Source organism: Physcomitrium patens, chromosome 19, assembly GCF_059467195.1.
Source record: "Physcomitrium patens ecotype Gransden chromosome 19, ASM5946719v1, whole genome shotgun sequence".
NCBI classification, from domain to species: Eukaryota; Viridiplantae; Streptophyta; class Bryopsida; order Funariales; family Funariaceae; genus Physcomitrium; species Physcomitrium patens.
In genome coordinates, this window is record NC_143428.1 from 2,037,704 (window position 1) to 2,092,734 (window position 55,031).

Below are 55,031 nucleotides of genomic sequence, written 5' to 3' on the forward strand. Positions count from 1 at the left end.
TGAAATGTTGCAGTATATGCAATGCATGGAAACTGAACATTGTGAGTTCATCTCTCCTAATAAGAACGAATACTACAAATCTCAGGATATGGACGTAAAGTAATATGCACAAGAACCATGTCCCCTTCCTCACTGCATTTTCTCAAAGTGTAAAACAACAGAATTACTTCACTGAGAATAGGACCACAAATTGTTTAAAATGATAATAATTAATTACACACAGAACCAATGAGAGAGCAGCATTCAGAAAATAATCATCTCCTGCAAGTGTGCAGAAAGTGCTGTTGAGAAGTTCATTAATATGTTGGTGAAGTAGCGGATTGGAAGTCAACAGAGAATTCCGCATTGATTTGGTATAAACCATGACACATCTTCTCGAATCTAAATTCCAAGAATAGCCACCTCTTACAAATACTCAGAATACTAGTTACTTCATATTACCGACCAACATATCTGCCTGGTTAGCAGCAAGAAACGACGCCTAATGAAAAAATCACATGAAGAATTCAAATCTGGAGGAAATAGAATGCATACGATTCGACGGCAGCTGGTAAATCCAGCACAATGAATCTGACATGAACATAATACCCACTTCTGTCTCCGGCATAACGGTAATACTCGAGTTTCAGCCGGTGTTGAAACTCTTTCCACATAATAGAACCTACTCGATGCTATCTCCCCGTATAAAATTACTGCTCCTTCATGGCTACATTCTGTTTACTATGTACATTGCAGACAGACTATCTGTATGGTAGAAACAAATTACACTTGATTAATTTTCAGTTACAATGGCCAACATTGGTAAAGAACTTGTACATATTCACCAAAAACATGAGAGAATTTGCACCAGTTGCTTGTACACAGTGGAACATTCCTGTCTTCAGATTTGGTGACCCGTGAATGACAATAGACTTATAAGCACCCTGTATAGAACGCAGCAACATGTACACTCTTTAAAGTTCGGATCATCGGATAGCTCCTTGAAGGTTGGCACCATTTAATAAAGCACCTTCCAATATGGTGTCCCTTAGATTCACATCCCTGAGATAGGCACGCTGCAGATTTGCACCTCGAAGGTTTGCGCCACTGAGCTTCGTTCCTTTCAAATTGGCGTTTTCAAGGTTGGCTTCCGACAAGTTTGCATTTGTAAGATCGGCGTTCTGTAAGTGAGCACTACGTAAGTTTGCATTGCAAAAACTCGCATTCATAAGACGTGCATCAGCCAGATTTGCACTCTGCAAGTTTGCACCAGCAAGAACCGCTCCAACCATCCCCGCACCTGAGACACATTGCCGTAAGCATTTCAGCTCTAAATTTGAACGTGCACAGTTAAAATAGTTCATAATTGAAAACAGAGAGGCTATAAACAAAGCCTAAAGCGCAAGTACACAATTATATTGAAAACTTATTTGAGGCTGGCATCAACCGATTGAATCCTCGCTGCTGGCGAATGAAAAACATTCTACTGATTCTTCGACCACTACTAATCCGACATTATTCACTAAAGTGCTTAACTGATATGAATTCCAGACACTGAACGATATGACTAAACATTCCTTCGCCCGCACCAGAGACAGGACCACATAAGCACAGGCAAAACACGCCAGAGTAAAGAACTGACTTCCTACTCTCAGGCATTTGTTCATACACACAGTACATGCCTTTTTATAAACCAACAATTGGTACCTGAAAATTGAGAAGAGAATAGATCTGCATAGTGAAAATTAGCTCCGTTTGCCTCGCTCCCTGTGAAGTCGGAATTATGCAGCTTTGCCCTAGAGAAGAAAGTATTGATCAAATGCGTATAGCTGAGATCTACATTGCTCAAATCTAGTTTCGATAGATTCTGCCCTGAAAGATTCACTCCTCGCAGCCTCATTTTCCCAAATTGGAGACACTTGATTACATCTCGCCGGCTCATCTCCGGCTTCGTGTTGTCATCTTCATCTTTCTTGCACAGAAAAGGTGTAATGTTCTCCACCAACCCCATAAGCTGGTAGTACTCAGCCTCTCTATGAAGCTCCTGGTATGCGGAGATTTCCAACATTGGAATCACTCCGTCACGTAACCAATTCAAGATGTGCCTGAAGTGGGTTCCATCTCGATCGATAAAGACTGCACCTTCCTTGGAATCCATATGCAGCCGGTGCCGGCCGCTGAACATGACCGCAAGCATCGAGTCTGTGTCTCTTTGGGTGAGAGTGTCCACCGTGGTCGCAAACATCATTCCCCCAACATTCAGATGCACCACGGATGGCATCTCAAACTTCTTCACTTCAAAACCAGAGTCAGGCCTTGCGTCCTCGTGCTCAGCTGAACCGAGCGAGCTGATGCCTCCTCGCTCAGCAGATGCGCCAGCAATTGCACCCAGCCTAGTATCGTCCATCAGGCGCACTATGCTCTATTTCTAGTTGTGAGTAAAAATGTGACAAGAAGACGCTCTACCACTGGAATTGTCAGACACGGATCATCAATTAAACAACTCTAGAGTGCACCCAATTCCAATAACCGTCACAGAGATGCATCTCAGATTATGTCAGGAAAAACTGCAATCTGAATTCTAGTGGACCCCAGGACTTGATAGCTGAGATTAAATAGAAATTCAATCGGACCTACAAAACCATCGAAATTCAATCAAAGAATATATAACTTAATTTCGTCGAGATCAGAATCAATGCGAACCCTCACCAGCACGCTGCAAGCCTCACGATCAAAAGAAGGACAAGGAGAACTACATATCAAGATTGCAACCTGTTCACAGTTTCAGCAATACAGGCTCCGATCTACAGCGTCCCTGAAGAAAGAAGAAACAGACCAGCGATCCACAAGGATGTCCCTAACTTCCCCTAGCGCGTACGGAAACCCTAAAGATCCTTTTTCACTGGAACTTCAATGAAATACTGTGGAATTGGCCTGCATGCCCACTTCACGGCACATCTCACACGAGCATCATCGACAAGACGATCCAGTAATTTTTAGGGAACATAATTATCCTTCTGCAGAACAGAAAAACAGTGCCCTTGCAAGAATTGTGATCCTATGCCACGCTGTCTTGAATGAACTTCAAAGACCAAGAGCTGTAAGACTGAAAGGGTGCGCTTTGGACTGAAGTTATCGACACGAAGTAGAAACGAACAAATGACCCAAGTCCACATCCGGCGCTCGCCAAACCTCTAGGTCTTAATGAGAAAGACGAAGATGGTCTGAATCTCTCAACTGAGGAACCTAAAATTGAAAAAATGAATGAATCTCGATGAAGTACAAAAGAAACCTGCAATGGTGAGCAAAACATACGTAAGTATCAATGCTAGAGCTTCACTGGGTTCATATCGGGGAGCACTGTACATTTCATTGCCGCCGAACTCGATTCGGCAATGGCCATGGCCACCTTATTGCTCCTCTGGAGCAATTGTCGACACCTTTCAAGCTCTGACCAGCCTTACAGACATCATTCGTTCTACAGGCATTTGTACTCATCATTCATCTAAGCAAGTTCGTTCATGGTGCAGCTGATTGGCGAGTCCAGTTGCTACCGTGTTCGTCATTTACCGTAGAGCTGCATTGAAATACCTCTAGCAGGTATATGTGTTGTCACTGATAAAGGACGGTCACCTTCGCTCGGCACTTGTGTTACTCAAATGCCTCGACTTCTGGGACAAACCTGATCATTAGCACCCCTTACATGATAATTCAAGATATTGCAAAAGAGGAACATCAGGAAGATTAGCGAAGGCGTCAGTTAGCGAATATACACATCGAGGGTATTTTGCTTGAGGAGTTGTGCCAACACAGGACGCGTACTTTTCCACGAAACACAGAAAGGGAATCGACTACAACCCATATAAATTCAGTTTTTAAAAATGACAAATTATAGACATGATGACAAGCAATCGTAACAACAGAGGAACCAAGAAAACGGATTGCTAAACATTCACCAACTTTTTGACTCGGTCCACATTTTACAAATATTATCATTCTGTACATCATCTCCAATCTAGATCTGAGACACTTGCAACAAACCTAGAAAGGTCCAAGTAAAGTAAAACCACCTTCTCACTACTACCTAGAATACTTTACAGATGATCCAATCAGGATACACTGCTTCATCAACTCTGCATAAGAAACTTCGAGTTTGTCACAAGAACTTCGATATCAAGCAAGGTACAGAATAAGAGCAAAATGGCAGAACGTTTACATTTCAATAGCTGCCAGGATTCTGGAAGAAATTTGTTATATGTATGTGCGTGTGTGTGTGTGTATATATATATATATATATATATATTCTCTCAAACCATCTAATATATAAACTAGAATCAGGATTTCGAGTATATACACTGCTTTACTTTGATTCTCGCAAATCACTGATATGTGGGGGCAAGAATAAATTCGGGAGAGTCTCTCGGAAAGGCTCGAACATTTAAGTCGCCACCTTTCGAAATGGAGCTCCGGCGCAAACCATTTTCTCCCAAATTTTTGTCAGAAAAACTTCGCAACTCGATCTCTCCTGCACTTCTGCGCCGATCATATGAATGGTCACCTAACACATTTACAGTAAATATCTCTTCGCCGCTCATGTTCAGATGATCTGGTTCGAAGCTGTACGATCTGCTGTAAACAGGAGTAAGTACAGGAGGTGAAGAGGTCACCGGGCTTAAAGACTTCACAGAAGCGGGCGTCGTCTCTAGGTTGGAAAGTGTTGGTATGGTTGCGACGAGCTTCTCGACTTCTCCAGAAATGAGATAGTTGCAGGCAGCCACAAAGTTCGTCACATGGTATGCCAGCTCCCCACCTTGTTCATCCTCTAGTTGGAGAGATAGAAAATTATACATGTAGCATGCGTTTGCTTGCAAATTCTTTACCCGGGACCGAGCCATCAGAAGCAACATAAACGACAGCAAATCATCTGTACAGGGAAGCAGACCATCTTTTTCAGCTGCCGTTCCGCTGCATGACGAAATTACACTAAGAATTCCCTCAATTATGCAGTTGATGGTCTTCCGCAGGCAGATAGCCTTCTCCAATGGCGTGCGGCCCCGGCTGATCATCCTGAACTGCAAGAGTGCCTCCCCAAGTACGAACTCCTTAAACTCAGACCGGACTCCGAGCACAATTGGATCCACCTTATCAAGTCGGACAAGATTGTCATCCAGAATCTTATCACTCTGACCAAACATCTGCTTGCATGCGCAAATGATTTTTTCATGCACTGAGCCTAGAACCCATGTTTCACACGCACTCCTGAGCTGACTCATGTTTTCCTGGTTTACCGCACAAGACGATTCGAGCCTAGGGTTGCTGGCTAGCAGCTGATCGACCAGCGTCTTCGCAATTCGGCGCAACGTCCCTTTCCAAGCCTGGATTCGGAACTCGTCAGGCAGGGAAGAATCTCCCATTTGATAAGAACTCTTGAAGTGGTCGACCATTCGGGCCGCATGCTCAAGCGCACGGGTGTTCAACCCACTCGACTTCAAAAAGTCTGTACATCCTTGAAGAGTATCCAAATCTGGCCACAGAGCCTTCGCGACCGCAGGTTGTGAAAGTTGCACCACCCCTTTCTCAGACTTATCCCCCTTCACCTTCTTCGGCGCGTTCGCCTCCCACTTCAACTGGGATAGCAATCGCAGCTGAATCCGCGCCTTCACTCCCGATACCCCCATAGGACCAGCGCCGCCTTCAGACTTCGTTTTGGGCGAGGACTTCCTCCTTCTAAAAGGAAACTTCATTTTCAACCTTTCTACCACATTCAATGCGACAGTACTCTACCAAAAGAATCTGATAGAAGAGAGCCCGATCACGAAGACACTAAAAACAGCTCTGTCTCCAAGCTGCAGAATCGGCACGCCATTCTTAGCGACATAACGTGCCCTCATCTAATCAACACATCCACATCACAAGCAATGCTCCATTTGCAAAATTCGCCACTACCTACTATCTCCTCCTCTTCAACCATTGAAACTCATCCTAAACCCAACACTCGACCTACTAAAACGGCAGCCAACCCCAACGTACTAGAGTCTACCACCCTTACAGAGCACCCCGACCATTAATCAACCGAGTACGCACAGCCTCAGTATACCCTAAAAGCAAGGATAATAGAAGCATCAAACAGACCCAACCGTCACACACGCTGACCATGACCACTCTATCGAACATCAATCCATCACCTAGCATGAACTCAAAACTTAATCCTTTCACTCTCTCTCTTTCGCTCGCTCGCTATCTCCCTCTCTCTGCTACTCACACTTCACAGCACAGGCATAGCCATCAAGCACAAACAACAATGACGGCAAAAGAACCTCCGGAAATAAAAACATACTATACGACACTAACGGAGGCCAATGCTGGGGCGTAGACAAGTGACCTAACCCGAAGATCGCAAGAATAGAGCGAGCTATTCTAAGGCATCACCAATCGGTATCGTGCACTGACTGGGGAGGGAACGATGACAAGCGTGACGCAGGTGCCCTACCGCGACGAGGCAATCACCAGAGGACAGGCGCTGCCGGTCACCGCGACGTGAACAGCGTCCCATCCGGGCAGACACACACATCACCCTGTCCACCCGAGACAGGGCCGGAGATGCTTTCCGGATCCTTCGGAAGATGCCGTCCGCGTGCATTGTTCCGGAGCACCTTTCGGCGCCCTTTGAGGCCCCGTGTCCAAAGCCTGCTTGCTTCCCACTGCGACCTAATTTCTCCCTCCGGCCATGCCCACCTTGTGCCAACACACTGTATCGGTTTCACAGCATGCGCCACTATTTTTTCCATCCCCACCGTTGACTGTTAGATTAATCATTTGCTAAGGAAAGCGTCTTGAAGCGAACATGAGTCTCCGCTCCTCAGTGCATATTATAAACTTGTTAACCCTCTTTTCAGTAAAGTTCGTTGTTGTCGCCTTTTCTTTGCATGATGGGTTAACCGAGGTTATAATTTGTGGTAGGTGAGTCGTGCCCATGAAGACACGTGCTAAATTCAATACTTCTATCCAAATCGTCACTTTACTGTTGCGGGCATGCATTATGTGCAGATTGGGTCATCTACTCTTGTGCAGTACGCAGCCAGTTGTTCTGAGAATTTAGTTTCAGCAACGTATGAACTATCACTGATTGTTAATAATCGATTATGTGTTCATTGTTGAGTTAAAAGTATCATGCACATGTTTGACACCCACGTTTTACGCATTAGTCACAGTAGTTCACATTTTCACAGCGTGGCCACTGACGTTCACGCTGTTACTATTTACAACATATTAAAAAAAATAAAATAAAAATAAAAATAACCGTCAATAAGACTTAGTGCGATATCAAAAGTAATCAACGTCGTCTCATCGTCTCTTCAAACATGGCGACGGTTACTTCAACTCATTGATTTCTTAATTTGTAGTATTCACCTTACAAGTTGGCCTCCGACAAAATGCAAGGCCAGTGTGCAGCAAGCAAGCAAGCAAGCACCATTCACGTTGACGACCACCGAGATGGCTTCCGCCAAGTCTACATTTGTAAGGTCAGAGTACTGCAAGTGAGCAGGACAACAGCTCGCATTGCAAAGACGTACGTTCATAACAAGCCACTCCTCACAAAAATGCTAATCTGACTCGAGTACTTACCATTAGACACCTAGATGCAACTACATGATTCTACGACCATTATGAATACAGCATTACTCACTGGAGTGCTCACCCTATACGAATTCCAACACAGAAGGATATGAGTGAACACTCCTTCGCGCGCACGAGGCAGAACTGCATCACAGGTTAAATAAGCCAGGGTGCAGGACTTCCTACTTGCAAGCATTTGTTCGTTCAAATAGTACATGCCTTCTTGTAGACCAATGGTTAAGTGCCCACACAAATTCTTGAGTCTGTAAGCTTCTGGATCCAAATTACAATTCAAAATGGCTCTACTTCTTAAGAAATCAGAATTTGAAGTAGTTACCCTAGATTACGTTGTTTTCTTAGTAATAATAGATAGAAAAAGACTGTGCTCTGTAGAATGTAAAGCAAGCATTGGCTTCTTAAGAAATGTGGCAAATCTGACTTCGAGACGAGCTCTGTTGTAGAGGAAACGAGCCGATAGACTTTAAAATGCATTTAAAAATTGATATGCATCTAGAGAACACTCAATTTCTAGATTTTGATGAAATCTACACCAAGAAGAGTAGTTGTGATCCGATTGCATGCACTTCAGGTGGAAGGCATTTGTGTATGGTAAGACTCGAAAAGATCTGATAATAACAGGCCAGCACAAGAACTCGTAAGGATCCAGTTCACCAGACTTGGTAAAAAGTCACAAGCTGCAGGGAAGCACTTGGTAAACGTCCAAAAGTCCAGACTTCGTTACAGAGAAAACCATCATTCCAGATAAGGAGCGCATACCACAAAAAGCAGCTGACGTACACCTATAAGTTAGAAAAAATAAATAAAAAAAGAGGACCTGATGCCAGGAGAGTAGCAATTTGGTATTTCCACAAACAATGAGAGTAAGATCAGAAAGTAAACATTTTCTACGTCGTAAAAACCGACCTTCGGTTGAGGCAATCCAGAAACTCCACAAATCAGTGAATACAATGGCGAGTTTAATGAATAAATACATGTTCGTGCAGATCGCACATATACTTCCAGCTACTACGTGGGAAACTAAATCAGCAACCCATAAATAGCTACTGAGACATCGAGCACCATGTCTCCTGTTCGTCAATACACACATCCTCTAGTTACCTACAATTTGGACGCCCACAACAACGATAAAATAAACTCCTAACTGATCAAATTATTGATGCAGAGCACCAAAAAACGCAACCGTAGTCATCATCATCATCATCATCATCATCATGAGATAACGCCTCATGTGCTTACTAACACTACAGATACAGGATTAGCTCAGGACAATCTGAAAGGTGGATAGCACGGACACGAAAATTCTCTAAAAACTGAGTGAAGGTCAAAAACATTGGTGGAACTGTTCGCAAATCTGCTATTTTATAGAACGAAGGAGACTGGCTTGTCCTCTTACGCCCGAAAAGTCGAACACCAATTACCCAATCCTTCCAAACTGTGCAATTAATCAATTCTTTTGCTTAGTGTGAGAAAAGTACACACTATATCCTGGACCTAAAGACTGAAACTCAGTGTTAATCACAGATGTGACTCGGCACACTAATACATAATTTATAGCATATGATGTCTGCGTCTGAGATACAAGTGTAGAATGAGTTTCTACGAGGCACAGAACGCACCAAAATCTCTACTATCCAGAACCGACAATGATGTTGTTAATAGGAATAAATATGAGCTTGACGAAAAACCCGATGAAGCCCATGACGATAAAGCCTAGAGCTGTCCTGATCGCAACTTTAGAGAACTCTGCACATTCAAACGAACACCTTTCAACACTCCCGATGATCCAAGAGACTACAGATCGAGAAGTTACATTTCACAAGGACAAGCAATCCCAAAAATCCAAAAACAGACAATCCGGCTTAGAAGAATCACTCCAACCCTGTGCTACAAACGCTCCTTCTCTATCCACACAAGTAGGAAAGCCACAACGCTACAGGCTTAGGGAAGCCTCTGTCAATGCGAAGCCCGCCCGGAAGCCATAGCTGAATCAACCCCAAAACAACAGCCACAAGTGACATACCTCGACGATCGGGCTTGTGACACCTCTTCACCAACCGGATACTGTCCTTGGCGAAGTCCTTCACAGGCCTCACCACAGTGTCGACGGCCTCCATGGCTCTTTGCTGATTCCTCCACTACCACCCAAACAAAAGCTACACACCAGCGAACCCCTGCGTACAACCGAATGCAGCGATACTGGCAAACTCGGAGTGAGGTAGAAAAATGCAAAATGCTGCAATGAAAATTCTCACGAAAACCTCACACAGCGTCCTGGTTAGGGTTAGAAGATCGGGGAGATGAAGTCGCCCCTATTGCCACGGCTTGAATTCGAAGCCGAGGCTGACAAGAGACCCGGTTGATATCTGCGTTCGCACCGGCATGAACAATCGACACCAGCTCTATAAATAGTTCGGGGAAAACACCCGTATCGGATATCAACTTTCTCGTACCAAATTCTATCCATACAGTATATTATACAACGACTTACAATTTCAGCACCAGTCTCTAGGTGTAGTAACTTTATTTGTAATCATCCAATACTGATTGACAACTTGATCACTTTTATTTAATTAAATAAATTTTAAAAAATAATATTAATTAAAAAAGCCCCCAAATTACTTCACTAATTGCAAGCATCTTCAACTTCCTGTTATGATTTTTTCTTTTTCCTTTTTTCTTTTCTTCTTTTTTTCCTTTTGCTCTATTTTGTTCTTTATGTAAAGACTGACGTTGGCTTAAAATTATAGTTAAATTCAAACCTAAACACATTGCTTTAAGGCAAAAAATAAGTGTATGAAGCTTTGTTTTAAATCTTTACAGACAAACTTTAATGTACTTATCACCACAATTATTTGTCTACATTCCAAAACTTCATATTTTAAGTACACTATGGAATTTAATTTTCTAAAACTTAAAAAAATCTGCTCATCAACAATAGTAATAATACATAATTCAAGTTAAAATATATTTTTTTGCTTGGATACATATATAGTCTCCAAATCAAAGCTTTACAACTAACTTATATGTGATTTTCCACTTGTCATACATTACTTCCTCAAAAATTAAAACTCAATTTAAAATCATAAAGAAGAAATTTGAAATTCATTGTTATAAAAATGTCTGACAGGTTGTCAATATTCATGTTCACAAATTCTGTGATTTTTCTTGCCTTCACAATCAACTCCAATAACAGCTACCATTCTATAATAAACAATAAAATAACATAAAAAAATACTAAAACTTAAGGTCTACAAAATCAGCTCCACTTTGCCAACTTCTCAAAGCCACACAATTGATGAAACACATGCAATAAGGTCAACAATACATGCAATATTGGCAACCATGTATTTGTATTGACCACATGGAGTGTTAACACACAAGTTGTAATGGGCGTACAGACATATGAGTTCAGTGTGTGAATCGAGCGTAGGAGGGAGGAAATTGTCAATTGAATTGTCTTTTTTTCTGATAGTTTGTTGAAGAAAGTAGGAGGGGGGAAAAAATTTGAAAAAAATTTAAAAGTCTGGACCGTTTCTCGTTTTGTGCATGTCATCCTTACGCAGGGGCCATGCTAATCATCTCTGTATCGTTCCAATTTTATCAGATGTCTCCGAGGAGACGTGAGTGGCAGCACTACTGCCACCCAATATAACCGCTCTCACCACTACCTTCAATCCGTGTGGGTCAAACAGCTCTTCTTCTACCCTTCCTCTCCGCAACACCAGACCGCATCATCAGCCATGCTCCCCTTCTCCACAGAACATCAATCACACCTCATACGAAACCAAAATCCATCCTGACACACTTGCCTCCATGGGATCAACATCCTCCCAACGACGAACCCATTCGGAGTAATTGCTCATCGCTGCCACTCCAACGGCGTTCACTTCGACACACACACACACACGATGCTCACTTCAAATATCGACCGAGGAGTCTCGCAACTACACATTGGGGGCGTCGTTGGCTCGGTGCCTCACAAATTGGCTCACGCATGCTTGCTTGCCTTCCGCACAGCTACCGTCTCCCGCTCCATTAAAACTGTACATGCGGGCGTAAGCTTTCACAACATGCACATTTTCACTCCAAACAGAGAGCGTATGTCAAGGAGTAAGAATGAAATCCTTAAAATCGGTGAATGTACTGCCTGAGTTGGACAGACCCCATTGTTTCAGTTCTTGCAAGGAGTGCTCTGCTCAGACCCAATTGGATGGTTTGTTGAGGTTGGGCTCGAGGACCCAATACATGGTTGTTGCCAATATTGCATGTTTTCACCAATTGTGTTGCTTTGAGAAGTTGACAAAGTGGAAGTAATAAATGGTGTGCATGAAAAATGAAATGAGGCAAGTCTTCATACTGGTATGTTTGGCAAAGTATAATTGTTTTTAGCCATTAAGATTGGGATTTTGTGGACCCTAATTCGTTTAGTATTTTTTTTGTTGTTTTTGTAGAATGGTGGTTGTTCGAGTTGACTGTGAAGGCAAGAAAAATCACAGAGTTAGTGAACAAGAATATTGACAACCTTTTCAGTTCTTTTTAAAATCAAAATTTGTTTTTACTTTGCTGACTCTCAGAATTATTTGTAGCATCGTCTGTTGGACATTTGACTATAAATGTAAGTATATTGCATCAAAAGACAGATTTGGTGCAAGAAAAGATGTTTCTGAGAGAATTTGATTCTATGTGAGAAAATCAATGCACATCCTGTAGTCATCACTTAAATTGTGCATTAACATTAGTTTTTCTACTTTTTATGAAGTTCTTCAAGTTCTTATGTGAAGAAGATGTAGAAACCAGAATATTATTGTCCTTTTTGAGGAGAGTTTTGTGATTTTCAACAAGCACTCGAGTGGATGAACCAAAAATTAATTTCTGATCTTCGGGGGTTTTGTTGTGTCTTTCATTTGGCTAATTTGAATTAGTCTTGCAATTTATGTTTTGTTTTATTTGATTTTTGTATTTATCTTACTTCTACTTTTTTAAAATTACTCGATGATATGTATTTGCACATTTGGTTTAAATTCTACTTTCTGCTTTAATCAGCTTCTGGAATTGATGATAGTTTTACAAGAACAAGCATTTGCTAAAGTGTCTTCTATATTCATATTCCAAACAAGATCATCTTTGTCTTTTTGTTTTCTGCATGTTGTAAGTTTCTAATGGGAGATCTGTACAAAATGTGAATATGAGGTTTCATTCTTCTTCTTCATTCATACACACACACACATACACACACACACACACATATATATATATATATATATATATAGAAATGTTTTAATGAGTTTTTCATTTTTTTGGATTCAGATATTCTATATATCTTATTAGAAAGACAGTATCATTTTTTCATTGCTTATCGAGACACATATAAAGTAATATTTTTAATTCAACTTCAAAATATCAGAAATGTTATTTGATGATTTTTTTCATAATAATTTAATTGTATTTTTATAAAACTTGGAGCCAAATAAAATTCTACTATTTTCTTTGACTTTTGTACTTAGAATAATTCAGTTATTTTAAGAGAACCAAATGGAGAAAAGATTATCCCTAGTCGCAACTAAATTTATTTCATTGTGACAAATGTGTAGTTTTATTAGAAAATGTACCAGTTTTTAAAATGATTTTCCAATATACCCTACCGTAATATCTCTCTCTCTCTCTCTCTCTCTCCCCCATTTATTTATTAATTCCTTCTGTATGCTTCTTTGCTCATTACTACTTGAAGTGTGGATTTCTTTATTTGTTATGTATTTATTACCATGTTTTTGGTTTCCATCATGCAAAATTTGCATACATGAACACACTTCACAAAAGCTTCAAGTCGAAATTGTGACTTGTTTAAGTTGCTATTACATTTATTGTGGGAACATATTTAACGTTGACATATGTGATTATAATATGATTTATTGATCCGTGAGGAGGATTATTTTTCAAAGGCGACATTATAAATCCATCCATGGATGAGTACGCCTATCATCCTTCTATTCCGCACTGTTTCATCCATCCACATGCGGACAACCATTTCTACAGGGAATCTGTCAACCTCAGAAGCAGAGACAAGTTTCGTAGATGGTTCCGGGTTCCTCCTTCTGGCACCGTGCTATCCAAGCTGGGGTGAAACGAACGTTGTTCATCCATGATGGTATTTGACAAGCAGTCTTGGCAGTCCGTTGGATGACGAATTGCCTCGTTGTTCATCCACCTTTATTGTGCTTTTTTTTCACTGTTTCTTCTTCAAGCTGCTTCGAGAGGGTCTCAGAATTCTGGCTCTCCGCTTGCTGTGTTGCCATCGCACCGTTTTGTGGCTCTTGCGATCACTTTGCTCGCTTTATTTTCGACCCAGGCACTCGCGAATTTTCGACGCAGGTGTTGATAATACTAGAGGGAGTTTTTTCTCGTTGTATTTGGCCCTGGAAAACGTACGGTGGGAGTATTCTCCTTGATATGACGGGGGTAGTGTCTCGATTGTTGCGTTTTTTTTCGTGTTGTTGATGATGGCGTGGTGTGGAAATTGCGAGGGCAATTAGGAACGTTTGAGTTACTGAGGATATTAAAGCGAATCGCGGCGTGATCGTTTAGGCCGACTTGATTTTGTTCCTGTGGAGGTCGTTTCTTTGAAAGCGATAGTTCGAGGGGGTGAGGAGTGCAGTTTGAAAGCTGGTGCAATTGGTTACGTTAGCTACCATGCACTTATCGGTTGGTATGTCTTTGGTCCTGTTTGTTTAGAGGTACCGTGTCTCGGTGCACGTCAGGGTCGGAGAGCGCTGTAGTGTGCGTTTGTGTGCTATACAATTGTGGGAGAATCTGTGTCCCTCCTGCCGTAAGTAATTTTGAGTGACTCAATTTGGCTTGTGTGTGGGAAGTCGTTGCGTTGAATTTTTATTCAGACGATCAGGTCATTGGGGTACTTCTCGGGCTGCATGTGTTGAGAGAACTTAGCTATTCGGTTTTGTTTCTTGAGGACCTATTTTAGACTTTCTATTTTAGGGTTTATGACCCTCTCTGAGTACAGTCATCAGGCGTTCTATTCTACGGAACAAAAGACATTCAGTGGAATCCATGCAGTATTTAATACTTCATTAAATTGCTTCCTGCCTGATATTCAGTTATTGTCTCTGTTTCTAGTCAAAATAGAAAAGAACAATGATGCATCGGTTGTTATCCTGAAACTTCAAAACCTGTGCGATAATTTATGAATTTTATCTCAAGTGTCTATATTTAGACAGCTATTTTCCCGTTTACTCTTTGGTTCTGTTGCCGACGCAATCTGCATGTTGTCGTTCTTGTTTCTTGTGCTTATCAGCGTTGCATTTCTTGCTTCCTTCGATTGACCAGTTTTTCTGAACCGCATGTTGTAGGTGGTGTTGAACAATGTGCTCTTGCTGTGGTTTGGATGTACAGGGGGCTGAGCATTTGGCTTCAAACGAAAAGTTTCCACTGATACATCTGAGATTATTCTCAAACGTGATTTACGGAGGCTCACGCCTACCACATTCCCTGGTTGAAGTTTTATTTTGAAGCTTGCGTAATCTGTTTAAGATGGACAACAATTTGATAGGCTTGGTGAACCGGATTCAACGAGCTTGCACTGCTTTCGCCGACTACGGTGGCGAAGGTGCAGTCGCAAGTCTTTGGGAATCCCTGCCATCAGTCGCCGTGGTGGGAGGCCAGGTGTGCACAGCTCTACTTTCCTTCGACATTCCAATTGCACGTGCTCATATTAATGTTCTGATGCTCAATATTTGATGAGTCGTTAGCAGACAAGGTTTTTGTAGAGCGGGCAACCTTACTAGATCATCTGCCACATTGCTCTGTGCGTAGACTTCTCTTGTGAATTTCCTTAAGGACCTTGACCAACGACGTAAGAACATGAGCTTACGAACACACTGAAACTCGTAACAGCCTACAGGTTGCAGTGCTGTTGCCATCTTAATCATTCGAAAATATAAAGAGACAACATTTTTACTTTGTTTCTGAGGAGTGTGGGAATCTTTTCTATGTTAGGGGGCTCTAACTTAGGTCAAGCGACTCGGGTAGGTTTTACTTTGTCCCCGTGCAACTGATCTGAGCATTGTGTGTGGACGAGGAATTTTGTAGTTCGGACTGGAGGATTAGTACGAGGTTTATGTTAATCTCATACCTTTCTCACTTGGCTGTATTTTTAAGTTATTGTTAAGTGTGATGCCAGTGTGTGCTCTTTGATTTCTGATTTAATCCCGGATTAATCAACAAGTAATAGGGAACGCATGATCTCTTCTAGTTTTATCTAAAAATTATGTCTCCTTACGTTTCTTCATGAACGTCCCTTGTTGCTTTCTTAAACAAGAAGGTTACTATCCGAGTTTTTCTCTCTCGATATTTTTGGCTTGACATTTTAGACTTGAAGGGTGACATTCACGTCATGAGAAGCTCAGAGTGAACCTTGACTATGAGCAGGTGACATTTGCTAATCCTTAACCACAAAAAACTAGTAAAGTGAGCCGGTTAAAGATTTTCAATTATATGCATCGTATATTAATTCGGCTTGTGTAATCTGCAGAGTTCTGGAAAGTCTTCAGTTCTTGAGAGTATTGTTGGCCGTGACTTCCTTCCCCGTGGTTCAGGTGACTCATCCTTCCAACTTTTTGAAATGTCACCATTGTTTCGTCCGCGCTCTTTTTACGCAGCATTGAATTAATATTGTAAATACTTGTCTAAGTTGTGCTTACTTAAATGTGTTGCTTTGGAGCTTTACGCTTGCGAGAATGCGCCTCTATAAATTGCATTCATTCCATCTGCAAAGAGATGAAAATGTTGCTCCCTGTATTGTACTCAGAAGCTCGTATATATATATTTATATATGTATTTTTAAAATGACTGTTTTGTAGGTATTGTGACTCGGCGTCCGCTTGTACTGCAGCTGCATAAGACTGAAGATAAATATGAGTATGCAGAGTTTCTTCACTTGCCCAAGAGGCGGTTTACTGATTTTGGTAGGAACGGTTCTTTATGTTTCCTTTTTATGATCAACTCTTCTCCTGCAATGATAAAGATCTGGTTTCCTTGTACTAACCTGAAGGATATTTTTGCGGAACTTATCATTGCCTGCGTTCCTGAGATGTCTTGAAGTTTTTCTCATTATTTTATTGAGAGTCCAAGTGTTGACAGCTCTCTGTGCTCTGCAGCTGCTGTCAGGAAAGAGATTTCAGACGAAACTGATCGGATCACTGGCCGCTCGAAGCAGATCTCTCCTGTGCCGATTCATTTGAGTGTTCATTCCCCCAATGGTGAGTATGCATGTCTTCTTTGAATAAATTTAAAATATAATAACATTCTGTTGTTTCGTCTTCTGCATCCAGCAGCCATAGATTTCTGTGACACGATCTTTTGTCAATATTAGAGGTGTAAATGTTAGCAATTCCAAATCAGTGTATTATTAATTTTCGTGTTTTCCAATTTTGTCTTATTTAATTGAACACCTGCTTGCTTCACAATGTCCTTGCAGTGGTGAATCTTACTCTTATCGATCTACCGGGTCTGACCAAAATCGCTGTTGGTAAGCTATGCTTGGACTCTTGTTTTTTTAACAACATGATCATCTTATTTATCTCATGTCTTTTAGTGATTATGTGAAGCACTTAGAAGCACGGGCTTTTGTTTTTATTGTTGTAGCTTAGCATTGTTCTTGTTGACCGGTTCTTTAGTCTCAAGTTAATTGTTGCTTTTTGTTAACTGGAATATGCTGACTGCAGATATTGATTATTTTATTTAACTGTTTGGTTTTTCCTTCCTTCTTTAGCGTTTCTGTAACTATTTGCTGATATTTCGTGCATGTCCAGAGGGTCAATCCGACAGCATAGTTGCTGATATCGAGAATATGGTTCGATCTTACATTGAAAAGGTATCGTGATGGCTATTCTGACGCGCTTTATAATGATAATATTGAGTAGGAGAATGTGTCAGTTCCTGTTTTTCCTTGTTTTATAAAATGAAATTTTAGCGATTTAATTTATAGATTTTCTCTTCATCATTAGTCGAGTGCTAATAAGATTTTCACATTGTTTTATTTGCGCAGCCAAACTGTATCATTCTCGCTGTGTCTCCAGCCAACCAGGATATTGCTACTTCAGATGCTATTAAAATTGCGAGAGAGGTTGATCCACAAGGTGTTTTCTTGCTCAATGTTCGCATGATTGCTTTCTGGGACTAAACACCTGTTTTATTTGTAATTTTCTACTGTACGACTACGGCGTTGCATTGTAGTTGTAGGTAACACTAGGAGGTCAAATTGTTTCTTGGTACCTCATGCAGTATTGAGTCTCTCTGTATTATACTCATCATTGTTCCTTATACGGTGTCGAATTCAATGTTTTTTCTTTGAGATTCTTCACCATGCCACCTCATCTTTTGACTGCAGACTGTTTTGTCCCGCAGGTGAAAGAACTTTTGGTGTTCTCACCAAGCTGGACCTTATGGACAAGGGTACCAATGCTCTTGACGTAAGTAAACTTTCTCTGGGAACTGTTAGACGTCTTAGGTTTGAAGAGTTATTCTATGATTATGGAGGGTAGATGTGCACTGGGAAGCTTTTGCGCGGAGTGATTATTGTTTCATAACCTTAAGTACTTCAGTAACTCTTGGAACGAGATTGAAGCATTGTTTAGGTGATAGTATTGTAAAAATATTTGTATAGACTGGGCTCAAACCTACTCTTTTGCATGGCCTGCAGGTTTTAGAAGGACGCTCCTACAAATTGATGCATCCGTGGATTGGAGTTGTAAACCGTTCTCAGCAAGACATCAACAAGAGTGTGGACATGATTGCTGCAAGGCGTCGAGAACGGGAGTATTTTCAAACAAGTCCAGATTATGGCCATCTTCAGAGCAAGATGGGGTCAGAATATTTGGGCAAGATACTATCCAAGGTACGCCTCTACTCCTTTCCCATTTGGTAACAACCATGTTCGGAAGTTTGATGGTGGATATGAGTGCATTTATGCTGTCGAATGCAGATACTTTTGGCGGTCGTTAGTTGATGCACACACACACACGTTTTTGTTTTTTAAAATATTGGCATGTATTTAAACTTTGAGTCTGTGTTGAGCATGTTCTATGCATTTACCGTTGATCATCTGTTCCGCTGCAGCATTTAGAAGCTGTAATCAAGTCACGGATTCCTGGTATACTTGCCATGATCAACAAGATGATTGATGACATCGAGACTGAGTTGAACCAGATTGGTAGGCCTTTGGCGAACGATGCGGGGGTAAGTGCTAGTTCTTTTTCAGCACGTCAGTGATTGCAGTAAGTTTGGGGATGCTGAAAAAATGACTTCATTGCTTCTGATACGGCATAAAAGAGAAGGAATGGACTCATTTATGATATTCCACATGGCGGGGTCTTAAATCATTGTTTGTGCTATTCAGGCCCAACTCTATACTATCCTGGAGCTTTGCAGGACCTTTGATCGTATTTTTAAGGAGCATTTGGATGGATCGTAAGTACTATGATTCTTAAGTAATCTTTCTGATACCTTAGCAACAAATTCTAGATATTTCTCTCTTTGTATTTATTTACGTGGTGATATGTTTCATACACTAATGCGTGGGAAATGGACAAACCTCTCGTTTCAGACGACCCGGCGGAGAGAAAATCTACGCAGTCTTTGATAATCAATTACCGGCCGCAATGAAGAAACTTCCTTTCGATAAGCATCTGTCTATGCAGAATGTCCGAAGGATCGTGTCTGAAGCTGATGGATACCAGCCACATCTTATTGCACCAGAGCAAGGGTATCGGCGCTTAATTGAGAGTTCTCTTGTTTACTTTCGAGGACCTGCTGAAGCAGTTGTTGATGCGGTGCGTGCCCGCATTTGCTTCCAACGTATCACTGAGTGTACATATTTTTAAACAATTACGATTTTCGTACTCAGTCCTAGATTTGGTTAAGAGTTTTCTGCATGGTCCGATTCTAATTTTCTGTTTCGTATGAACAGACACATTTTATTTTAAGGGACCTTGTCCGAAGGTCAATCAGCGAGTGCACAGTAAGATACAACCTAATTTCCCTAGTGTTCATTGTTATCACGATTGGATATGCTGGAGTCGTATACTCTCTGAACTTATCACACGTACTTTGGTTTGCAAAGATACTGCTTCAGTAATGTAGTTGTGTTAATTTAAGAAACAATACTGGTAGAATGCTTTACAACATTTTATTCTTGGCCAGGATCACCTGTGACGTCTTTGGAATTAATTAGATGTCTTTATCGAACAAGCGACTTGTTTGTTTATTTGGTCCTTCTTTGGCAGGAATTGAAACGTTTTCCAAGCCTTCAAGCAGAACTTACCCAAGCAGCTATTGAGGCCCTCGAGAGAATGAGAGATGACAGCAAGAAGACTGCTTTGAGATTAGTCGATATGGAGGCTAGTTATTTTACGGTCGATTTTTTTAGGAAACTTCCTCAAGAAATAGAGAAAGGTGGTAACCCAGCTGCGTCAACCTCGGACCGTTATACCGATGGTCATTTACGACGAATTGGTGAGTTCTTTAGCCGAGGGTGCATGTTGAAATATGTAGGGTACGAATTAAGTACTGCTTCTATGTTTCAGTTCCGTCTGTCATCCATCAGTTCTATGGATTACCTGCAGAAGAAAGCTACATGCTTGAACTCATCTTTCAATTTTTTTTGTGGTCATTTTTCACTGTTACTGGTATTAAGTCGATGGCCTACACAAATTTCGCAGGTTCAAACGTGTCAGCATATATTGTTATGGTCAGTGATTTGTTGAAAAACTCTCTACCCAAAGCAGCCGTGCATTGTCAAGTCCGAGAGGCAAAACGCTCTTTGCTGGATCATTTTTACACTCAAATCGGCAAGCGAGAGGTACATGTAAACCATTGAGATTGTGGTTAGCATGTAAGTCAAGGAATCAGCTTGTATTGCATGCTCTATATTAATACTAGAGCACAATGTAATGATGACTTCACCTTCAAAACATGTCGGACTTTTAATTCTGCAAATTCGTAAATTCTCAAATGCATACATTTGGAGCTCAAATAAATTCCATATTGATTAGCTTGGAACATTTGGAATGTTTTCTTTTCTGATCTTGATAGTGTTCTTTTCATGTATGTAGGGCAAACAACTTTCACAAATGTTGGATGAGGATCCTGCTTTGATGGAACGCAGAGTTCAACTGTCGAAGAGGCTTGAGCTTTACAAGCAAGCCCGGGATGAGATTGATTCTGTGGCATGGGCTAAGTAAAGCATACATCTGGACAGCCTGATTTTTAATACCGCTAATTATGCACTAACTGTATTGCTGGATTTGAAAGGAACGCTACTGCATATATGCTTGCATCTTTCATGCTGGATGTATGACTTCGTGAGTGGGAGTTTAGTAAAGATTTTATCCTGGCTATTGAGCCAGGCTTTTTGTATACTGGTAGGTGGGTAGTGTTTTCCCTTCTGAGGATCCAATACTGTGGACTCTTTTGGCTCATGGTATTCTTCCGGAATCAGTCTTTGTCTCATTGGGAGCCTTTAACTCAAGGTTGCAGTAGTCAGTGACATAGCATAAAAGATTTGTAATTACTGGAGCAAATTACTGTATCCCTTTATATTCTGGCATGATTTCATGAATTTGGTCGCCTTTGTTTTCATTGCGTAGCATCCAACATAATTTCATTCCATCGAGAGGTAATTGAGGGAATGCGAGCGTTTGTTTTGTTGCTTCTGCATTTTGATCTCAACATGTACAGGTTGGTACGATGTTTGTAAAATTTATCACCCTCCTCTTTCCAGTTAATATTTTCAGTGTTAACAAGTGTTAACAAACTCTCGCACAGTTTGTACAACTATCTGGGTTATTTCAATTTTTCTATCTCAATTTCATTGGTGTCTGTTTAATTTTAAAAAGCCTCCCTAATGATGTGGGTTTCATCTCAGCTCAAAGGGCGCCCGACGCTCGTATTCCTCCGTGGTCGTTGCAAATAGTTCTGTGGAGTTTGAAGCACCATCCGGCTTGTTCAGCATGGTTTCACCTGTTCCTGATGAAATGCATTGAGGATGTGCGAGGTGAAAGGGTTTTGAACCTGTTCAAACGGAGGATGTCTGAACGCTCGAATTGGAACGAAAAACAATTGTTTAATCGTAAGGTTGCTTGCACATGTGAAAGCATTCATATATATAAATATATATATATGTATATATATTCACTTATATTTATAAACAAAGCGGGCTTGGAACGTCCTCGTAGGAATGTCATGTGTAGAACAAAGAACAATCTTTATTAAGATCAGATCGTATCAAAGAAAATTTTGTGTTTTTAAAATAAATTTTTCTATCACTTATTTGTTGATGGTTATTGGTTAACATTTCGTTTTTTCCTGTTGTAGATTTTCAAAAATAGAACTATCGTTAAAAATGATAGAGTTTTTGAGCTAATAAATATAAATTGTAAATGTTTTGTTTCTTTTTGTTTACATTCATTTAGATTGCTAGTGGAATAAAAAACGATGCTACATGAATGTAAATATACTTAATCTTTAACCTGATTTTTTTTTTAAATTATTATAATTTTTTTACAGATGTAAAATTTTATTAGAAAGTCGTTGTTACTTTTGAATGCCTTGAACAAGGCAATTATAGCTTAAGTGTTAACAAATGAATAAGAATACAAACTTTGATAGTTTGTTTTGTTAGAAGTTTGAAAAAAAAAAGTAATGATTTACTCGATATCAAATATTTATGATAAAATGTGAAAAACTGATAAAAACGAATTGATATTTTTTTTGGAACACATATTTTTTTTCATTCAAAAACTAAGAACGACTTGTATCAATATTAAAAAAGTGTGTATTAAAATGCTTGCAAACACTAAATATGCTAATATACATAACATGTTATTTGTAGATGTTTGTACATGTTATCAATAAGTAATTAATCAATATCTATTTATTAATATATGTCAAAGTCATAATAGGAATAAATTGGTTTCACATAGTGTGTTTTTGCTTAGAATATTTAGAATCAACATCAATTGAAGAACAATTATTGTATTTCTTCCATGGTCATAGTCTGTTATAATATCAAAATATAAAACATTATAATAAAATAGCTCCATAATCAATATATAAATTAAGTTAACAATAAATACTTCTTGCAATAATATTTTTAGGAAATCATTAATACTACATCCCCAATTAATTTTGCTACACTCCACACAACCTCCACACAACTTAAATTGACTAAAAAGTATGCTTCTATGTTTAGGGTGCCTTTGGTAGAGCAAGTTTTAATCTCAATATTGATAAAAAAAAAAAATAGCATAAAATAATTTATTAGGCAAATAAATAAATATTTAAATAAAATATTTTTTTAGATCAATCTTTTGTTTTTTTGAAAAAAATTCATCATCTCCCTCTTAACCACCACCCTTTCTTTATTGAAAAAAAGAAAAAAAAATGCATAAAAAAGAACATATTATTAGCTAATTGTCTATGAGGAGGTCATGTAGGACCTAACAATATTTATTGAAAATTGAGTGTTTACAATTTAAAAAATTAAAGTCACCTATTTGTATAAAAATTTGAACAAGTATAATTCAAATTAACGAAATTAATTTTGTATTGAAAAAACTATTATATCCATACTTCATATATACAAATACATGTGTACATGATTGCCATTATAATCAATAATTTGAAGAGGAGAAGAAAAAACAACAAAAGCACACTCATAAAATTGCAGTTTGTGCTTTCAAAGGCCAGAAACTAGAAGAAAGTTTCCTAATTTCTCCAATGACGGCAAAAACTGGAATTTGAACGAAAAAAAATTAATCTTTTCCACTCATTTTCTCGCTTACCTTTTAGCGACTCAAAAAGTAAAAGTATTATCTTTCAAAACTCAAAAAGCAAAAGTTACGAAGGTGTGAAGCGCTGAGCCAGCAAGCGCAACAAAACGCGCGACCCTAACAGTGTGCGGAAACTTTTGAGCCATTCAAAAGTTTGTCTCATCCTGGCTGTTCACACTCACCTCTGTTCCCAACGCAGGTGCACACGGTTCCCAACGCTCCCCATCCTCTTGCCGAGGTTCCCAATGCGGGGAGCGTGACAGGGACAGTAACGGGCCAGGAATTTGAATTCGAATTTTGGGCGCCCTAGCGACGTAGTGGCGCCTTCTCTCTCTCCTGTTCCTTGTCCTCCTTCGTGGTCAAGCTATTATGGCCGGAGCTTCCCCAATCGCATTGTAGTGAGCTCCGAAGCCGTGTCGAAGGTAAGTCACGGTGCGGATTTGGTAGCGCTAGCGGATGCACACGTTGTAGAGTCGAAATGCCCAGCAGGTGCGAGAGGTGCTCGAAGAAGACGCGGATGTGAGGTGCGTGCGTAGGTCTGCATCAGGTGGCAAGGGTAGCAGTCTTGTGGAGGCAGGCGGTCGGATTCGTTGCTTAGGTTGTTTTTTTTTTTATTTTTCGGTGGAAGCGCTTCGGAAGTATTCCCAATGGATGACTACGACTATGGCGAAGTGGAGAATGTGGGAGTTGTGAAGAAGAAGGTGAGAGCTCTGTACTAGCGCTTGCGTGTCTGATGGAAGAAGAGTTTGTTCGTGGTTATGTTGCTTCCTTGGGTGTGCCTGTCCCGGTTTGTTTCGTTCCCTGGCTGTGCGGCCTTCGACATCTCTCTCCCCTGTCGTGTGTGTATCTTGTTTTCAAGTGCTGCTCCCTTCTCTTTCTGGCTGAACTTTCCTCGCTTTGGGTCTTTAGACTGCAATTCTATCCGATCCGGCACTCGGTCTTAATTCCCTCATGCACATGCTTATGAATGTTTTGTATCGTTGTCCTTCGTGTTTTTATATAATGCTGTTTGAATGGTCCCACATGAACCGCTGGCATGCGTTAGTCTCATGTGTCCGCCCTTTACAGCTTCCAGAGCGTAACTCTGAATGCATAATTGCAATCCCCGTGTGTAAGAAAATCGCCACTTGGCTTCTCCCAAACCCTAATGCCATTTGTACGTGACTGCAGGTTTCCAAGTCGAAGCCAGCAGGAGAGAAAGTTGCTAAAGCTCCTAAGGTCGCCAAATTACCGCTTCAGTCTAGTTCTGGTTTCAACATTGACGTCAATGATGTTGACGTTAAGGCGGTCAAGACTACTAAGCGTGAGCCTCAGAATGACAAATCTATCGAGGAAACGTATCAAAAGAAAACCCAGCTTGAGCACATACTGTTAAGGCCCGATACTTATGTTGGAAGCATTGAGAAGCATACCCAATCGCTTTGGGTATATGAGGACGAGAAGATGGTTAACCGGAGCGTGACATTTGTCCCTGGGTTGTACAAGATATTCGATGAAATCCTGGTGAATGCTGCTGATAACAAGCAGCGTGATCCTTCCATGGACACCGTTAAGGTCGGTCAATTTGTTCTCATTCTTTTTCAATCGAAGTAGCTCTTCTGTATTAAATTGACGTCTGTGATAGACGTTAAGACTGTCGACTCACTATCTGTGCCTTTACCTACATGATTGATGGGTTACAGTCCCCCGCTGTCACCTCTGAAATAGTGATTTGAATCGCATTCAACGGAGCCATGTGTTCTTCAGTAATTGTAGAGACCTGTAGTTTGTGTTTTTGAAGGTATTGTAGTTCTGGCGAACGCCTCTAGCAATTTGGAGGGTAGTGCCCAATCGGCTCGCCAATAATTAGAGTCACTTACCTCTCTCTCTGATTATTGGTGTCAGTATATGTATGTATATATATATCTATATATATATATACACATATATTTGTGTGTGTGTGTGTGTGAGCGAGTGACTTATTTATTTATTTATTTATTTATTCATTTATTTTCGCACATACATTGCTCACTTTACTGAACCAAAATGAATAATCGAACCGCCCCTTCTGAAGTCTCTTTTTGCTTCTGCTTCAGGTTGAGATCGACGTAGAAAATAATTTCATCAGCGTGTTCAACAATGGTGATGGTGTGCCTGTTGAGATTCACAAAGAAGAAGGCGTATACGTTCCCGAGATGATTTTTGGACATCTTCTGACCAGCAGTAATTACAATGACTCTGAGAAGAAAACTACTGGTGGTCGTAATGGATACGGAGCCAAGCTTGCTAATATCTTTTCTACAGAATTCACGATTGAAACTGCGGACGGAAAACGTCTCAGGCGGTACAAACAGGTACAGTTACGAGCTAGGATTACTTCAGTCCTATAATTGAGATAAGAGCACAGAATAATGCAAGTTTGTATTCGTACACCTAACTCCTCCTGATATCTGTAGGTATTTACCAATAACATGAGTCTCAAATCTGAACCCAAGATCACCACATGCAAGGCTAACGAGAACTGGACGAAAGTTTCATTCAAACCAGATCTTTCCAAATTTAACATGACGCATCTCGAGAGTGATGTCGTTGCTCTCATGAGCAAGCGTGTAATGGATGTAGCTGGTTGCTTGGGAAAGGGTTGTAAAGTTGAACTCAATGGCAAGCGTCTTCCCATCAAGTCGTTTCAAGACTATGTTGGTCTATATCTCTCTGTTGCAAATGCCGGTCGAGAAGAGCCACTGCCGAGGTATGTTCTCATCGGTCGTCTGTGTCAAGTCTCATTATTTCACTGGCAACCCTGGGCATAGATAGCCATTGTATCTACTTTGTGGTGGGTGGACTGGGTCATGTAATTCCTAGTCGAATTGATTGTTCCCGGAAATCGCATTCATATTGTTACTTCTTCTCTCTTTCTGAGCTTGAGCTATTAACAACCTTGGGGCTTGACTTCACTTGCTTCCTACTCTAATATGCACGACCTTACATCTTCTCACTCAGGATTTATGAAAGAGTAAGCGACCGGTGGGAGGTGTGTGTTAGTCTGAGCGATGGACAATTCAATCAGGTGGGTATTTTTCGTTGTTGAATATCATTGCAGATTTCCCTCTTTCCTTGATTGCTTCTTTCTCACTTATGAACAGATAGATGCACCCTTACCTAACTTGAGAATTCTTACTTCTAACCTACAGGTGAGCTTCTGTAATAGTATTGCCACGATCAGAGGAGGAACCCATGTCGCTTATGTGACGGACCAGATTGTTACTCACGTCCTGGCTCTGGTGAACAAGAAAAACAAGACAGCTGGCGTGAAGCCCTTCCAAATTAAAAATCACATGTGGGTTTTTGTCAATGCACTTATTGACAATCCCACATTTGACTCACAAACGAAAGAGACGCTTACCACTCGTGCTAGTAGCTTTGGGTCCAAGTGTGAACTCTCACCTGAATTCTTGAAGAAAGGTTTGTATTAGTCTCCTGAATCTTCACTTTTGAATTCGAAACTTGAGTTCAATCGATATCTTGGTCCTGACCATCACGGTTCTCGTCATTCTTACTTGGTTGTTATCTGCGTTGGAAACACCTAGTGATTTGTAGTTCTGACCTTCTCACATGCCTGCTGCAGTTGCGAAATGCGGAGTTGTAGAGAATGTGTTAACTTGGGCTGACTTCAAGCAGAGCAAAGAGCTTAAGAAGAATGATGGAGCTAAACGACAACGCATTACTGGCATCCCTAAACTTGATGATGCGAATGACGCCGGTGGTAAATCTTCGGAGAAGTGTACGCTCATTCTCACAGAAGGTGACTCCGCGAAAGCTCTCGCTGTAAGCTCCTGTCCATTCCACCCAAGATACCATCATTCCCGGAAAATACCAAAGCTTATAGTCTTATCACCATTACTTTACCTTCATTTGTAGAATGGAATTGTCAGTGGCAGGGCTTTGGCACACTTTCTCTTACTTAGAACGTATTTTTCTACCAGATGAGTGGTATTAGCGTCGTGGGTCGTGATAAATACGGAGTATTCCCATTACGAGGAAAGCTTCTCAACGTGAGGGAAGCCAGCCATAAGCAAATTATGGAGAATGCTGAAATTACGAACATCAAGCGCATCCTAGGGCTTCAGCATGGCAAAGATTATGACAGTACTAAATCGTTGAGATATGGTCATCTAATGATCATGACTGATCAGGTGTGCCATTTCTGCCGACATTAAACATGATTGTGTTTCATGTAACTGTGGACCAAGTATCTCTCTTAATCTTTTGGATTCTCTTGCATGTTCCTGCTTAGATTATCTCTTTATACTGTAGCGCTGGCTGCCAGTTGTCGGTACAATGCATGACCTTCAGCTTGTATGTTCGCAGGATCACGATGGGTCCCACATCAAAGGATTGTTGATTAACTTTATTCACTCTTTCTGGCCGTCACTGCTCAAGATTCCTTCGTTTCTTGTGGAGTTCATCACCCCAATTGTTAAGGTATGCTGAGCGGATTTCGGTATGAGAATGTCCTCAATACTTCGTGATATCAGCCTCCGTATGCTTAACCCCTTTTCACTTATGGAAATGTGCAGGCAACCAATAAGCAAAAGACGCTCTCATTTTATACGATGCCTGAGTATGAAGCATGGAAAGAATCTCTGAATGGTGAAACTAAAGGATGGACTATCAAATACTATAAGGTTTGACCGCTGGTATTTTTCTTAGAGTTTCTAATGCACAATATATGTCTCTTTTGGGTAGAAAGCACTTATATCTATATTAAAATTCTTGAAACAGCTTGTGTTCGTTCACTTCTGATTCTCAGTTGGCTGGGAAATTATGAGGAATGCAGGGTCTGGGTACGTCAACTTCGAAAGAAGGAAAAGAATACTTCCGGGAACTTGTAAAGCATAAAAAGGATTTCAAGTGGGAAAGTGAAATGGATGGTGACGCTATTGAGATGGCGTTTAGTAAGAAAAAGATTGAAGCTCGTAAGACATGGTTGCGGCACTATGAGGTACCACTTGACCTGTCTTTTCCCTGAGTCAGTATTGCCTCATTTTCTATTTTTTGTACTGCGTACATATAATTCATCTAGTCCTTGACAAATTTCTTTGCCTCTGCACAGCCTGGCACTTTCCTTGACATGACCGCGGAGAAGATCAATTACCGTGATTTCGTGAACAAGGAACTTATTCTCTTCTCCATGGCTGACCTTGCAAGATCTATTCCGTCCATGGTGGATGGATTGAAGCCTGGCCAGCGGAAAATCCTGTTCTGCTGTTTCAAGAGGAACTTTGTCACGCAAGCCAAGGTCCTAATCTGTGCTACTGTGTCATAGAATCATTTCCACATACATCTTGTGTACTCCGTAAACTCTTCCTTGTGTCATTATGTGATATATGTGGATGCCATAATTAATATGACGCAGTGCAACAGGTAGCGCAATTTTCCGGTTACGTGTCAGAACATTCAGCTTACCATCACGGAGAGGCGAGTTTAGCCAGCACCATTATTGGGATGGCCCAAAACTTCGTTGGAAGCAACAACATCAATCTCCTTTCCCCAGAGGGTCAATTTGGAACGCGTGAGCAGGTATGGTTTTGGAATGTGTTGTGGATGCTTACTGATACGGATTGCCCCAAAGAACTTCGAATGAATTTTCAAGTTTGTTAGATGTTCATGTTTCTTCTCATCGATCCCCTGACTGTATCACGTGGTGTAATCATTGATTGCAGGGAGGAAAAAACCACGCTAGCCCACGTTACATTTTCACATGTTTAGCACCGATTACCCGCGCTCTATTTCCTCAAGCAGACGATGTCCTTCTTGACTACTTGAAAGAGGACGGGCAATCCATAGAGCCCACTTGGTATTGTCCCATCATTCCTCTGGTGCTTGTCAATGGTAGCGAAGGTATCGGAACTGGCTGGAGCTCCTTTGTGCCGAACTACAACCCAAGAGAAATTGTGGCCAACCTTCGCCGCCTCCTTGCAGGCCAGGAAATGGAACCAATGCACCCGTGGTACAAAGGCTTCAAGGTAAGTCAACTCGCGAAGATCTGTCCCATATAATTGCATGCAGGGCGAATAGAGTGGGTATTTTATGATGAAGCTAGTGTTCTGTTTTCATTTGCTGGTAATGTATCTGTCTGACTGTCTACTAAGGGACTGCCTGTATCAGGGGTCCATTGAGTGCTCAGCAACGAAGGATAGTGGTTTCACGTATACCATCACGGGTGCAATTGATCAAATCGATGAAACAACCATCAAAATTTCCGAGCTTCCTGTACGGAAGTGGACACAAGATTACAAGGAGTTCCTTGATGTCATGATGACACCTTCTGACAAGAACAAGGAGCCTTTCATTAAGGTTCTGTTCGCTTCCAGCTGATAACTCATCTCCGATGTTACATGTGTCTATATTGAACTCTCGTAAAATAGGAGTTCTATACCCTTCTGAATTTACGTAGGCCCGTATTTGACAATGATGCTGGTGTACTGTTGGTGATATGCAGGATTTTCGTGAACACAACACTGATACGAAGGTACATTTTGAGCTTTCGCTTTCAGAAGAGAATATGGCTATAGCTCTGGCTGAGGGCCTCGTGAAGAAATTCAAGCTCACTACCACAATAAGCACCAGCAACATGCATTTGTTCGATAACAAGGGAATCATCAAGAAATATGATACTCCAGAGCAAAGTACTACCTCTATCCACGGAGTCTTCATTTCATGTTTCCTTTCACCTTTTTCACGCTTGTGCTCCGATTCTTCCCAAGTACCGAACTTGTCAACCTGAATTCATGGAGTGACTCCCCTAGTTTTCGATATAGTCTTATTTCACTTTAATCCTTCCTTGTCATTTTCATGGGATTGACCTGTATTGTTGCTTTAAATCCTGCAGTTCTCGAGGAATTCTTTCATATCCGCCTGGACATGTATGTAAAGAGGAAGGTACTGGAGTTCATTCTCCTTTTCGAGCAGTGATCTTCCTCCAGTAGACGGTAATATTCTGTTGCCTAACTGTATTTGATATTGTTCCGTGTGATTGCAGGCAGTCCAATTGCAAAACCTGGAGTATGAGCTGCACAAGGTCGACAACAAAGTGCGGTTTATCCTTGGCGTGGTGAAGGGGGAAATAATTGTGAACAATCGCAAGCGTGCAGATTTACTCGCTGATCTACAGAAGAAAGGCTTCACTCCATTTCCTAAGAAATCCAAATCCTCTGATCCTCCTGTCGTTGGGGCAGATCCCCTCCCAGAAGACGATGAACAAGTGCGTCCCTAACCCTTGCATCCGGAGCTCATCGTAGACATCTAATTTGAAGGAGTGTTAAGGATTTGCATGTTTCTTCAGGCTCATATCACGTTTGTGAATCGGATCCAGGATGAAAAGGTGAAAGGTATCAGAGCTGCAGACTACGAGTATCTTCTCTCTATGCCTATTGGAACGTTGACATTTGAGAAAGTTCAACAACTTCGTGGTCAGCGTGACAAGATGGAAGGGGAAGTGGAAGAACTCAAGAAAGCAACTCCAGAAGCTTTGTGGATAAAAGATTTAGATGAATTTCTCGTGAAATTGGATGTAAGTAATGCTTGTATTTTGAGCTGCACTATTTAATTTTTTAGTTGCTCACAAAGTATCGTTACAACAAAGCGTTGATGATAATGCTTCACCTTAATAAGAGAACTGAAAATTAGATGCTCTTGCACAGGCCCAGGAAGCACAAGAGGAGGTCGATGCAGTGTATGAAGCTAAGCACTCTGCCAAGGAGGGCAACCAAGCTTTCAAAAAACCTGCTCCCAGGAAGCAGACCGCTCCTAAAGCCAAGAAGACCGAACCTGTGGACGAGAATTTTCCTGTGCCAGCTCCATCTTCTCCAGTTGCCCATGAGGATACCAAGCCTGCGACGACCAAGCCTGCGACCAACAGTACGATCCTACTATATTTTCTTCTCCTTGTATATTACTCTTTCTGCCTAGTGATTGTATGGCAAGGCTAGGTCATTATGTTCTAACTTGATGTTCATTATTGTCTCTACAGAAGCTGCACCTAAACCTCGGGCAAAGGCAGCCGCCAAAAAGCCTGCCAAAGTAGTTGTAAGTGAACTCTGTAGTGTCTCTTGTGAATGTGTTTTGCAATCTTTTCAGCAAGTACCGGTCTGAAATTGAAACTTGTTAACCATTCCCTGGACGCGTGTGATTGCAGGAGCTGGATGACAGCGACGATGAGGACTTCACTGCAAGCTTACGTGACCGCTTGGCCTCGTATAACTCGAAAGTTTCCCAACCCAGCGTTGTCATAGGTGGGTGCAATAGCATATATTTGTTCGTATCTAACTTCCATGCCTTACTGTCACCCTCGGATTGAAGAATCAGCGTTAAACTGGGTCTTTCTTCGCCTTTTCATTTTGGCCTAGTTTTTAGGAAACAATTCGTTGTATATGAGTGCATGAATTTCGCCAAGTTATTTGACTGACTGTCCATGATCATACAGAGGATGTCAAGGAGCCTCAGGTTGAAGAAGTCAAAGTGAACAAGCCTGCTCCCAGACGACTCCAGAAAGCCGGAGCGAAAACTTCATTATCGCCTCCACCGAGCCCACCTGAGTCAGTGATATCTCCAGAGAAGCTGAAGCCAGCTGTGAAGGTGCGCAAAATTGCAGTTTCACCACTTAACAGAAAGACCAAAGCTTTGACATCCAAACAAGTCATCCAGGCCGTAGAGGCTGAGGCAGCGTCCAGACCAGCCCGAGTTGGTCGTCGGAAAGTGCAGTATGTCATCAGTGATAGCAGCAGTGAAGATACGAAGGACGACAGTGACGACGCTATTTCGGACTTCTCGGACACCGAGAGTTTCTGAGTCGTAGATACTGTAATGTAAAAAACAGACCTGACAACTCTTTCAGGAGCATATTTGCATTGTCAGTCGGACATGCAATGTTGCGTTGTAGCAGCTTACACACTACTAGTTGGTCATCGGTGATGACCTGTATCATAACGTCTGGGTTCTTCTACCCAAGACATTCATTACCGATGCCAAGTAAAAAAACTCCTCTAACCAATTCCGACACATATGGTTACCATTCGAATGGGATTCCGCCGATACTCGGGCTTGGTAACTGTATCATTTTCTCTTAACATAAGGTACCTCTCTTTTTTTTGTCCTCAATATAAACGTGCGTCCCACCCTCGAAGCATTTACTCCGACTACAGATTGGAAGACTCACTCTCCTCAGTGATTTCTTTCGTCATTCACAAATATGACTGGTACCAATCAGAAATGGTGCTCTATGGAATTGGATTTTAGTACTGAAGAAGTATAGCCATTTCATCAGCTGCCAACGAATTCAGATGTGAGCTCGAAATGTCTAATTCACGACGTATAGAATGCTACAAGCACCATGAACCTATCTTCAATATTGTTCATTATTCTTTCCAACTATTTAGACAGATATGAGTTAATATTTCAGATGAAAAAATCCAGTAAATCAAATTTAAGGTGATTTAAAATTGAGTGAAATACTTGGCCAATGCAATTTAAGCTTTATATGTTAAGATTATATGATAACATCTTATTGACATGCTTCTAAAATTATGTGTGCTGTATTTGGCCGATGCATTATGATTATTTTTTGCTCTTTAAGCATCAAAATCTTCTTGTTACAGGATTTTATGATGGTTAAAGCTTTTCTTGGAAATAGTTTGTGACAAAAGATATTTGCCACATATAATAATAAGCATTGAACATGGTTCTATGGATTTTTTTCTTCTTTATATGGCATGATACTTTGTAGAGATGGTATCCTATAAAAATTGTACTCAAGGTACAAGAAATCCAAAAATGTTACTTTCTAATAGCAACAACAAAAATCCAATTCCACTATTTATCTTTTAATAGATCTCGAGGAGGGAAAGGAGATTTTAAAAACAATATGATAATATTGTATCAAAGATATGAATTGCAAAACAACCAAAGAATTAGTACAATTTTGTATCACTAATATATATATATATATATATATATATATAGTAAAATAATTATGATATTAAAATTATAATAGCTATTGCTAAAAATAAAAATATTAGTAATTCTTGAAGTATATCTAAGAAAAAAACTTAAAGGTATTGACAAGAGTGAAAAAGGTCTTATTCTTCTCTCTATATATACCATTTAACTAACAAGCTATGTAGTGACATTTTATAAGTTATTTGTCTTGTGTTTAACTTGTAGAAACATATCTAACTTACAAGTCAAGCTTTCAATATATGTAACACATGGTTAATTTGTTTGCTAAGTTTTCAAGTTATTAATTACTTACCAATATTTGTAAAGTCAAATTTGAGTTTATGAAGCTTTTTAGAAGCTTGTCAATAAGATATTATTATATAATCTTATTTTTATTTACTTCTATATAATTTATTTTATATTAATAGTTAATACTACTGATATGTATGTTTGTGACATTATCTCTCCTTCTAAGCAGAAGCTCTATCATGAATAGTAATTATATATTAAGAAAGTCAAAAGTACATCTATTTGTATTTGCCACGTATTCTAATCTTTGTTCTTTTTGAAGGTAGTTGATAGTTCCTCTCATCTATCAATAGTGTTTCATACGAAGACAAGAAAACAACCTTGATATTTGATTATTATTAAAGCCATTATTTTTTTTTTTAATAAAACATATAAAATACCATTATAAGTAGCTTCTACCTTCAATGACATTACCAAATATTGAGAGTCTTTTTTTAAACTTATAATACCAAATGGATTATATTTTATAATCTATTTAAAAATAAACATGTTATTTTTAGAAGTCTTTGTCATAGTTTTGATAGATGTTGTCAATATAAAGCATCAACCTTCTTTATTAAATTTGTATCATTCTTAAATAGCTCCTATGTACATTTATTAATATCATATTTTTGTTAATGTATAAGATATTCCAAATAATTTTGGCTCTACCTTTAGTTTAAGACCTCCTCTAATACAAGCTCTTAATTGTTATCTACTTCTATATAAAGAAGTAGTTTTTGTCTTCTTTTTAATTGATTCACTACTTAAATAGTTAAAAAAGAGACACATGCAATACAAGATAAATTTTATAGATTTGGTAGTATAAATAATATATGATTAGATTGATCTATATATAAATAAAAAAATAGTTAAAATCTACAATAATACAACTTATTAAAATAGCAAATAATCTTAATATTATAATAAAATAATTATATGTTATAGCCCATATGGAATTGAAGTTGTTCTTTGTAATAAATACTTATATTAGTTTTATTATTATTCTTGTCTTTCTTTAATTTTATCTTATTTTATTATATGTAGCTTTAATAAACAATTAGTCAAATATTTTGCTCTAAGATAATTTTTCACAGATATATATATATATATATATATATATTTGTGTAAATTAAAATAGATTAATAAATATAAATAGAAATAAATAAACTTGATAATATCTGATGGAAAAGCTTCTTAAAGACTTTACAAATGCAGATTTGACTTTATATGTGTTTATAGGTGATTGATAGGCTAAAAAATTGACAAACAAATTAGCCAAATATTACACACATAAGAAATTTATCTTGCAAGTTAGACATATGACTTGCAAGTTGAAAATATAACAAAGGTCTTATAATTGATCATCACATAACTTCTAATTAGATAATATAAATAAAAACAATAGTGAAGCCTTCTTCACTCTTATCAATATATTTCTTGTTTTTAGTCTTCTTTCAATTCTCTCTAGTCTTGTTGTCTTTGGTAATAACCATTCTAATCCCAATCTTATACCATCTTTGAGTGATTATCTATTCTTTTCTAATGACACAAGAATGTATTAACCTTTTGATTCTTTATGATTTATTTCTTTGCTATTTTTTTATTAAAGTGCTAATTCACTAGTTTTATTTTAGAAGTAAGTAGATTATTTTACTTCTTTTATTTTATTCTAAAGATTGTAGATTATTCACTTTTAAACTATTATTCTTTATTTTTAATATTGATTTTTTTAAAGAAAGTAAAATATTCTTCTTCTATAAATTCTCATTTGATATTAAAAATTTTAAATTACTCTCTTCTAATATGACTTCTAGATTTTTTTAAAGTTATTTGATATAGAATTAGATTTTTTTATTTTTATAGATGCTACACTTGACAATAGTAAGAATAATTTGCAATCATTACAAATCTTCACAAGCTCATTAATACTCTTAAGGTGTAATTTTAAGTATTATCAATATCAACTATGGATGTACTATTTCTATAAAAAAAAATAATAAAGTTTAATGTTTGGACCAAAAAATTTTGTAATTTAAATAAATAAGTGGATCAACTTCATAATTCCATCTAAGTAGTCTTATTAGTACAAGTATAAGGGAGAAAATGATTAGTATGTTGAATAAATTTAATGGAATAAGATCAAACTTTCAAGGATTTTTACAACAAAAAAATCTATATTTAGTATTCTATGTTTTGTAATACTTTAATGAATTTACTCAAGTTTGATTTATAAAGAAATTTCTATATAGAAGTTCTCTCTCTTTGTTTGTATCTTTCATAAAAAAGATTTACAATTCTTATATAATCTAAATTTATTCTTGGAAGTTTTTACAACCATATTTAGAGATAATAATTGAAAAAAGGTGGGAGAGATGAAATTCTAATCTTTACCACAAGAATAATATTTAGCTACCATATATGCTACTATATTCTAAAAAACCTTGCTTGCAACGTGGATTGAAGTAACAAAGCTCTTATAAATTAATTTTGATATAGTTTAAAATAAAATATCAAATATTTATTATTGACAATGTCAAAAGTAAATTTGTTGTAACAATTTATTATTGAAGCTATTATATGTGACGATTAACTTTTTGGAAGATTCAAAGGATAAAGATTTAATTGAAGAAGAACATGTCAAGTCACATTGATTACTTTAAAGTTTTTAGAAACTTATTCATCAAGATATAAAGTTATGTAAATTGATTAAATATATTTTAAACTTCTTAATAAGCAAAAAAAGACTTAACATTATAAAATAAGATTATATTTATACTATGAAGAATTCAAGCACATTGCTCAACATTGTCTAAAGAAGCAATGCAATCACAAAATGAAGAGCTTGGTTGCATAAGAAGATAATATGTTAGAAAATAAGTTTGTCCAACTACAATAAGAACAATGAAGCTAGAATCTTGTACAACAATCAATAAAAGTTCTGTTTTTTCATTAGATCCTTCACCTTCTTTTCTAATAGATATTTTTTTAGGATCAAAAAATTAAAAAATATTTATCTTATTAAATTCAAGAGTCTAAAATTATTTTATAGACAAAGAATTTGTTAAAAAAATAATAAATATCTTTTGCAAAGAAAATTAAGAATTTGTATGTAGAAATCATAGATAGTTATTTATTGTCTTTTAGAGATGTTATCTATGAAATTATTTTATTAGATATAGAAATTAATAGAAATAATATCTTAGTAATATTTAATTTTATTAAATCTCCTTTTAACCTAGTTATTTTAGATTTATTGTAGCTAATAAAGATTTACAATTGAAATTGTTCTAAATTATTACTAAGCTTGTTTAAGTATATTTTTGTCAAGATTTGAATTCAAGATCACTTGTTGATTGTAAAACAAAATTAGATCTCTACTAGCTGGTAGATTATTTTAATTCACATAAATTTAATTATATTATTTATTTAATTATATATAGCTATTGTTTAATTTTTTATTGAATCATTCTTTAATCTCTCCAAATTAATTCTATTAATCACCAAAACCTTTCTTAAATATCCATACAAGCAATATTAATGAATGTAATAGCTTTCAAATCAAAAAGAAAATTTATTATATTTTTGATTATTTTTTATTTTTAATTAAAATTCATCCAAAAATAAAATTTCATTGTTGAATAAAAAATTATCCATGTATAAAATTTTATCCACATTCCTAGTTCATTAAAATTTCAAATTCATCCATAAGTAAAATTTCATCTATATCCTTAGTTCATTCAAATTCCAAATTCATCTATAAATAAAAAAATTATCTACATTCTAAACTTATCAAAATTCTAAATTTCTTCAAATCTTAATTTTATCCAACTTCTAATTTAATTCATCTAATATTATTTTTCATGTATTCTTAATTCAACATTTTGGCTCTAAGTTTATTTAACTCAATTGAAATTCAATAACAAGTGGAATCTGCTCAATTTTAAATATTATTGAAAATAGGCAACTTATAACTTGTGATATAAGTGAAATGTCTTCAGCAAGAATCACAAGCTCTTTCGTACAACCTCAATTGTCTGTTTGTATCTTTTCTAAGCATAAGTGATAAAACACTATTGAAATGTGCTCTAGAACTTACAATCATTAGAAGGTACTAGTGTTAGATGCATTTTTAGAAGGTTGACATGAATTGGAGTGTTGATATTCCACGATAACAAGAATCACTAATAGACAAGTCCTACATCAAAAGAATTCAAGAAATGATAGATTTTCTTTGTCAATTAATGAGAGTGAAAAGATGATCAATTAAATGATATGATCCACTTGAATTTTAGAGCTTTTTGCAAATCACTATCTCTTAGAGTCAACTACTAATTAAAAAAAAATTGGTTATAAGATTTTATTTTTATTTTTCTTGAGAACTAATTCATAAATTTTTAAAAATTTAAAATGACAACTTCTTTAAAGTTATGATTTCTTAACAATGAAATTCACTAAAAATACTTTTTTCTAAAACAATAAAGTAATTATTTATTTTTTATTAAGTTACAATACATTAATAGTGAAGGTTATTAATAAAATTACAAATAATTAAATACTCCTTTTAAACAACAAGACAACAATTCAAATATGTCATTAAAGATGTCATTAAAGATATCATAGATAGTAGCATCCAATCACAAAAAGAGACATAAGTTTGAATGAATTGCATAACTACCTTCAATCCATATAAAAATGAGAAAAAAATAAAATTAATATTGTCAATAAATTACAACTAAAAGAAATAAAAATAGGCACTAAACAACATTGTTATAGGCTATTGTTATATTATGTAAAATCTTACTTGAGAATGTACTAGGTACCATGCTATATAAGATAAAAGAAAATTATAACAATAAGTTTTAAAAACTCTAATAAAATCATATATAAAATATAATTAAATCTTAAAAAATATAATCAAAAATTGATAAAGTCTAATTAAATTATTATAAAAATTATAAAAAAATACAAAAAAATCTTAAATAAATTTTAAAGAAATCATAAAAAAATAATAAAAAAATCCTAAATCCTAAATCAACTCTAATTAGATCTTAAATCCTAAATCAATTCTAATCAAATTCTAAATCCTAAAGAAAATCTTAATCAAGTCCTTAATCCTAAATTAAATCTTAAATCCTAAACTAAATCCTAATCAATTCCTAAATAAATCCTAACCAAAATATAACTAATTAAAATCAATCTTAGAGTAATTTTAGAACCTCAATATCTATTAATTAAATTATTCATCTTACTAAAAATTTTACATACTTCTTAATCTCTTATTTAAAAACAAGTGTAATAAATTTAAAGAGAATCAAACTTATGAAATGAGAGAAAAACATCATAATCCACTTAGGTGTTGGGCGACCTCCATCTTTGATCTTAATGTTGATCTTCCAATAGCAATAAATCGTAATTGAATAATTAACTTATTCTCAAATTTTTCACAAGTATTAGAAGTGAAGTCAATTATTATTTTAAATAAAAATCACCTCAATTCAACTAGTAGATCATTATATATTTTAAATATTTTTAGTGGACTTAAAAATCTAATTTCTAAGATCCTAATCCACTTGAACTTCAATAACCTCCAATCAAATTGTTTAATTAAGCTCAAATTCATAATATATGTTTAACAAAATTATACTCACAACTTCACAAAATTTCACTTAAAGATCTACTTTAAAATTCATAAAATTGCTCAAATTATAATTCCTATTTTATTTCACAAAATCCATAGTCATCCAAAATAACTTAAATTTTGCAAAGTCCTTACAAAGTTATTACAAAATCAAAACCAATACTTCAAGAAATTCTATTTTTTAATTATAAAAGAATCTTAGAGTCACCATAGGTGTATAATTTTGTGCCTCGGGGTTTGATTTTGAGCCAAGTTAACAACCGATCCTCTCAAGATATCAATTTTTGTCTTCTTGAGATAATTTTAGCTAAAATCAACTCCTAATTATTTCTTATATATGTGTATATTATTTATTTTTCTAATCTATCTTATTTTGCTTTATTTATGATTCTATAAAATAAATAGAAGCTCATTTTGTAAAAAGACAACATTTATATTTTTAGTTTACTACCTTTTTACTATTATGTATATTTCTAAGATGATTTGCTACAATATATTAAAATAAGATCTTCTAAAATATAATATTTTCTTTACTCTTTCACTTATTATCTATATTACATTATAACACCACAAAATAATGAATAAAATAAAATAAAAATCTCTAGATTCTTACTTTTTATAGAACTACTTCAATAAACCTTCTTTGTAAGATCTAGATGGTTGGATCTCTAATCCACTTACAATCTTTTGTATCTACCATAGCCATCAATAAGAAAATAATTGCAAAGAAAGTATCTTAATGTTTTGATTGCAACCAATAATAATATAATTTTTAATTTAAACAATATGACAAAAAAAACTAAGAGGCAATGATGTTGCCATATACAAAAAAAAAAAACAATAAGAAAAAAAAAAAAAATCTCCTAGAGCTTAGTCTTTCAACTATAAAAAAAAATGGTATTAAAATAATTTAAAATATATCTAAAATCAATAATAACAAGACATTAAAAAATTTGATTCTAAGATTATATTAACAAATTAAAATATAATATTTTTATCATTAACCTTTATTTTTGATGTTTTATAAATTCCAATTGCTTGATGGAGGTCTACTTAGAAGAAAAAATGATGAAGAGCCATTTAACAAAAAAAACTCTAATAACAACTACTTAGTACTATGGATGATAACCACCAATCATAAATACTAACATAAATCTCACACTTGAGGCATTGATTATCACTTACACATCTAATAATAACATAAAGATGATGGAACTTAGGTTGAAAGAAGTAAAATTAGAAAGAATGTCAAAAAAATAGATAAAATAGATTTCAACTTTTGTCTCTTTTGTAGAAATAATTAGAAATGAGAAGAAGAAAAACTAATTGTGGTGGCTTTGAAGTCCATGCAATTCCAATTACAATATTGTCAACACCAAAAACAAAAAAGAGAAATAAATCCAATATTGTCAATGGATTGTAGCAAAGAAGGACCAAAAGACGACATTAGATACACCAAATATGATGCTAGAAAGTCCAAAACTATAAGAAAAAATATAAAGATGTCGATGAAAACTCTAGTTATGTAGATCACTATTAATAGTTGATGGTACAGAGATATGTTGTCAAGAAGTTTGTTGTTGGTTTGAAAAAATAAAAATCTTCTTATTGTAAAGATATTTATTATTTATGTATATTTTAATTAGTTTCTATCTTCACTTTTACACTATTTTATACTAAGTTATCATCCAAATCCTTTACTTGCACTTAATCTGATCTATATCTTTTTAAATTTGTATAATTCAATGTAATTTTTTTGAAATAATTTGAGACCTTTTATATTAGATTAAATAATTTATTTCTTTCTTATTTTATAATTTTTAATTTTTTTAATAATTTAAATGATTATAGTGAGTAATTCATTAAATTAAGTTTTTGATCAATATTCTTTTTTTACAATTCTATACTTGGTTATTTTTTTGTACATATCTCCTAAACAAAATATTATCATATTCAAAAATTATACGATTTTTTTTTAACTTGCCAATATAACTATATTTTAATTTTCATAATTATGATTTTCATAGCCATCAAGTTTTGATTCCTCAAAGTCATAGCCTCTTACTCTTTAACTTATTGGTCTCTCTTTTCTTTAGAATGTCATTTCTCCTTGAAATGGTAAGTTTTTATCTCCAAATTTTGTATGAAAATGGATTCATTTATTTTAAATATTATCTCAAAATCTTATTTTAATAAAAGATTCTAACCAAACACAATAGATTTTAATCCAAAATCTAAACCTTGCCTCTTTAATTAACCAAAATTAAAGATATAATAGCATTATCCTTTGTATATCTCCTCAATCCTTTAGGTTATTTCAATATCTAAAAATATCATCAAGATGTCTCTAAAATAACTACTAATTATTTCTAAGATAACTTCTAATTATTTCCAAAATAAGCAGCTATCACATACAATATACTCAATCCTTATCTTAATCTTCATTATTAAATCTTCTTGACTATCGATCTAATTACCAATCATCTAATAATGCAAATAAATATATAAAATAAAATAATTTTATACTAATATTTATCTAATTATATAATTAAAATAAAATAATATCACATTTATATCAATTTAATTTTATACTTAAGATAAATTATGTCTATTGCTTTTTTTAAATCAATAAGAAAAAAAAATAAAAAAAAAAACACCACTTCAATACAACTTCATGGATGTCTCTTTCTCAATTTATAAATTAGTCTCTATTGTCACTCATACAAAAGAAGAGGAATTTTATTTTTAGTCTTCTTTATTTATGATCTTTTGATAATTTAATCAATTCATTAGGAATTTTATTTTTATTCTTCTTTATTTATGATCTTTTGCTAATTTAATCAATTCATTGATAAGTTATAATCAATCATCATTTATTAACAAGATGATATGAAATCTAACCTAATAAATATTAAAATTATTTTAAGTTATTGAATTCCTACAAAGAGCAAATTTCTTCTTATAAGCTTAGTTTTTCATTAATCTACGATTTTTACATTGACTATCTTTAAATTATTATTTTAGACATTATATGTTTATTTTTTTGTTCTAATATTATAAATGAATCAATTTAATGATTTATATTGATCAAAAAAACAATAAGCTATATCAAATAGCTTTTGTACATGTTTTTATATTGTACCCAAGAAAGGAGATGTAGCTTGTGATTAACAATAAATAATTCTTTTGAAGCCAAATTTTTTTTATTTTCAAGCTATAAAATTAACATGGATTATTGATTCAATTTTTTTATATTAGTTTAATCAAGTATGTCCTCAAATCTTCTTATTTATAATATTAAGAAAAATTCTTCTAAATTTCATAAGACTTTGAAGTTTGAATTTAAGAACAATCTCCTCTATTTTGAAGGATACTTATATATTCTAAAAAATAAAGCATAATTTCATGCTCTTTAAGTTTGTCACGACTTTTTAATTATAAGACATTTATAAGATTTTGGAGCTAATATCAAGAGATTTTTGGTGGCTTTAAATATGAAAAGTAGTTAAAAAATTTACATGTGATATTTGGTTAAAATCATGTGATATTTGGTTAAAATCAAAAACTCCTTGTCATTGATTTTATATACTTCTTCAACTACTATCTATTCTAAAACAATCATATTTTTTTTTAATGGATTTTATTATTAATCTTTTAATTTTAATTTTTTATGATATTAGATTATTTCATCAAAATGGCATATTTTGCACCATAGAAAAAACCTATCTCATGTGAAGAAATAATAAAAAAAAATCTTTGATAGTATTTATTACTATCATAGATTACTAAAAAATATTTTTTTAGATAAAAGAGTTCAATTTATATCAAGGTTATGGAAAATCATTTTTAAGATATTAAAGGTGAATATAAAAATATCTTGACTTTCCATCCTAACATTGATAGACAAATAAAATAAGTGAATTAAATTTCAGAGTAGTATTTGATATATATCATTAACTACCATCAAGATGATTGGACAATTCTTTTATTATGAGTAGAATTTTCTTATAATAAGATGGTACATTATTTTATTTAATAAATATCTTTTTTAATTAATTATAGTTATTATCCATGACTTGATAATTTTAAGTTCTCAAAAATTGATAATCCTACTATAGAAGATTTGACAAATTATTTATCAAAGTTACATATAACTTTGAAGTTGCAATTGAAAAAAAGCTTGAGAATGAAAAAAAATCAAATTAAATACCTATTATAAAAAAAACCTCAATTTTATGTTGGAAATAAAATATGATTATTTTATTGTAGTATCAATATCAGTTGTTTTTGTAATAAGCTAGATTATAGTAGACTTGAACCATTTTTTATTTTTAAATAGATCAATCTAGTTTCATATCAATAACATTTAAAAGAATCTATAAAGATCCATCTCATATTTTATGTATCTCTTTTTGAGCCATACAAGATAATAGATATACTAAAAAGAAGACAAATGCTATTTTTTTCTTATAAAAGTGGATAAAAATTAAGAATTTGAAATAGAAGAAGTCTTTAATTTAAGGTGGTACAAAAATAGGTTGAAATATTTTGTACATTGGTATAGATAAAATATTAATGAATGCATATAAATGCCAAAAAATTATCTTGTAAATACAACAAGATTGATGCTTTTTATTGATAACATTTATGAAAACTAAAATCATGAATGAAAATGTGATTATCATTCTTTGTGAAATTTATTTTTAAAAAGAAGGATAATATTATAAACATATATAATAACTTAGATAAGAAGTATTAGATAAAAATTAAATATAAATAGATTTGACAATATCTTATGAACAAGCCTTTTAAAAGCTTTATAGATACAAATTTGACTTTATATATATTTGTAATTGATTCATAGGTCAAAAACTTGGTCAAAAAATTAGCCTTATGTAGCATATGTTGGCAACTTATGGTATAAGTTGGCTATATGGCATACGTATAAAAAAATTATTTTGTAAGTTAGACACATGTTTTACATATTAGATATGCATCGAAGATCCTATAAAACACCACTATATAGTTCATAGCTAAATAGTATATATGGAGGCAAAAGTAAAGCCGTCTTTATATATGACATTACCTTTCTTGTCTTTACTCTTATTTGAAGAGTCTCTAGTTTTTTTGTCATTGGCAATAGCTATTCTAAATTAATATTATACTATCTTTAAGTAATTATCTACTCTATTCTAGTGATACAAGAAAATATTGATCCTTTGTATCTTTGTGTTTGATGTCAAACTTGAGCATTTCAACAAAAAAAAGGTAATCAAAGTTATGAGATTTCCCAATTCATTTGAAAAAGATGTTAAGTTTGAACATCTACTTATATCAAAAGTAGTTAAAGATGTAATCTTGCCCAATTTATTTGGCAATAATGTCAAGCTTCAGCAACTTCTTATATAGAAGATTGTAAAAGATGTGAAGTTGCTCCATTCATTTAGTAACAATATCAAGCTTGAATATCCACTTATATCAAAGGTAGCCAAAGATGTAAAGTTATCCAATTCATTTGGCAATAATTTTAAGCTTAAGCAATATCTTATATTAAATTTTTTTAAAACAAGAAGACTTTCTATTGATATTAGTGAATATCTTAATCTATTACAATCTTATAAATTAAGCATCTTTCAAGAAGTCATATATTCTAATTTATTTGGAAGCATGGCTAAGTTTAACTATTCTTTTAAGTCAAGTTTTAATAATGTGATAATTCTAAAGAATAAATTTAGAATTTTTTTTGTAGAAGAATAATTTTTTAATTACAAGACATTTAAATTCTTAAATTTTTTTAAACATCTTTGTCATATAGCATTTGCAATGCTTTGACTATTGATTTTTTATTTTTTATTTTTAAATTTGTATTCTTGTGACATGTTTAATAAAAAATATTTTAAACTAAAAGCATGATTTACCAATAAAAAAAATATACTTAATATCATTACTACATCTTTAGAAGCAAAAACATCAATACCACAAATTAATCATTGAAGTAATTCAAAAGAAATATACTTTATTTCATTATTATTTTTATTGTACACACTATTGCAAAACAATCCCTTCAATTATAAATCAACACAACTAAATTAAGATCTCCACATTAATAAAATTTTTAATATAAAAAAAATCTAAATATAATATAAGATTAATTTTCCTTATACAATAATTTTTTATCAATATGCATGTCAAAAATATAATAAATATTATATTATATACACAACTAAATAAAAAATTCAACCTTTAATTACTAATTTTTATTATTATTAATATTCTATATTTTATTTACATAATATTAAAGTAAAATTTTCTCACTTAATAATCCATGAAATAGATCTAAATTCAAGTTCTACATTCTTGTATATTTATATTCTATCTCTTTTTCAACAATGTTTCTATCCATGTTTTGTAGTTGATCATGTATTCTTATAATTCTATCTTTCTCTACTTTGACTAATAGTTGGTAAATCAATTTGTCTAATATAAATTCTACATCTTATTCAAATATGTTTTTTTAATTATCAATCCATATTTGCAATATTCTTTCTTTTTACATTCTTTTTGAATACATCACTATAAAAAAAATAACATATATTCAAAAATATTTTCTTCTCTTTAATTTTTAAATTATCAAAGCTTACTCTTAATATATTCTAAAACTTGTAGTTTTTACTTTTTTCATCTCTATCCGACTCTCTTTATGTTTTCAAATTTTGCAAAGTTTATTCTCAACATTTCAATCTCTTATTTTCTTTCAAAAATCCTCCCATAACTTTTAAACTCAATGATAGCCTATTGCAAGCTCGTACAATTTTTTTGCCAACCTCAATAAATTTAGTAGAAATTTTTTCTTGGCTACAAGAATAAGTAATAAATAAGTTCAATCTTGTTTCTTCATTAAGTTCTTCAATATCTATTTTAAAAACTTTTTCACTTCTATACTCTATTATTTTTGAATTTTAAGTTGTTGCAATGAACGTGCTACCATTGCTAGGAAATATGCCATCTACAAGTAAAACATCTTCAATTTGACTTTGATTCTTTGTATTGTCAAAGATGAATGTGTTTTTTTTTTTTTTTTTTTTTTTCCATCAAGAATGATTTTAATATTACTTGAGCTTCTTTTACATCCTTTGATTTTGAATTGACTTAAAATTATTATATAATTTTGTAAGAAATTTTATAGTAATCACGACTACTTTTAATATACTCTATAAAGCATGAGGCAATATATATGTCTTTTATACTAGTTAATATAGTCTTTGCTATTGTGGTCTTTCCTATTCCACCTACTCCAAAAAGATACAATACCTTCATAATGTTTGCACATTATTTTCTTATTTTTAATAAATATTATATTCTATCAAATATATCTTCTTTAGATGAATCAATCTATAATTAGAAAATTTACCTATAAATCAATAAAATAGCTAATATATTGCATATTATATATTTTAACCTAATCTTATTAACTTGACCTCATAGGAAGGCATCTAAACATCATTATGGCATAAAAAAGTATATACAAGTTTAAAATACAATCAATACAATTAATTCAATATATAACTTCTATAATTTTTGTATAAGTCTTACCAATGGAACTATTTTATGTAGTAGCTGAAATTATATATTTTAATGACAATTATTTTTTGATGCTCCAAAATATAGAGCATTTTCTATATCAATTCCAAATAAATACCTTTTTCCACCAATTCCAATCTTTTAGAAATATTTATAAACTTTGGTCAATTCAATGGATTCAACCTCCAATATTCTAGGATATGTTCAATGAAGTCATCATAATTTGAAGGTGACTTTGGTCTTTCATCTTTTTTAATTCTTTCTATTATCTCTTTTATATTACAAACATCATAAAATAATTTTTTTTTTCAAAAAATCTTACAACATATTGCAAATGAATTAACATCAGCTTTAAAAAGACACATTATCATTGTTTAAAATTTATTTTTTAATGCTTGTGGAGCCATATATCTAAGACTACTATAAATGTAATTATTCTTTATGGTTTTTGGATTTCTTCCAACTTCAATCTTCGACATTCCAAAGTCAATTTCTTTCACAATAGCACGCCAAACAATCTTATTTATAATCTTTGACTCTATAATATTAATCAAAATATTTTCAAGGTTTGGATCTTGAAGTATAATATGCAAGTCATATAAGTAATACATCCTTATTGTAATTTGATGCATAATATTGATAAGAAAAATATATGATACCTCTTTTTTTTTTCTTCCAACATACTTCTCAAATTATTTTATATCAATTCTATTCCAATATATAAGTATTTTTTTTCATTTCTTACAAAAGATTTTGTACTTCTATTAGCACTTCTTTTCATAACAAAATAATAAGTTTTTAAATTAGAATGGCTCAAACTTGCTAGGATACTTACTTTTTTGATAAATATTTTATCAAATTTAATATCTATCTTTTTAGTTGTACACATAAGTCCCGACCACTTTGATTTATAAACTTCACCATAATTTCCTTCATTTATGCATTTTATGATTTTAAGTCTCTTTATATCTAATAATAATTTTAAATCATTCAACTTTCTATCTTCAATGTACAATAAGTCTTTTAATCTTTGTAATAAATGATTTAGTATTCAAAAGTCTTCAAAGTCTTCTTCATTTACAAGGATCAACTTCTCATGTACTAAAAATATAACATCTTCTTTTACTTCACCATATGTTGGAATATTAAAAGTTACAAAAATAATGTCTTCAATTTTATTAAAATAATACTTCAAAATCACATTACTTTCTATATCATAATAACATTTTAAATCCAAAAGTAGTTTATCTAAAAATCTCTTTGTTATTCAATTAAAAGATATTTTCTTTATGCTAATTTGCTTTTCTATAATTTTCTACTAGAAAATAAGTTTTATTTATTATAAAAAATAATTCACTCAATAATGGTCCAAATTTCAATCCATCATTGAATTATAACTATATTAATCAATTTTAAATTAAATCCAAAAGAAATCTCAAGAATTTACAAAAAAGTATAAAAAAATAATAAATTAATTTTAATGATATATATATGTAGAAATATTTTTTAAAATTTAAAAATAGACATTCTAATTGAATCATAATAAAATCCTATTATAACTTTCAACAAATCCTAATAAAATCTTAAATCAATCCTAACAAAATCTTAAATGAAATCCTAATAAAATCTTATCAAAATCCTAATCAAGTCTTAATTAAATCTTGAACAATCTCTAGACAAATCTTAATCAAATCCTAAACAAACTCTAGATAAATTCTAATCAAACTCCAATCAAATCTTAAACCATAATCAAATTCAAAAAAAATCCAAATCAAATCCTAGATTCCAAATCAATTTTAATCAATTCTTAATCAAATTTTAAATCTTAAATAAACTTTTAATAAATCCTATAATAGATTAAAAATTCAATAACTAATGTTTGTATTGTTGATTTCAACTCAAAATTTGCAAACTTTGCAATAACTAAGTTAGCAATAAGCACAAAATATTTGAGGAAGATCACACATACTTATTGCAAGAAAAACTTCCAAAACCTCTCTGTTGCTAGTTGCTTTATTTTTCTATCTTGAATGTTGATTTTTCAACAAAGATTTATCTTTTTTGAACTTTTCAATTGATCTAGAATATGAGTTGTATATAGATATTTAAGTTTCAATTGCTTCCATCTATTTTTGCTTCTATCAAATAAAAAAATATTGCCAAATTACAAAATTCTTTATTAACCTTAAATCTCAATTATTTTAGACTATAATCCACAAAAACTCTTATATTCTTCAATCTAACTATTTAATTGATCTTGAATTCTTTATACAAATTCATAATAAGCTTAGCCGTTTTTTCACTTATGATAGATTTTGTACATAATACAAAATGTGTCATCTTGATAAAATATTCTACTATCACAAATATTAAATTATACAAACTTGAGATAGAAAGATCTATGATAAAATCCATAGAAATAAAAGACCATGGTTGTTTTGAAATAAGTAATAGCTAAAAAAGTCCATTAAGTTAATGGCAATGAGTTTTTGATCTTCAACAAATATCACATGATTATACAAAGTTTTTAATTTCCTTTTACATTTGAAGCCACCAAAATCTTTTGATATTAGCTCTAAAGTCTTTTTGTATTCAAAATATCCAGTTATTGAAAAGTCATGATGAGCTTGAAGAACATGAAATTATACTTGGTCTTCTAAAATATATAATCATCCCTCAAATAGAATAGACTATTTTTAAATTCAAATTTATGAGTATCATGAGACTTTGAAGCATTATACTTGATATCATAAACAAGAAGATCACAAGACATACTTAATTGAATTTGCTTGACAATGGTTGAATCAATAATATATATTGATTTTATTACTTGATGATAAAAATGCTTTGGCTTCAAGAACGTTATTTTTTGTTCACCAAAAGATGCATCTCTTTCTTTTGGTACAAGATAAAAATATTTTGAAAGGACATCTTAGAAACTTTATTGTTTTTGGATTCAATAAATAATCTTGAAATCAAATCTTAAAAAAAACATGCTTCAACGGGCTTAGCAATGATTCAAAACATGTGCCAATATAAAGTACTTGAGGTTCTTATAATCTATATATACTATGATTAGACTTAAGGTGCTTTCTAGATAATGACACTATTCTTGAAATGAATTCACAAATGCAAAAAATTCTTTGTCAATGATCTTTTATTTAATCTTGATTTCAAAATATTAGAAGGAATGTAGCCTTAGATAAAGCTTAATATATTGCAAAAATCCTTGAAATTTTGATCTTGTTCCATCAAACTTTTCAAGCATACAAATCTTTATCTCTATCATACATATAGAAGAAAACTTTCTTAAATTTGGTTTTGAAGTTAATTTTTCTTAAAAATTTATATACCTATCAACCTCTTTGTTAAAACTAAATAGAATAAATTTGAAGATAATTGCACTTACCAAATGGAAGAAAAATCCTAAAATCCGCTTTAGTATTGGCCAACTTCTTACTCCAATCTAAATATTGAACTTTGAGTGCCAATATCTTCTTTATAAATCATTAAATCTCTTCTAAAATTTACTTGAACTATTGAAAATCAAGTCTAGTTTGTACACAAAAAAATATACTACAATCCAATCAATAAATTGCAAAAGATCTTAAATATACTCACTAATCTTTAAACTCCAATTTTTGAGATCTCAAGCCACAAAAACTTTCACACACTTTGATTTAATTATTTAATTGACCTCTAAATTTGTACATACATTCATAAATAGTAACAATATTCTATTCAAAAAAATATTTGTACATATATTATAGAATTCAAGAAACCTTCAAATATATAAACATAATTTTATTTTTCAAAATCTAAACTAATTAAGAATATTATTAACTTTGAAAATCCCTCTAAAATTGAATATTAACTCGATTGATATAAAACCAATGCTCAAAAATTTCTTTGTAAGTTTGTTCTCAAAATTTATTTTTAAATCTACCAAAAAATTCAAAAATCATTGTAGGTGCATGGTTTTATATCTTGAGGACTGATTTCAATCCAAGTTAACAACTAGTGCTCTTTGGATATCAATTCTTGACTTCTTGAATTAAATTTTGCTAAAATCTACTTTTAACTCTCTCTTATATATGTCTATATCATTTAATTTCTAAATTTACTTTGTTTTACTTTATTGATGGCCCTGCAAAATAAATTGAAGCCTATTTTATAAAAAAAGTAGTATTAGTAGCTTTTAATTTTACTATCTTTTTGATTATTATCTATTTTTTAAAATGATTTATTATAATATTTTAAAATGTGATCTTCTATATATATATATATATATATATATATTTTCTCTCTCTTTCATTTATTAGCTGTATTACATGATGCCAACGTAAACTCTGAACTTCTTCTATAAGCATGGAATTAGTATTTCCATGGTTGGTGTTGGTGATGTGTAAAATTTCCATTTTAAAAGTGTTGATAATTTCGTAAAGATCTACAATAGTTCCAAATTTATTCTAACTTTTGCGAAGTGTAACATCTAAGATTTTTCCTTCTATTTCAAACAATTTAATAAATCTACAAGTCAAATTAGAAAAAGATAATCTGCAACCTCTAATATCAAATGAAAATTTCTACAAAGACAGATAATCCTCACTCTTTAAGAAGAAGAAAAAAAAAAAAAAAAAAAAAAAAAAAATCAATGTTAAAAAATTTTAAAAAATAATTTAAAGGTGGATAATCTACAACCTCCAAAACACAACAATAAAAGTAGGATAATCCACTCATTTTTAAAACACAACAAGAACAATAAGTTAATACTCCTATCAAATTGTCAAGGATATGATAGACATTTATAAAAGACAATACTAATACTATAAGATTTTATTACCTTCTTATCTTTTATCTAAGTTTTTTATTATATCTTTTAATTGGGCTCTTCTATAATAAATTATTTTTTTCATCTTTCATCTTTCCACTAATGGCATTGTTGCTACATGACAATATAAATTCAATTGACTTGATTAAGAAGAACAATATAAATAGTTGTCTTAGCTATAAACACTCTAAACCTAGGCTTGCAAAAACTTACACGATCAAACTCATCAGAGAAGTAGTTGATAAATCAGATACTTGCCATGACATTTTCTTTTTTTCACAAAACCTTCAATCTTGATTCAATTCTTCATTCCCTTGATGTCACTAACAGACAAGAACTCTAATGTTGTCAACAAAAACACCGACCAAAAATAAATTGAAGGTCCCTCGTGATCTTCGACAAGAGCTCTAATGTTGTCAACTAAAACACCAACCAAAAATAAATTGAAGGTCCCTGGTGATCTTCTCTCAAAGCTTTTGATCACTCAACAGAGCTGCTGGCATTGTGATATTCCTCATACGATCTGAAGGCCAGAATCTGTCTCGACACTCTACATGTCCGCCTCTCTGTAGACCCAATTGCTTCCACGCCTTCATCTCCTTCCCACACCACTATTTCACCTTCGCCACAAAATCTGGCCAAAAAACCTAACCCCTCAAGAGAATGCAATCCACAAGAACATGCTCTCTCACACTCGCTCTCACATTCCAATAATAGCCACGATCCTGGATTTGTCCATGTTTTCGCTGCCGCCCACGCCAAAACACAGCTCACTGTCTGTCCCGTTCATGTCAACCACGAAATTAGTGTTCAGCAGCAAACCCTAATGCTCCACTGCTAGGTAGAACTGGTAGCATTACCCTCAAAAGGAATCACTCAAACTACACCAGAAATAAGAACTAGCTCTCCGAGATCATGTTGTGATAACAATGGCAAAGGCAATGAACGCAACGAGCACGATGACGATTCACTTCGCAACGAATCTGTAGGGGAGATGGCAGTAGATGTCTCCGAGGAAGCTGTAGGCGTTGCTCGACATCGAGTCAAATAAGTGCTCAATCCACACCAGACACTCAATTTTTTATTATAGAAAATTAGATAAATCAGTGTTCAGAAGTAAAAACATGATGTCGGGTAGCAAAGTCTCGACTTCACCGTGTAGAGGTAGTAAAAGATTTGTACAAACCTCTATGCTAATCGAGCCAACCGTAGAATATCGCAACAGGAAATGGTCCACAGGTTTTTGTAATCTATCGAGAAACGATTGATTATTCTAATTCCGATTCAAAGCACAAGCCAGAATACCTCCATTCATCATACAGTCAACTTCCCTTGATCTAATTACAGCAATTGCCTCAAGTTACAAGAGTGTACTTTCATTCATTCATTTATTTTAATTGCTTAAAATTTACGAACAAAATTGTGTTTGTTATTCAATAACGATTCAAACTTAGAATTTGAAGAGGTTCAGAATATGGCGTCCACTTACATTGTTTAATTCCACTTTTTTTTCTGAGTACTGTTTTGCGCATTTTTATTTTATTTGATTGTATTGCTCTGTCCTAAGACCTAAGATTTAGTTTATATCAAAGCTTAAGTTTTGGATTAAGGTATGCATTTTTGTGTAATTCTTTAATTGGTTGATCTTCATATGTGGAATTTATTGAGTATGTTTGTGGAACATAAATTTTAAGTTTGTTATATAGAATAGCTTTTAATTTTAAAAATTTATAACAAATCAAAAAAATTCTTACAAAAATAAATTTTCTTAAAATAATACCTCAATAATACCATTGTGTACTATAGATTGATTTTAATATCTAAATGATTTCTTAAAAACTATTGAATTTATAAAATATTATCAAAGACATGAATCATAACAAGATTCTAATGAAATTAAACACTTTTATTATACTTAAAGAAATAAAGTAGATAAACCAAAGATAAATATAAGATAGAAATTAGAATAGCTATTGTAAAATATAAAGAGATTAGAAACCATGTAAGAAATGATATTTAGTATGGTTTCTAAATTTATATTTTTTTATTAAAACTAGTGATGAATGAAAGGATAAATTGCTTAGCTTCATGTTTGATGATAGATTTGTTGTAAGAATAATAGGAATGTAATTTAGAAGATCTATGTAAGAATTTAATTTATAAAGTATTTTTTCATACAATGTATTAGCTACAAGATCCATATTAGCAAATACTTCAAATCTTCTTGGCAATGGATGGATCATTGTATGAAAAAACACAAAATAAAAGTACACAAATATATAAAATAATGTATATGTATATAGTCTAATTTGAACATGTATTAATTGATATTAGAAAAAAAATATAGCATAAAAATAATAATTCTTATATCTTTTGGAAAGTTAATATTACTTAATGATTTAATATATTTTAATTTTTATATTTATAATTCATATATATGACATATATTTATTAGAATTTTAAATTAATTGAATATTTAAAACATAAAAAGGTCAAATATTGGATCTTGTATATAATCTAGATATTATGGTGGTATATAACTTGATATACTTTAGTATGGAAAGTTGTCAGTTATAAAGTAGCATGCAAAGCTTGTCCATATTTAAGTAGATATTGAAAATCTCTTTAGCCATATTCTTTTACTAGCTATTTTGTGAGCAATGAAGAATCTCTCTAGGAAGACTTTAAAACCCTAGTTTGTACATGTAAATGGTGTTGAGATAATCAATTGTGATTTGAGGTAATCAAAGAAGTAAGAATTGCAATTTCTTGACATTATAGTTGTTCTTGTAAATCTTAAGTAGGCGATGTTTTTTTGAAAATTCTCAAGCTAAGGCTGGTCATTGAATTCATTAGATATTATACGAAAAGGATGTTTGGATGAACTAAAGGTGAACTATTGGTTTGCCAATGAGATTGATATCACTCTTATTATTCTATTTGTAATGTGGATCAAGTATATTACTATCATACATCAAAGTAGTAATAGAATTAAATTTTTGATTATCCTTATTAGCATGGAAGACATCATGTTTATTTTGATGCAAGGCTCAACTAATTTCTTTGAGAGTTGTATCTTCTAACGCTACAAAAACCTTCTTGTTTAGTTGTTATTGTAATAGTAATCACTCAAATTTGGCCATCTTGAGCATTATTTTTTATCCATTTTAGGCTATCTTTTTTTCTATTTTGTATACTATTTCATGCTTATCATTAATTCCTTTGAGAGTTGAGAAATATGTATCAAATTCAAATCCCT

At 34.0% G+C, this 55,031-nt stretch overlaps 4 protein-coding genes and 1 non-coding gene across 8 annotated transcripts; 2 read left to right on the plus strand and 3 right to left on the minus strand.

The window, feature by feature from the left end:
- Positions 1-513: 513 nt before the first annotated feature.
- Positions 514-3,383, minus strand: LOC112295977 (uncharacterized). The gene is made up of 2 exons (XM_024548040.3): positions 1,687-3,383; positions 514-1,279 (listed from the first exon to the last, which is right to left on the minus strand). The coding sequence occupies exons 1-2, from the start codon at positions 2,384-2,386 to the stop codon at positions 966-968; spliced, it is 1,014 nt and encodes a 337-aa protein (XP_024403808.1). The 5' UTR covers positions 2,387-3,383; the 3' UTR covers positions 514-965.
- A 5,564-nt stretch (positions 3,384-8,947) lies between these two features.
- Positions 8,948-9,888, minus strand: LOC112295789 (protein transport protein Sec61 subunit gamma). Its single transcript, XM_024547736.3, has 2 exons — positions 9,638-9,888; positions 8,948-9,360 (listed from the first exon to the last, which is right to left on the minus strand). Exons 1-2 carry the CDS (start codon positions 9,729-9,731, stop codon positions 9,245-9,247), a joined length of 210 nt encoding a protein of 69 aa, XP_024403504.1. The 5' UTR covers positions 9,732-9,888; the 3' UTR covers positions 8,948-9,244.
- A 1,246-nt stretch (positions 9,889-11,134) lies between these two features.
- LOC112272889 (U6 spliceosomal RNA) lies at positions 11,135-11,237 on the minus strand. Its single transcript, XR_002966836.1, has one exon. It is a non-coding gene; the product is annotated as a U6 spliceosomal RNA (small nuclear RNA).
- A 2,653-nt stretch (positions 11,238-13,890) lies between these two features.
- LOC112296108 (phragmoplastin DRP1E) lies at positions 13,891-21,264 on the plus strand. 4 transcript variants are annotated; one of them, XM_024548283.3, is made up of 17 exons: positions 13,891-14,073; positions 15,022-15,291; positions 16,160-16,223; positions 16,488-16,592; positions 16,785-16,886; positions 17,105-17,155; positions 17,439-17,500; positions 17,675-17,765; positions 18,034-18,098; positions 18,329-18,523; positions 18,745-18,864; positions 19,025-19,095; positions 19,232-19,457; positions 19,595-19,645; positions 19,911-20,139; positions 20,346-20,485; positions 20,739-21,264. In XM_024548283.3, exons 2-17 carry the CDS (start codon positions 15,160-15,162, stop codon positions 20,865-20,867), a joined length of 1,833 nt encoding a protein of 610 aa, XP_024404051.1. In that variant the 5' UTR covers positions 13,891-14,073; positions 15,022-15,159; the 3' UTR covers positions 20,868-21,264. The 4 variants fall into 4 exon arrangements, with proteins under 4 accessions (XP_024404051.1, XP_090100926.1, XP_024404048.1 ...); XM_090244800.1 differs by having other exon boundaries at positions 13,891-14,044; XM_024548280.3 differs by having other exon boundaries at positions 13,891-14,039.
- A 2,522-nt stretch (positions 21,265-23,786) lies between these two features.
- Positions 23,787-32,495, plus strand: LOC112272644 (DNA topoisomerase 2). The gene is made up of 23 exons (XM_024500611.3): positions 23,787-24,157; positions 24,627-25,010; positions 25,532-25,789; positions 25,892-26,184; positions 26,436-26,502; positions 26,627-26,897; positions 27,061-27,260; positions 27,419-27,628; positions 27,804-27,917; positions 28,013-28,120; positions 28,273-28,437; positions 28,549-28,734; positions 28,860-29,015; positions 29,159-29,461; positions 29,604-29,792; positions 29,938-30,124; positions 30,328-30,377; positions 30,478-30,699; positions 30,811-31,008; positions 31,139-31,355; positions 31,468-31,523; positions 31,633-31,729; positions 31,921-32,495. Exons 1-23 carry the CDS (start codon positions 24,104-24,106, stop codon positions 32,283-32,285), a joined length of 4,350 nt encoding a protein of 1,449 aa, XP_024356379.1. The 5' UTR covers positions 23,787-24,103; the 3' UTR covers positions 32,286-32,495.
- Positions 32,496-55,031: the final 22,536 nt, after the last annotated feature.

What these genes read in the sequence shown, in the direction of transcription:
- LOC112295789 (XM_024547736.3), bottom strand. Translation starts at nt 9,731, where the DNA reads ATGGAGGCCGTCGACACTGTGGTGAGGCCTGTGAAGGACTTCGCCAAG. An exon ending in TCACAAGCCCGATCGTCGAG is followed by an intron (nt 9,361 to 9,637) that starts GTATGTCACTTG and finishes TTGAATGTGCAG; the next exon opens with AGTTCTCTAAAGTTGCGATC.
- LOC112296108 (XM_024548283.3), top strand. Translation starts at nt 15,160, where the DNA reads ATGGACAACAATTTGATAGGCTTGGTGAACCGGATTCAACGAGCTTGC. An exon ending in GAGGCGGTTTACTGATTTTG is followed by an intron (nt 16,593 to 16,784) that starts GTAGGAACGGTT and finishes TGTGCTCTGCAG; the next exon opens with CTGCTGTCAGGAAAGAGATT. An exon ending in TTCGATCTTACATTGAAAAG is followed by an intron (nt 17,501 to 17,674) that starts GTATCGTGATGG and finishes TTATTTGCGCAG; the next exon opens with CCAAACTGTATCATTCTCGC.
- LOC112295977 (XM_024548040.3), bottom strand. Translation starts at nt 2,386, where the DNA reads ATGGACGATACTAGGCTGGGTGCAATTGCTGGCGCATCTGCTGAGCGA. An exon ending in ATTCTCTTCTCAATTTTCAG is followed by an intron (nt 1,280 to 1,686) that starts GTACCAATTGTT and finishes AATGTGTCTCAG; the next exon opens with GTGCGGGGATGGTTGGAGCG.
- LOC112272644 (XM_024500611.3), top strand. Translation starts at nt 24,104, where the DNA reads ATGGATGACTACGACTATGGCGAAGTGGAGAATGTGGGAGTTGTGAAG. An exon ending in CTTCCATGGACACCGTTAAG is followed by an intron (nt 25,011 to 25,531) that starts GTCGGTCAATTT and finishes CTTCTGCTTCAG; the next exon opens with GTTGAGATCGACGTAGAAAA. An exon ending in CCAACCCAGCGTTGTCATAG is followed by an intron (nt 31,730 to 31,920) that starts GTGGGTGCAATA and finishes ATGATCATACAG; the next exon opens with AGGATGTCAAGGAGCCTCAG.